Source organism: Arabidopsis lyrata, assembly GCF_000004255.2.
Source record: "Arabidopsis lyrata subsp. lyrata unplaced genomic scaffold ARALYscaffold_2, whole genome shotgun sequence".
Classification (NCBI taxonomy): Eukaryota; Viridiplantae; Streptophyta; class Magnoliopsida; order Brassicales; family Brassicaceae; genus Arabidopsis; species Arabidopsis lyrata.
The window spans coordinates 4,157,209-4,210,592 of NW_003302554.1; the positions used below are offsets into that span (position 1 = coordinate 4,157,209).

General features: G+C 36.9%; 5 protein-coding genes and 1 pseudogene across 8 annotated transcripts; 2 read left to right on the forward strand and 4 right to left on the reverse strand.

Annotated features, from left to right (window-relative positions):
• Window positions 1–3,053: 3,053 nt before the first annotated feature.
• On the forward strand, window positions 3,054–3,997 carry LOC9322759 (annotated as a pseudogene).
• A 54-nt stretch (window positions 3,998–4,051) lies between these two features.
• On the reverse strand, window positions 4,052–8,868 carry LOC110230884. Its single transcript, XM_021035096.1, has 3 exons — window positions 8,674–8,868; window positions 8,389–8,574; window positions 4,052–8,292 (listed from the first exon to the last, which is right to left on the reverse strand). The coding sequence occupies exons 1-3, from the start codon at window positions 8,866–8,868 to the stop codon at window positions 7,543–7,545; spliced, it is 1,131 nt and encodes a 376-aa protein (XP_020890755.1). The 3' UTR covers window positions 4,052–7,542.
• Window positions 8,869–12,012: 3,144 nt separating this feature from the next.
• LOC110231130 (probable disease resistance protein At1g58390) lies at window positions 12,013–16,426 on the forward strand. 4 transcript variants are annotated; one of them, XM_021036069.1, is made up of 5 exons: window positions 12,013–12,255; window positions 13,009–13,887; window positions 13,993–14,139; window positions 14,312–15,144; window positions 15,390–15,509. In XM_021036069.1, the coding sequence occupies exons 2-5, from the start codon at window positions 13,017–13,019 to the stop codon at window positions 15,420–15,422; spliced, it is 1,884 nt and encodes a 627-aa protein (XP_020891728.1). In that variant the 5' UTR covers window positions 12,013–12,255; window positions 13,009–13,016; the 3' UTR covers window positions 15,423–15,509. The 4 variants fall into 4 exon arrangements, with proteins under 4 accessions (XP_020891728.1, XP_020891729.1, XP_020891730.1 ...); XM_021036070.1 differs by lacking the exon at window positions 15,390–15,509 and adding an exon at window positions 15,203–15,288 and having other exon boundaries at window positions 12,014–12,255; XM_021036071.1 differs by lacking the exon at window positions 15,390–15,509 and having other exon boundaries at window positions 12,014–12,255; window positions 14,312–14,508; window positions 14,630–14,802.
• A 316-nt stretch (window positions 16,427–16,742) lies between these two features.
• LOC110231024 (40S ribosomal protein S2-2) lies at window positions 16,743–18,190 on the reverse strand. The gene is made up of 2 exons (XM_021035670.1): window positions 17,422–18,190; window positions 16,743–17,086 (listed from the first exon to the last, which is right to left on the reverse strand). The coding sequence occupies exons 1-2, from the start codon at window positions 18,106–18,108 to the stop codon at window positions 16,925–16,927; spliced, it is 849 nt and encodes a 282-aa protein (XP_020891329.1). The 5' UTR covers window positions 18,109–18,190; the 3' UTR covers window positions 16,743–16,924.
• Window positions 18,191–26,107: 7,917 nt separating this feature from the next.
• LOC9322760 (endo-1,4-beta-xylanase A) lies at window positions 26,108–30,233 on the reverse strand. The gene is made up of 8 exons (XM_021009926.1): window positions 29,957–30,233; window positions 29,785–29,829; window positions 29,281–29,660; window positions 29,059–29,212; window positions 28,537–28,880; window positions 28,266–28,443; window positions 27,545–28,084; window positions 26,108–27,465 (listed from the first exon to the last, which is right to left on the reverse strand). Exons 1-8 carry the CDS (start codon window positions 30,023–30,025, stop codon window positions 26,338–26,340), a joined length of 2,838 nt encoding a protein of 945 aa, XP_020865585.1. The 5' UTR covers window positions 30,026–30,233; the 3' UTR covers window positions 26,108–26,337.
• Window positions 30,234–33,912: 3,679 nt separating this feature from the next.
• LOC9324281 (amino acid permease 1) lies at window positions 33,913–38,263 on the reverse strand. Its single transcript, XM_002888172.2, has 6 exons — window positions 37,680–38,263; window positions 36,155–36,248; window positions 35,815–36,029; window positions 35,472–35,614; window positions 34,609–34,836; window positions 33,913–34,522 (listed from the first exon to the last, which is right to left on the reverse strand). The coding sequence occupies exons 1-6, from the start codon at window positions 38,026–38,028 to the stop codon at window positions 34,094–34,096; spliced, it is 1,458 nt and encodes a 485-aa protein (XP_002888218.1). The 5' UTR covers window positions 38,029–38,263; the 3' UTR covers window positions 33,913–34,093.
• Between the last annotated feature and the right edge of the window lie 15,121 nt (window positions 38,264–53,384).

Consider the following 53,384-nt stretch of genomic DNA (forward strand, 5'->3'; position numbering starts at 1 on the left):
AGGAAACGGGCAGCACACCTCATTCTGGTACGATAATTGGACTTCAATGGGAAGGCTGATAGACATTGCGGGCTCACGGGGCACCATTGATCTTGGAATCAGCAAAACAAGCTCTGTTGCGGCTGCTTGGGCGCATAGGAGACGAAGAAAGCATCGTATTGATCAGTTAAATGCAATGGAAGACGCATTATACACACAGTGGCAAAACCGAAACACCAAAGAGGACAAAGCTCTCTGGCGGGGGGAAAATGACATCTTTAAGCCGAAATTTTCGACAAAGGATACTTGGAACCATATCCGGACAACTTCTGCGACAGTCTCTTGGCACAGGGGAGTTTGGTTTGCGCATGCAACACCAAAGCATTCCTTTTATGTATGGTTGGCAGCTCACAATAGACTATATACGGGAGATCGTATGCTCAAATGGAATGGGAATGTATCGGGATCTTGTGTTCTATGCACTAACCACCAGGAGACACGAGATCACCTTTTCTTTTCTTGCGAATACAGTTCAAAAGTCTGGTCGGCTTTGGCTAAGGGCCTTTTCAAAACAAGGTACACACAAGTTTGGTCACTCATTCTTGATTACATTTCGAACACACAGCTGCAGCGGGTAGAGGGATGTCTCATCAGATCCGTGTTCCAAGTAGCTGTTTATACAATATGGAAAGAAAGAAATGGGAGGCGGCATGGCGACAAACCTCAAACAGTGGAACGTATAACGAGTTGGATTGATCAGCACGTAAGAAATCAGATCACGACGATTCGATTAATGGGAGATAGGCGATACGCAGAAGCCTATCAGCTTTGGCTCCAAGTCTATGGATGATTAGCTTGTTGTAACATTTTGTTTTTCTTTCTTCAGCTTTTCTTATCAGCAAAACGATGCACTAGTTGTACAAACGTTTTATTTTCTTTTGAATATAATTTAACATTAAATTCAAAAAAAAAAATGAAAATGAACTCCAGAAAGAACTCAATCAATTATTAAAAACATCTAAATCATTGATTGTCTTTGACGACGTATGCAAAGATGAAGACTGGGGCGAAATCAAAAAAATATTTCCGTCCAAAAAAGATGACTTCTTAATCTACTAAGTAAATAGAAAGATTAAACAAGTTATTATGCTCTTTGAGTTTGGTTATCATGAAACGAGTAAATATTTTGCAGGTTGGAAGGTGTTACTTACTTCTCGAAATGAGAGTGTCGCAATGCGTGGAGATACAACATTCATCAACTTCAAACCACAATGCCTAACTATTCAAGACAATTGGACACTTTAAGAAGGGATAGCAATGCCAAGGAAAGATGCACCCGCTAAGCATTCAAAGGAAGGGATATATTTTTCCCCCATTTTGGAACTCAATGAGATATGTTTTGGGATGATATTCTTAGCCTTGAGTAATTGATTGTAGTATACCATTATCACATCCTATTGAGTTGTGTATTAGTTTTATGATCCTAGTGAATAGGCCTGGGCAAAAAAACCGTACCCGAGTACCCGAACCGAAACCGACCCGAAAAAACCGGTTCGGGGCGGGTACGGGTATTAGCTATTTACCCTATTGGGTCTTGTATTGTCGTACCCGTGGGTATAGGGTAAAACCCGATCCGAACCCGATACCCGAATGGGTACCCGATTACCCGAAATTACTTATACTTATACATATAAAAACTTTATATATATGTAATATTTGAGCTAAATACATTTATATCCAAATATCCGAGAGTAGTTACCAAAAATTAAATGCACTTATATTTATATATTTAAGACTAAATATATTTATATGCGAGATGCTTGTAAATTTTTTAAATATTTGGACAAAATTCCGGTTATTCGGATAAATTTTTGGGTGAAACTCGGATATTTGAGTAAAATTGCGGATCAAATTCGGATATTAGAGTAAAATTTTGGGTAAAATTCGGGTATTTGGTAAAATTTTGGGTATTTGGATATAAAATACCCGAACCCGATGGGTGCCCGATTTTTCCGGGTATTTAGCGGTTCTAAAAATCTAAACCCGAACCGACCCAAACCCGATTAGACCCGAACCAAAACCGAACCGATATTTTAGATTTACCCTATTGGGTCCTAAACTCCTCTACCCGAAAAACCCGTACCCGATCGGGTTTTACCCGAACCCGACCCGCATACCCGAATGCCCACCCCTACTAGTGAAGTATCACGTACTTTTTTTCTATTACTTTGTAGAATATCCACTTTATGAGAAGTGGGGTGAGGAAATGATAGGTCCCAATCAAGATCTAAAAGACAATGATACAAACGGTTTCTGATAAATAATTCTCATAATCTTTCTTATTGAGTTCTCACAGTATTTATAAGAAAACACCACATGATTTGAGTTTATCTAGTCCAGCAAGAATAAAGAGAAGATAATCATAAAAGCAATAATATCCTAATCAAATTAAAACTATAAAACCAAAACCATAAAACCATAATTTGTATGGGCCGGTCATGTTTCATGAGCCCATCAATACCCTCCCCTCGAACAATAATCTTGTCCTCAAGGTTTGTGACAAACTCGGGAAAACTTCTGCAACATGTTCCTCTTCTTCCCATGTCCTTAGTTTTTTTTTGTTTAGATACATAAAGAAATAGAGGTTTTGATACCACAAATAATGTGATCCGGATCAAAACCAAGAGACATCATAAAAAATAGGTTTTGATACCACAAAGTGTGGTCCAGGTCAAAACTGAGATACATGGTGAATGAAGGTTGCGTTTGATACCACAAGGTGGTCCAAATCAAAAGCGAGATAAAGGCTCTGATACCAATTGATAGGTCCCAATCAAGAGCTAAAAGACAATGATACAAACGGTTTCTGATAAATAATTCTCATAATCTTTCTTATTGAGTTCTCACGGTATTTATAAGAAAACACCACATGATTTGAGTTTATCTAGTCCAACAAGAATAAAGAGAAGATAATCATAAAAGCAATAATATCCTAATCAAATTAAAACTATAAAACCAAAACCCTAAAACCATAATTTGTATGGGCCGGTCATGTTTCATGAGCCCATCAGGAAATGGTCAAACATTGTAAACGACTACCATTGGCTGCAAAGCCTTAGGAGGTTTGTTGAATACAAAATACATGGTACCTCATTGGGAGAGATTATCAACGAATATAAGATCTCATAACGTGATTAGAAGAACCAGCGCTAACAACAATTCTATTGACAATGTATTATCTTTGAGCTTCGAAGAGTTGCCTAGTTATTTGAAGCATTATTTTCTTTACCTCGCTCATTTTCCAGAAGATTATGCAATAGTTGTAGAGGATTTGGCCTATTACTGGGCTGCAGAAGGAATACCAAGGCCGAGGTATTACGATGGAGCAACCATTAGACAGGTCGCAGATGGATATATAGAAGAATTGGTGAAGAGAAACATGGTTATTTCTAAAAGAGACGCTAGAACTTCAAGATTTGAAACATGTCAGCTTCATGATGTGATGAGAGAAGTTTGTCTTCTTAAAGTTAAGGAAGGGAATTCCATACACACTGTTGAGATAAGAGCCTCAACTGCAACCTCGCAATCTCTTTGTAAATCTTGCAAAATCGCACTACACCAGCTTGATAGATCTTATGATCCAAAGTGGGAGATGCGGAATCCAAAACTTAAATCTCTCTTGCTTATCAAGAAGAAATCATGGGAGAAAAATCGGATGACATCACGATTATGCTTTACAAGGCTACAATTAATGAGGGTTTTAGATCTTTCTTATGCGGTGTTTAAAGGAGGGAAGTTACCTTCTAGCATTGCGATGCTCATCCACTTAAGATATTTGAGTTTATCTGAAGCAATAGTGACTCATCTACCTTCTTCTATGTGGAACCTGAAACAGCTGCTCGATTTAAACCTAGATGTAAAAGGGAGATTGCCAACCCACATGCCTGATTTCATGAAAGAGATGCGAGAATTGACATACCTCTGTTCCATCTGAAATGGATTATAAGGTAAAGATAGAATGATAAGAAACTGAGTACAATCAGAATCAATCGCACAACCAAGCATAACAATCAACCACACAACAATTCTGAATAATATAATTCAATAGAACGATCAGATTCAATGTTCATAAAACAGTGAATCTATGGATTCACCTTGCAAGAACCACGTTCTTCGCAGAGGATGAATCTCACAACAACCCAGGGCTCAAACGGAGAAAATAACAAACTTAACAACAATTCAATGATAATCTAAATCTCGATTCCTTTGTGCTTTATATTGCAGCTTCCACTTGCCACTTGCATCTGATCTTGACCATTGATTGGTATCTGATCTTGACCGTTGAATGCTCACCTCATCTCAACCATCCACGTGGAGCTGCTCACTATACTGAATCAAATCCTCCCTCCTTCAGCAACCATGACCTCATGGTTAGATTCAGGATACTTCTTCACCAACTCATATAAGAACTCCCAAGTCGCCTATGTTTCATCCTCATTGGACCATTTGACCAAAACCTTAGTAGCAGCACGGCCTTGGCGATTCACCAACTTGCGTTCCAGAATACTCTCTGGTACCTTCCGCAACACGTCATGCACCACAGCAGGAAGATGATTGCCAACAGAGGAAGCACCCACTCGCAACTTCAACTGAGAGACATGGAACACAGGGTGAATGCGTGAAGTCTCTGGTAAGGCCAATTTGTATGCAACTTTACCACACCTGTCCACCACTTTATAGGGTCCATAATACTTAGGAGCAAGTTTCTGGTTTCCTCGCATCACCACAGATCCCTGACGATATGGCTGAAGCTTAACAAACACAAAATCTCCCACCTTAGCAGACTGCTCCATCCTATGCTGAGCCGTCAACAAATGAAACTTCAAAATCAACAGCATATTTTCACGATCCTGCAAATTTTGAGCCACTACTGCTACCTTGGACTCCCCAGGAATGTAAGGTAAATGCTGCGGAGGCAACTGCCCATAGACTGCTTCATAAGGTGTCATATTAGCAGAAGAATGAAAATTTGTGTTGTACCAGTATTCAGCTAAAGGTAACCAACGACTCCACAACCCTGGTCTGTCACTACACATGCACCTCAAGTAAGTCTCCAAGGATCTATTCACCACTTCAGACTGCCCATCACTTTGGGGATGATAAGCACTAGAATAATTGAGAGCAACCCCCTGAAGAGTGAACAATTCGCTCCAAAATTCACTTAGAAACAGAGTCCCCGTCACTTACAATAGAGTTTGGCAATCCATGAAGCTTGAAAATGTTATCCATGAAAGCTTGAGCCACTGTTAACGCTGAATAAGGGTGACTTAAAGCCACAAAATGAGCTACTTTAGTCAACCTATCAACCACCACAAGAATAACTGATTTACCAAATGAGTCGGGTAGTCCATCTATGAAATCCATCGAGATATCTGACCAGGCTGCATTAGGAATTGGTAATGGCTGAATCAACCCCGGCGATGCTGCAGTATCATACTTGCACTGTTGACAAATCCTACAACCCCTGATGTAAGCCTGTATATCCTTTGACATACCTTTCCAATAAAAAATGCTCTTGACTCGCTGGTGTGTAGCATCACGACCAGAATGTCCTCCAACCCCTGAGCAATGTAACCAGTCTAGAATAGACTTCCGCAGAGAGACCACGTTAGGGACCACCAACTTACTCTTACGGCGCAACAACCCCTTAGACCATGTAAATTGTTTCCTAGAATCCACATTCTTCTTTAAGTCCTCAATCAGCACCTTAATTACTGCATCAGATTCATAACCTTCTCTATTGTTGCAAAAGATCACATTCTAAGACAGATAAAGCCATATGTAGAACCTCAGAACCTTCCACCCTTGATAAAGCATCTGCAACCAAGTTTTCTTTACCTTCCTTGTACTGAATATCATAGTCAAACTCCAACAACTTAGGGAGACACTGTTGTTGAATTGGTGTATTCAAGCGTTGCTCCAGTAAGTATTTCAGACTTCGTTGATCAGTTTTGATCACAAAATGAGCATGAATCAAATAATGTCGCCATTTTTGTACCGCAAATACCACTACTAAAAGTTCTTTCTCATAAATGGATAGATTGAGTTGATTGCCTTGTAAATGTCTGCTTATCTAGGCCAAAGGATGACCTTGCTGCATTAGAACTGCACCAATTCCATACCCACATGCATCTGTTTCCACCACAAATTGCTGATCAAACAAGGGAAGTGCTAAGATTGGTGCAGTACACAGCGCAATTTTGAGTGCTTCAAACGCTGCATCAGCCTCCACAGTCCAAATAAAAGCATCTTTCTTTGTCAACAAGGTCAGAGGTCTTGCGATAACTCCAAAATTCTGAACAAACCGCCTGTAATAGTTAGCCAGCCCCAAAAACCCCCGTAGCTGTTTCAAATTAGAAGGAACAGGCCATTCTTTTACAGCCTGAATCTTGGAAGGATCTGTAGAAATACCTCCCTTGTCAATAAAGTGACCCAAGTACTCCACTCTAGAAGTCACAAAAGCACACTTGCTTCGTTTGGCAAACAATTTCTGTTCTCTCATCAACTCCAGAACTAACCGCAGATGTGATAAATGATCCTCCTCTTAAGCACTGTACACCAATATATCATCAAAGAAAACTAAGACAAACTGCCGGAGAAACTGTTGAAACACCGCATTCACCAAACCTTGGAACGTTGCAGGCGCATTAGTTAAGCCAAATGGCATAACTCTCTACTCAAAATGGCCACTGTGAGTTTTAAAGGCAGTTTTATGAATGTCATCAGTCTCCATACGAACCTGATGGTATCCCGCCCTCAAATCAATCTTAGAGTATATAGTAGAGCCACCTAATTCATCCATCAAGTCCTCAGTAAGAGGAATAGGGAAACAATCCTTCACCGTAATCTTATTAACACCTTTGTAATCCACACAAAGCCTTCAAGTACCATCTTTCTTCTTCACTAAGACCACATGGGACGCAAAGGAACTTGAGCTTGGCTGAATAATACCACTTTTCAACATTTCCTGCACCATTTTTTCAATTTCACCCTTCTGATGAACATCATAACGGTAAAGACGCAAATTCACAGGATTAGAACCCTCCACCAAACGAATCTGATGATTATGATTCTTCCTAAAAGGAGGCAAAGCTATCGGCTCGACAAAAACATCATTAAACTCTTTGAGTAATTCCTCAGTTGGTGACACTACCTGTTCCTCACGGCTAGCTTCCATTGAGGACAACAAAATGGCACTTCCATCATCAGCCTCAGTCACACAAAGCATAGACAACTGTACATCTTCTTCTTTTAATTTGTTCAACTTCTCTGTTTTAATGGACCTGACAGAATCTGACTGAAGACCATGGATAGCAACCTTCTTTCCCTTCCAAATAAACTTCATCGTCAATAGTGTAAAATCAAAAGTGATAGGACCCAATGGTTGCAACCATTGCACTCCCAAGACTGCATCAATTCCCTTCAATGGAATCACCATAAAGTCAGCCACAAACTTAGTACCATGGATTTCTCACTAAAAGTTTTTAATCTTGGCCAACACCTTTAATTATACACATCAGCCACTCTAACTCTGGCATTCTCACTAGACATCAAAGAACAACCCAGTTTTGCTGCTATTTGTGGATCCATAAAGTTATGCGTCGAACCCGAGTCAACAAGCATGAATAAAGATCTCTTGTGGCCAGTGTTCTGTGTATGATGAATACCCTTCACCCGCATAGTAGAGTAGGTAGAAATTCCTTCCATAGCATGAGCAGAAATGTGAGCCACTTCTCCTTCTGGTTCACCATGTTCTTCCTCAGCATCTAGAAAAACTTCCTCCACCCCTTCTTCCATATCAAGCACAAAGAGCTGTGCCTTCCTATGCACTTTGTAATGTTCAGGTGTGTATTGTTCATCACAAAAGTAACATAAACCTTTTGCTCTCCTAGCACTCATCTCCTCATTAGATAAAAACTTTCGCGGTTGCATTTGATGATCTCTTGGTCTCTTAGGTAAGACAGCTTTTGGTATATGATTTTCAGCATCCTTCCTGAATGGCAGCTGACTCTTGTTAGATTGTTTGTTCATAGTCCAAGGACTTGCTATACTCTTTCGTGGATGAGCAGTCTCATACAAGCGCCCCAACAACAAACATTGCTGCACAGTTTTTGGTTTAAACATCCGAATATGCATATGCGTATCCAATCGCAACCTAGCCAAATAAGCACTCACCAAGTAAGGTTCAGAAAACTTAACCCGAGTTCTGATGTTCTCAAATTTAGCATAATACTCCTTGATTCCTTCTGTTTCCTGCAATCGTTTCAACTCAGAAATCAGATCCTCACCAACTTCATCAAACCTTTCCCGTACCCGCAACTTTTAAGTAGACCAATCTGCGAGATCTACCTCATCCTCAACCAAATTTTGGTGCCACGTAGCTGCAATACCATCTAAATGAATCGAAGCCACTGATACCTTCAAGTCATCTGGGGTGTGATCAACTTTAAAAAACTGATCTGCTTTGAATATCCAATCCTTCACCTGTTCACCACCAAAACGAGGAAAATCAAGCTTCCCCAACCTCGTTACGCCCTAGTAGTTGTTAAAATGCCCCGATCTTCTTCCAAACTCCAGATCTGACGAACAACCGGCGGAAAAATTTGAGTGACGAGCTGGTGTGAATGGTTCAACCGGCGGAGATTGTTTTGAAGCCGATAACATGTTGATCGCCTCAAACATCTCAGCAATATGTCCCTCGATCTTCAAATTTTGTGCATCCAACTTGTTTTCAAGCTTGTTTAGTCGCGATTCCACCGGCTCTGCGACCAACACGTCTTTCTCCTTTCTCGCTTGAGCGAGCTCTTGCGCGCGAGTCTCCACCACCATCGCCGAGAACCGTTGTGGCTCTGATACCTTTGATAAGAAACTGAGTACAATCAGAATCAATCACACAACCAAGCATAACAATCAACCACACAACAATTCTGAATAATATGATTCAATAGAACGATGAGATTCAATGTTCATAAAACAGGGAATCTCTGGATTCACCTTGCAAGAACCACGTTCTTCGCAGAGGATGAATCTCACAACAACCCAGGGCACAAACGGAGAAAATAACAAACTTAACAACAATTCAATGATAATCTAAATCTCGATTCCTTTGTGCTTTTATATTCCAGCTTCCACTTGCCACTTGCATCTGATCTTGACCATTGATTGGTATATGATCTTGACCGTTGAATGCTCACCTCATCTCAACCATCCACGTGGAGCTGCTCACTATACTGTATCATAGAATTGGGTAATCTAGTCAAGTGTAAAGGATCTTCAACGAATGAAAAAACTAAGAAATATATTTATCTATATCGAAGGCAAAGGGTGTACGAGTGAAACACTATCTTCATCTCTTAGTGAATTGAGACACTTGGAATATCTTTCTATATATGATGAAGAGGCGTATTAGAAAGAAGGTTTAGTTTAGAATATATATGCCAAAGTTACCTAATGAACAACACTTCCCTTCTCACCTTACAACCATATCTTTAGAAGGTTGAATTAGGGCATCAGTTTTTCAGTGGGAGGATAATGGTTTGCTCCAGCGGTGGGTTTCCTCAATTGCAGCAGCTTGTATTATGTGGATTAGAGGAATGGTAAGAGTGGATAGCAGAAGAAAGCTCCATGCCCCTTCTTCATGTTCTGCATATTATTCATTGTCAAAAATTAAAGGAGCTTCCTCATGGAAAACACCTCCCTTCTCACCTTACAACCATATTTCTACGAAGTTTTGGTTTGGTGGATGATCCGATGCTGATTATAGAGAAGTTACTTCAGTTGAAAGAGGTTCATTTGTACAAATATTTCAGTGGGAGGAGAATGGTTTGCTCGCCCGGTGGGTTTCCTCAATTGCAGAAGCTTTCAATAGAGAGACTAGCGGGATGGGAAGAGTGGGTAATAGAACAAGGCTCCATGCCCCTTCTTTGTTCTCTCACTATTGATGATTGTCCAAAGTTAGAGGAGCTTCATGATGGGCTACGATTACTCTATTCTTTAAAGCATCCGATAATGTACGGGGAATGGATGGATAGATTCTCACTAGGAGGAAAAGACTATAGCCTAGTTCAACACATCCCTGTTATTAAATTCCGATGAATAGTACGGGGAATGGAACTATGGAAGGATAGGCTATCAAGTCAGAGAAATGAATTCTTCTTTAGTCAAAATGCTGGGCAATAATAACCACAATAGAATATGAGACAAGCAATAATAACCACAATAGAATATTATGCAATATTTTGGAGATATGTTATAATAAAAGTTTGAGATACTATCAAAGTTTATAATCATATTTAGGGAGACTTTACAAGATTATAAAAAAGTTAATCAAAGAGATTATACAAAACTCTCTAGTAATCATTTAAAAATAAAATCTTTAATTTCATCTACTTTCTATATTTTTTTAAAGTCATTAAAACTTTTTCAAAGTTGGAAACCAATAACACCACCCCTTTAGTTAAAATAAGATATGTTTGTTTTCAATTTTGGGCAAGTGAAATATACTTGTATTTCGAATATAATATTGAATGATTACATGAAGAGATGTTGTGATGGTGTTTCGGCGTATTGTCTAACAGAGACTTGATCTCTTGCATTGTTTTGGTTAGTGAGTTTGTGAAGAGAATAAGAGATATGGTTTTCACGAACTGTCTGGTATATGACAAACTCATATCTATCTAATTCTTTGCTGATTCAGAGAAAGCTGAGACATGTCATTTTGGAATTAGTATATAATTCTATTTTTGTTGTCTTTTATTGTATGTTACCAAGCGACTCGGCTGCTACAATCTTTATCTTTGTACGTACAGTACTTTGTAAGTTTGTAACTTTGGTAGCTGCTTTGAACTTTCAATATAATCTACTATTTCTTGCAATGGCCCCTCATAAATAAATATGCACTCCACTATTCATGGTTAAAGATGGAGACTTCTGGCTGAGAGTATTGTTTCATTTGGAGCTCAGAAGCTTTGGAGCTCTTGAATCAAGGGTCTGAAACTCTGAATAATTACATAAGTTTTTTTCTTTCTAATATATGATTTGTCATTTTGGCTTTTTAGATTATCAAAGTAGATATAAAACAACATTATTGTGTGACTGAAATTTGAAAGATTAAGATAACGCAATAAACATTAAAATTTTAAATTTAGTTTTCCGAAACTTTCACAGATCAAGATAAAGCAATAAACATTATAAATACTTAAAATAAATCAATAGAGATTCAATAATACTCCCTCCGTTTCGTTTTACTTGTCGTTTTAGAGTTAAAATTTTGTTTCATAATAGTTGTCGTTTTAGGTTTTCGATGCAAATGTTTTGTGAAAATTCCAGTTTTATCCCTACTGTTTTAATATTTCGGCTAATGAATTTTTTATAAAATATATTAATAAAGGGTAAAACAGAAAATTTAATGTTTTTCTTAATTTGTGTGAGAAAACCTTAAACGACAACTAAAACGAAACAGAGAGAGTAATATGTTAAGCATCTAATTATATAGATTACAAAATTGTATTTTCGTATTGATTTCATCAACCGAATTTGACTTTGTATGACGGCCTTGAAGTGCTAATCATATTTATGAGCTCAGAATTAAGTAAAAACTACTGTGTGGTTTTGTATCAACATTCATAGATGTTTTTTTTTTTTTGATAACCGAGTGTCCTAGCCCCACCGAGGTGGTCCAGACTAGAGACCGAACCCTTACGGCACGGACGCACACCCGAGGGTGGGTCATGGCCAGGTAACGGTCTTCGGTCTTGGGCGCCAGAGCAAGTCCGCATGTAAATTCCCTGGTGACCACTAGTATGTAGCAAGGGGGAATCGAACCCGGGCGTATTGGGATTACCCCCTCAACCACGAAATCCGTCCTACCACTAGCCCACCTTGTAGTGGTTCATTCATAGATGTTTATACTCTGGTTTCAGATTTTATTAGTTCAAAAATTATGTAAACAATAATTTGTTTTTCCTTCTAGCTAAATACATTCTTTTTACTGTTTGTATACTTTGGTGACCACAGAAACTCGAACAGTACTCAAAGGCTGCAATAAAGATAGAAAAATGGGTGGGTGACAAACAGTTGTCGTTTTAAGCACAATCAGAGACTTTTTTTTTGTTTTGGTATCATTCTTCCCCGAGAAGAGTCAACGTCAAGCTGAATTAAGCATCTCTCTTTTTCATAAAGAGCAACAACAGGAGAGTTCCTTGACGCCATCAAGAGGTTAGTAAAATTTTCTTGTAATGTTATTTTCTCTTTTATTCTTAGAAAACTTTCTTTGCCCATGGTCTTGGTCTGGATTGCAACTACTATTTAATTTGTCTCTGTAATTGCATCTGGGTGACGAGACACAGAAAGCTTGAATATAGTTAAAGATAGTTATATCTATATTTTGTTGACTTCTGTAAGTTGAATAACAAGCCTTATGCCAAGAATTCATTATATTTGAAAAGATTTATAGCAGTTTGATTAGATCTCACTAAAAATGTTAAATCTTAACTACAGTTTATTAAGTTTTTGGTTTGTCAAGAAACCTTAGGATGTATAAAAGGTTTTACAGATTGTATTGCTCACGGCCGTGAAAACATTCTTGATTTAATATATTTTTGTTGTTAACTATATAAATGTCTTCTCTAAATCTATAATAATAATACTGTTAATACGAACTGTTCGTATCCAGCCGCATTTTATCACTTATGTAAACAACTTTCCCCAACATTGGCTTATTTGAGTCAATCTAATATAGCTGTTGACAAAAAAAAAATGTGTATACCTTCATTTAAAACTTTTTTTTTTTTTTTTTTTCATCATTTAAAACTTATTTACATTGCAAATATTGTATGAGTGTGTCTATAAGATGCCCAAGATCGATGTATGGAATATAAAATTCCGATATTGCTTTGTTTTACTCTTGGCGATAATGCATGTTCATCAATAGTACGTAACTTGATTCTTATTTTCATATTGCTTAAACAGGAGGAATTATGGCTGGAGAACTTGTGTCGTTTGGAATAAAAAAGCTTTGGGACCTACTAAGTCAAGAATCCGAGAGATTTCAGGGAGTTGAAGATCAAGTTACTGGACTAAAACGTGACTTGTTAGGCTCTTTTCTTAAAGATGCGGATGCAAAGAAACACACAACTGCGGTGGTGAGAAATTGTGTTGAAGAAATACAGGAAATTGTTTTTGACGCGGAAGATATAATTGAAACATATCTTCTCAAGGAAAGTCTTAGAAAAACAAGTGGAATCAAGAAGAGTATCAGAAGGCTTGCTTTCATTATTCCAGATAGGAGGAGATATGCATTAGATATTGGAGGCATACGTATGAGGATCTCTGATGTTATCCGAGATATGCAGAGTTTTGGAGTACAACAGGCTATTGCCGATGGTGGGTATATGCAACCTCATGGTGATAGACAAAGGGAGATGCGACAAACGTTTTCTAAGGACTACAAAAGCGATTTTGTGGGGTTGGACGCAAATGTTAAGAAACTGGTTGGATATTTGGTGGAAGAAGAAAACGTTCAAGTGGTCTCCATAACCGGGATGGGTGGTCTTGGTAAAACCACACTTGCTAGACAGGTTTTTAACCATGAAGATGTAAAACATCAGTTTGAAAGACGCGCATGGGTGTGTGTCTCACAGGAATTTACCCAGAGATCTGTGTGGCAAACAATCTTGCAGAATCTCACATCTAAAGAAAATAAAGATGAAATCTTAAAGATGAAAGAAGCTGAACTCCAGGATGAACTCTTTCGGCTGTTGGAAACAACTAAATCATTAATTGTCTTTGATGACATATGGAAAGAGGAAGACTGGGACCTAATTAAGCCAATATTTCCACCCAAAAAAGGTGCACTTTTATTTGTTACTTAGTAGAAAAGAAAGATGAAAACAACCCATTATGATTACGTTGTTTGTGTTTAGTTATTATGAAACAAGTAATCTTTTGCTACAGGTTGGAAGGTGCTTCTTACTTCTCGAAATGAGAGTGTCGCAGTACGTGGTGATACAACATATCTCAGCTTTAAACCAGAATGCCTAGCCATTGAGGATAGTTGGACACTTTTCCAAAGAATAGCATTTCCAAAAAATGATGCATCTGGTAAGCATTCCATGACACAATTAAAATACGTACCTCTATTTTTTTTAGTTTGATCACGATACAATTGTTTTAACCCTAAATACCTCATTTTGATATCTCTTTATCGCATGAAATTGACATGTAACTTTTTTTAATGTCCTGATTTTAATAATCTAGTGTTAATGTTATGCAGAATTTGAGGTTGACAAGGAAATGGGAGATATGGGTAAGCAAATGATCAAACATTGTGGAGGGCTACCATTGGCCATCAAAGTGTTAGGAGGTTTGCTAGCTGCAAAGTACACAATGCGTGATTGGAAAAGACTATCCATAAATATTGGATCTCATATCGTGGGAAGAAACAGCAGTAACAACAGTTCGATATACCATGTATTGTCTATGAGCTTTGAAGAGTTGCCTAGTTATTTGAAACATTGTTTCCTTTACCTGGCCCATTTTCCAGAAGATCATAAGATAAACGTGGAGAAATTGTCTTATTATTGGGCTGCAGAAGGAATATCCACCGCCGAAGATTATCACGATGGAGAGACCATTCAAGATGTTGGAGAAAGCTACATAGAGGAGTTGGTTAGGAGAAATATGATCATTTGGGAAAGAGAAGCTACGGCTTTGAGATTTGGAACTTGTCATTTGCATGACATGATGAGAGAAGTTTGTTTGTTTAAAGCCAAAGAAGAAAACTTCCTACAAATTGCAGTAAAAAGTGTAGGTACCTGCTCCTCGACCGCAAACTCGCAAACTCCTTGTAGATCTCGCAGGCTTGTCTGCCAATTTCCTACTACATTACATGTTGAGAGAGATATAAACAATCCAAAACTTCGATCTCTTGTGGTTGTCTGGCATCATTTATGGGGAGAAAGTTGGAAGCTATTAGGTACAAGCTTTACAAGGTTAAAACTTCTAAGAGTGTTAGATCTCTTTTATGTAGATTTTGAAGGAATGAAGTTACCTTCTGGTATTGGAAATCTCATCCACTTAAGATACTTGAGCTTACAAGATGCTAAGGTATCTCATCTACCTTCTTCTCTAGGTAACCTAATGTTACTGATCTATCTAAATTTAGATGTAGATACAGAATATATATTCGTGCCCGATGTCTTCAAGAGGATGCAAGAATTGAGATATCTTAAATTACCCTTCTATATGCATAAGAAGACGAAGTTGAATTTGAGAAATCTAGTAAAGTTGGAGACCTTGATTTATTTCTCAACATGGCATAGCAGCTCAAAGGATCTATGTGGTATGGCCAGGTTGATGACTCTTGCGATCAGTTTAACCCGTGAGACGAGTACAGAAACTCTATCTGCATCAATACGTGGACTGAGACAACTTGAATATCTTTATATTGTGGGTACTCACTCTGAAAAAATGAGAGAAGAGGGAATTGTATTGGATTTCATTCATCTCAAACATCTAACGTTGGATTTATATATGCCAAGGCAACAACACTTCCCTTCTCGACTTACATTCGTAAAGCTAAGTGAGTGTTGTTTGGAGGAGGATCCAATGCCGATTCTAGAGAAGCTGCTTCACTTGAAAGAAGTTAAGTTATTGAAAAGCTCTTTCTGCGGGAGGAGGATGGTTTGCTCGGGCGGTGGGTTTCCTCAGTTGAAGAAGCTTGAAATAGAAGGACTAAATAAGTGTGAAGAGTGGATAGTAGAAGAAGGCTCCATGCCCTTTCTTCATACTGTAAGTATTTTGGATTGTGAAGAGTTAAAGGAGCTTCCTGATGGGTTGAGATTCATCTATTCTTTAAAGCTTGTGAAATTGGGCACCGAATGGAAGAAGAAATTTTCGGTAGGAGGAGAAGATTATTACAAAGTACAACACATTCCTTCTGTTGAATTCATAGGAGGCTACTTCAAATGAGGCTCTCAGCTACAGGTAAAATATGTTTTATGTTTGTTTTCAAAATGGATTCAAAAATGAAGTTTATTATACTACTTTTTTTTTTAGAGGGAAGTATTATTCTGCCTTTTTCTTTCTTACTTCTTTCTTTTTTTTTTTTTTTGCAGACGAATCTTTTCCCAATCAAATTGGTCCTATGCCTATCTAATCCATAATAACTCTTTGCATTGTTTTCTTGATGTCTTTTGTTGTATAATCAGACTATCCTGACTGAAGAGCGAAACTACTTTGCGCTTCATATTAACATTTGCTTTTTTTATGTTTGCTGGTTTGACTACTGATGATCAGTCAATCTCAACACTCATTGTATCATAAGACCTCTAGATAGCTCATTGGATTTCTCTTATTTGAGCATATGCTTGTTTGTTTCTCTTTCTGATAACTGTTTGTTTGTTGCCTATATTATTTTGGTAATAAGGTCCAGCTGCATTTCAATTAAGTTCCGAATAACAGCGGTTTTTCCATTTCACTTTTCACTTCAGCTTGATTTCATCATCCACGACCATGCAGAAGAGCAAAAGTGCATATAGCATCGTAATGAAATATTCATAATTTTGTACCATAGTGCACAGTATTCTTGTTACTTGCACAATCATACGAGACGAGCTTTATTTATTGGTCTATAAATAAGTTGGCTATATGAATGAATACGTCTCTGATATCAGAGAACAACTCAGGTCAGGTGTACTAGGATCTATTGCAAAAGCTATTTCATTAAAATTTGCATTACCGCAAACATCTAACAATCCAAACAGTAACGAAACCGCCAATATCGAAATATGATAGATAACCAAGAAACAAACGACTCTTTTTCAAACAAGGAATTAGTATTTAGGACAACCAAACCCTATAAAACCAAACTCATCTCATGAAGGTTTTACGCTTGGTCTTCACCCTCAGTGATAACTTTGGCGGCTGGAACAGCCTTAGTCGCCAGGAAATCAGTGTACTCTTGGTATGGCGATTTGGAGAATCTCGTCTCTTTCCAGAACTCTGGTGTAAGGAACCCATATGTCTTCTGTAGGCAATCAAATGTAGCCTGCATCATAACACCAACAACATCAACCCAAGAGTTAAAAACATCATCAAGAATATCAATCAATAATGAAGCAATTATATCCATCAAATTAAGTAATTGAGCTAAATATCAATCAATCTATACTCATCAACAAATTTTAATCAGCTACACTTGCACACTTCCTTTAACTATCGAAAATTAGTGCTTATCACATAATCTTCACAGGTAACAACTAAGCAATTGTGACTAAATCCCTACAAAGCTATAATCAAATCATCAAACGCAGAGCTAAATCACATAATCCATCAGCTAAAACATAAACAAAAGCTTCAAAAAAGAAGGATGCAAAATCAAACCTTGACGAAGTTTCCAAGTGTTTTAGTAGATCCTCTGGAAGAAGTAAAGACATCATCAATACCAGCAAACTGAAGAACCTTCTTAGGAACCCTAGCAGCAACAATACCAGCACCTCTGGGAGCAGGAACCATTCTCACAGTAACAGAACCACACTTCCCAGTAACCTTACAAGGCACAGTATGTGGCTTCCCAATCTTATTCCCCCAGTAGCCTCTCCTAACCGGAACAACAGAAAGCTTAGCAAGAATAATAGCTCCTCTAATGGCAGTAGCAACTTCCTTAGAACACTTGACACCCAAACCAACATGACCATTACCATCACCAACAACAACAAAGGCCTTGAATCTAGTCCTTTGACCAGCTCTGGTTTGTTTCTGAACAGGCATGATCTTCATAACCTCATCTTTCAACGAAGGTCCAACAAGAAGATCTATGATTTGGTACTCCTTCACTGGCAGAGAATGGAGGTAGATCTCCTCTAGCTTCGTTATTTTATTGTCTAGCACTAGACGACCTAGTTTCGTCACTGGAACCCATTTCGTTTCTTCCGAGGCACGGCCTCCACGTCGTCCACGACCTCTTGGACCACGATCACGGCCACCGCCACGACCACCGCCGAATCCACGTCCGAAGTTACCACGGTCACCGCCACGCTCTGCGCCGCGTTCTCCTCCTGATTCCGCCATTGTTGATGAAATTCAGGGAAATGAAATTGCTTCGTCTTCAGAACAAAAACCCTAGAAACGGCGCTTGAGCAACAAAATGGTCATTAGGGTTCTTTGACATGGAAAACAAATATCTCTGTGGGCTTTTTTTTAAGGCTTAAATTTCTGTAAACCAAACATTGGGCCTGTTAGCTTTTTTTTTTTTTTTTTTTCATCAAAAACATGATTATATTAAATTTAAAGAGTCAATACAAAGTTGGTTTTGGAGCCAAGATGGCTGAAGTACAGAATTTGAATAAAAAACAGAGGATACAGATCCAAACTTTGCTAGAAAATGCGCTGACATGTTTCCATCCCTTTTGACAAATGCAAACCGAATAGTGTGAAATTTCTTTTCCCAAAATTTGATGTCCTTAAGAAGATTTGTCAATGAACCGATCTTCTTTGAATCGTTGACTGTTTGGATAAGAGTTTCACAATCTCCTTCAAAGATAATGGACTTATGTCCACGAATTCAGGATTGGTGCATTGCTACTAATAAGGCTTTCGTTTCGGCTTCTAGTGGAGTAGTTGAATAAAGTTAATGACATCTCGTAATTATGTAAATAGCTTGGCTATATTAAATTTGAAGATCCTAAATTTTTCTTTAATCAACTAATGGACCAAAGAGGCTTCCACAATCATGATTTTTGTTTACAAAGATCATATATATAATAATTTTTATTGATTATAATAATATTAATTAATATATTTAACCTATAAATTGTTGTTTAAATAGATGTTACAAAAAAATAAAAAAAAATTGTTGTTTAAATGGTCTAGAAAACATTTTTTCTCACTTAAGTAAATCTAAATCTAGTTTTCATAATAGAAATTTCTATGTAGTATTTAAAATGCTTCACTTTTCAAAAAAGATAGATGTCGTTCAACTTTTTAATATATTTTCAGTTGTGTTTAATTTTTATTTTCAAAATATAAGTTTATCAAAATCTATAGCTATATTGTGGAAATTGAATAGTTGTTGTATTTATTTTTTTTGTGGTCTTTACAAACATAAATGTAAAAACAACTAGATTTTACCCCGCGGTACACCGCGGATCGATTTTTTTATAACTAAAAAATTATTTAGCAAAATTTTAAGTTGTATTTGTTTTGTTAATATTGTTTATTTTGTTTAGTATTTCTGATTTTATAATTAAATTTTGATTTTTAATTCTAAGATTTCATCCATAGTATATTGTTTGATATTAATATCGATCTAAACCCGTTGCACCATATAACCCCGTCCCGTAAAATTAAACATCATTTGTTATTTTTTTTAAATAATATTTTTATCCACTACGGATTGCAGGTTCATGCGGATAAGCCCGTAGAGAGTTGCGGGTTTGCGTGTCGACCCGCCAAAAGAGAAGCTATCTTTTGAAACCTTTTGTTTTATTTAGAGGTTCTGAGAGAGTATCCCTAAAAAATAATTTTCATTATATGAAAAAAAAAGTAGAAGAAATTGTAATATCAACATTCCCGATTTTTACATCACTCGTTACTATTAATTTTTTTCTTTTTTGCAGATAAAAATCAGAAGTTAACTAAGTCGAGATTTTTAAAAAGATTGTGTAGAGATTTTTGGTAAATTGTTGAGAACATATTTGATTTCAAAATCTTTACTTAAATAAATAAGGAAAGATTTTGTAGAGACTTTTGCTAAATACTAGATTTGAACCCGCGGTACACCGCGGGGCTATAATTTTTTTTTAAAAAAAATCTAAATATAATTAGTTTTGTTTATTAATAGAGAGTATAATATAATATTTCAACTATTTTATAAATGTACCATTCATATATCTATATTAATAGTTTTGAGTATATTAATTGTGTTTTAGGTTTAAATGGTATATCTATATATATACACTAAAACGACATTTGGCTTTCTTTTTCTTCTTGCCTCAGTTTAGGAGGAAGATTTTTCTTGCGGTATACCGCGGAGCTATTATTTTTAAAAAAATATTTTTCTTTAAACTTCTAAATTTAGATTTTACCCCGCGGTACACCGCTGGTCGATTTTTTTATAACTAAAAAATTATTTTGCAAAATTTTAAGTTGTATTTGTTTTGTTAATATTGTTTATTTTCTTTAGTGTTTCTGATTTTATAATTAAATTTTGATTTTTAATTCTAGGATTTCATCTATAGTATATTGTTTAATATTAATATTGATCTAAACCCGTTGCACCATATAACCCCGTCCCGTAAAATTAAACATCATTTGTTATTTTTTTTTGAATAATATTTTTATCCACTACGGGTCGCAAGTTCATGGGATAAGCCCGTAGAGAGTTGCGGGTTTGCGGGTCGACCCGCCAAAAGAGAAGCTATCTTTTGAAGCCCTTTGTTTTGTTTAGAGGTTTTAAGAAAATATCTCTAAAAAATAATTTTCATTATATGAAAAAAAAAAGTAGAAGAAATTGTAGTATCAACATTCCCGATTTTTACATCACTCGTTACAACTAATTTTTTTTTTTGCAGATAAAAATCAGAAGTTAACTAAGTCGAGATTTTTAAAAAGATTGTGTAAAGATTTTTGGTAAATTGTTGAAAACATATTTGATTTCAAAATCTTTACTTAAATAGATAAGGAAAGATTTTGTAGAGACTTTTGCTAAATATATGAGAAATGAATTTCAATTAAAAATCTTTACTTAAATAAAATAAATCTAAAGAATTAATGCTAATGGCATGTCATTGTAAATACTTCTCAACTTCATGATTTATTTGCTAATTGTGATTCAAAAATGTATATATAGATATGAGAAATGAATTTCATTTAAAAATCTTTCCTTAAATAAAACAAATCTAAATAATTAATGCTAATGACATGCCATTGTAAATACTTCTCAACTTCAGGATTTATTTGCTAATTGTGATCCAAAAATGTATATATAGATTTTGAGAATAAGGTAAGACAAAAAAAATTGATGAGAAGAAATCAAAATCAATATGTAAGAAGATATTCAAGATTTGTAGTTTTGAAAACACAAAACACAAAACAAACATGGAAAAAAAAGTTAATGTTGAATAAAATTAAATATGAACGGGTTCAAAGAAAATAAATTATGGCATGATATGGGGGTCAACTTGAAAATTTTGTACCAAACATCTCATAATCATTAGGTAAATAATCTTATAATTTAAAAAACTATAACTGTTATGATGGTCAATTAACCCCTCCTTCTTAATTACCACTTCTGGATACATTGAGACCTTGGTTGCTGACATGCAAAAGCTTCAGCATGAGAAACATGGTAACTTGCATTCAAATGCTCGTAATGCCAAGTTACAAATGCTTTTTTTCAATGCCATTTTTCAAAAATATTCTTTCGTTTGTCTATTTTCAAAAATACTCTTTCGTTTGTCTATTTTCAAAAATACTCTTTTTAACTACGAAAATACTCAATTATTTTTCATTTAACTACGAAAAGTCTATTTTCAGAAAAATTTCCCGCAAAGAAGCTAAAAGTTATTTTCTTGCCAAAATATTTCAGCAACGTGCAAAATTTTTCCACCAAAATATGTCGGCAATTACTTAAAAAACTCTTTTAAATCTCTTAGAAAACTTTTGTAAATTTTTTAAAACTTTGATAAACCATACATACACGTGGATTCCATGTTTTGTGTTTGAACTCCAAACAAAGTTTTCTTTGCACAATTCATCAATGGTATTGATTGAGGTATGAGGAAATGAGGATTGGTCTTGAACAACATAGTAGAAAAGTTAGGGTCTCAATGGATACATGGTACAAGACGGTCAAGACGCAAAATGGAGGAACCACAAATATTATGACATTCAACAAATATTATGACATTCTTAAAATATATATTAAAATATTGATTTAAACTGCATGTGTTCCAAAATCATGAACAAAATTTGTGTTTTGTTTGACATAGTAAGAACGCATTATATTTGATGAGTTTAACGTGTGAACCACGTTGTTTTATAATAAAATAATAATATGAATGGTAATGCAATATTTTTGGTCATAAGATAACAAAACGACACATCATTTTTAGAAATAAGTCTTATGAATTAATTGATATACAAAGATGAAGAAAATAATATGAATAAACTATATAAATTATGTTAATATTTTAGGTATCATAATCATTCGAACATGATCAATTATGTGAAGTACCTATATTATCTATCTCTCGGTATATTTTGGTAGTATTTTTAAAGATATTACGCTCTATATTACTAGTTGATTGTGTTGCATGGTACTTGCAAACAATTTAAACAATGTCTTTTTATTTTTAGTGTTAAGTATAGCATTTTTTGTATAGTAAATTTAAATTATTTTTAGTAAATTATGATTTGTTATACTTATTAACGGTCTATACTATTATTTGCTATATCTTTACAATTTTGAATATTAAGATCTTCGAGATGTTTCTTAAGATTTTTAAGGTCGTTTTCCTCCTCCGCTTCTTCAGACGTAAATTGTTTTTGAGGAATTCTGTTTAGTGGATCCTTATCGCATATACTGAAAGACCAAAGACTGGATGTTTCTCGTCAGCTTTCAATCTGTTACCATTAACGACGTTGTTCTAGCCACGATTTAAGCGTAGTAACTTAGACCTTCGTTTGGATAATCCTTCTTCTTCATCACCCATCTGTTGGAAGAAGTTGTAAGTAAAGTAAAAAGCAGAGCACAGTGAATCTCTTTTTTTTTTGTCAACAGCTTTATTGGATTGGCTCAAATTAGCCAATGTGTAGGAATATTGTTTACATAAGTAGAAAGATGCGGTAATGTACGAACATTTCGTGTCAGTTTATCGTGCACAGTGAATCTCTCTCGGCTATAAAACAAAGAAATGAATGTTCAAAGAAATGGAAAAATTCAAAAAAAATTCATCTCTATATATATTTACAGAGACCCTTTGTGTTGTTGCTAAAAAAAAAGTTAAATCTTAAGTTATGGGCATCAAGGGTTTGTACTCTCTCTGTCAAGATTCCAAGGTTATGAAACAATCCGGTTTTCTGAACTGTCGCCATTGACACTTCAGTGTGGTTGTATAGAGGTGCTCATTCGGACAAAAATAATTTCAAGAATGAACCTCACACACCCGACTCTAAATATATCGATTTTGTCATCTGTAAAATCGACCAACTCCTCAAACAGAATGTGAAGCTTATCCTTGTCTTCGATGGACAACGTGTACCGATTTTAAAAAAGGGAATGAGAAGGATAGTGGTGATAATATACATATTACGCCTTATGCGACATATGTTTTCATAACATTTATTGTAAATAATTATCTTAAAAAATTTCAGTTCTTTTTAATTGCTTTTTTATTTTATTTTATTAACCTCTTTTTTTCTTTTTTTTCTTTTTTTTTCTCTCCTTAAAGGTTCTTAAAAAGAAGAAATATGAGAATGTCGAGTTTATCGTTGCTCGGCCGATGCACAGCTTGCATATTTGGCTATTAATAAAGATAAAGACATTTATGCGGTTCTCACTACTGATTCTGACCTCATACCATTTAGATGTCCAATAGTACGTTCTCAAATACACTTATCAATTATTTTTTTATAGTTTTTTAAGTATTATTATTTTTTACCACTTTAAACTTTTGTGTTCAAAGATTATTTTTGTCAACGATAAAGACCCTCAATTGTTCGAACTCGAAATGAGACACCTATTGAAGAAATTTCCCAAAAGCAAAAATAATGAGGACAAAAAAATATTATACGATTTTTCAGAATTCACAAACGATATGTTTCTGGAGATGTGCATTCTTTGTGGTTGCGATTATTTTGAATTATCATCTACGGGGGACTCGGAAGAGCATATAAACTAATTGAGGAACATAAATGTGGTAGACAGATATTTTTACTTGATTTAGTTCAAACTAGTATACCATACGTTAGATTTTTATTTGCATGTCTGATGTGTGTTATTAATTTTCTTTCAGGTTTTAGAGCAATTATTAAAAGATCCGACTCCACTTAATGTGAATTTGAAGAGATTATTTAAAAATGCTTTTGTGGCTTTCAAATTTCAATATGTCTATAATCAAGAAAGTAGCGAGCTTCAACACTTGAGTAAGCCTGAGGAGTCTGACGATGAATTTGACATTGAAAAGTATACAGATGCTACGGGCAAACCTTTGCCAGCAAATATTGCTAAGGACATAGCCGAAGGAAGAGTTGATCCTGTTAACTACGACAATTTTCGACATGTGGAAGTGTAAGAGAGTTGACGAAGAAACCACTTAGACAAAAGTTTATGATAACTTGAATTTCTAAGTTCTAGTTTAGATTATTATCTCTTTGTCTGAGTTTTGAACTAGCAAAAGCTAACATGGTCACATTCCCATCTTGCTGCAAGCGGAAGAGAGACAAGAATGCTCTCTATTCGTGTTCCTGTCTTCAGACCAAATGTCGTTGACTATTATTTGCTATATAAAATGTTAAACAGTGTTAATAAAATTATATAAGTATTTATCACTGAGTTATAAGATTACATGTTAAATATACAAAAATAATACAATAATTTTGAATTTAATAAATGTTTTATAATATATATATATATATATATATATATCACTTTATTATCTTAATTTTGTTTTAGCATATTTTGACATTTTTTATTATATAAATATTTGATCCGCACCATTTAATACGGTTTCACCATTCAAACATATTTTTTGAACTGTCATAGGAAAGCTTGATCCGTACTTGTTCCGCCAAATCCTCTTGATCCGTACTAGTTCCGCTTGATCCACATGATCCGCCTGATCCGCTCCGCTTGATCTCCATTTAAATAAAATTCGTTTTATTAAATTTTTTGAATTTGTCATAGGAAATAACTGAGGAATGTCAAAATTAAGAAATTTAGAGTGTGTTTGGTCATTAAAACATTGTATGGTTTTTGGCTCAGAAGAAAAAACAAAACCCAACCCGATTGCTTGCCTCTCCACAATTAACCCTCGTCTGGTAACTTGTAGGACTGATGCGGCTTGGAAACCAAATCAACTTGCAGGTTTTGGCTGGATCTTCTTGGACCATACCAAATTGATAATCTCCCAAGGATCTGGATCTTCCAAGAATGTTAATTCGCCACTTCAGGCAGAAGCTATGGCTGTCCTCTCTACGATCCAGCATGCAAAAACTCTGGGTTTCTCACATCTCTCTCTCGCTTCCGACTCAGCACAGCTAGTCAAAGTTTTAAAATCGGAGCTACAGCACAAGGAGCTTCATGGGATTCTCTTCGATATCCTGAATTTATCCTCTATCTTTGATGTAATTTCGTTTATGTTCATCCCTCGATTGCAGAACACTGAAGCCGATTCTTTGGCTAAGCAGTCTCTGTCTCTGCTTTCTCTTGTAATGGACCTTGCCCAACTCTAAGTTTAATTTGATATAGCTTTTGCACAAAAAAAAAGAGTGTTTGGTTAGTATTTTAAAGGGAATATGGATAAGGATAATAGTGTTTGACAAATGGGATAAATAAATTACAAAAAAATGTTGAGAAAAATTGTGGGCTTGCCTAACTAAAACCTTCTTTTAATATATAGAAGACGATAAGTTGATATGACAATGAGCTCTTATGAAAGGAGAACAAAATAATTTTATTTGGGTGACCTTTACGAGAAATGAGAAATTTTATTTTCATATTAAAACGAATCAAATATTGTAAAAATTTTAAAAACTGCTTTTTTAAAACAACAAATGGGATTAAATTTTGTTTTGTTTAAATGTTATAATTAGTATAAGAAAATAATAGATCATGAAAAAAATGTAAAAACTAATGATAGGTCATGAAACACATTATATACATATGAAGGACAAGATTGTGTGGAATGCAAGTGTAACAAAAAGGTCCTGTCAAGGTACGTCTTGTGGCCAAGTTCAGGCATATTGCATCAATGGAAACTGGTGTCCTCCTTCTAGCTTAAGAACGATATGGATACAAATAAAGTCGATGTGAATGAAGCGTACAAATATGTGTGTCATAGACCTTGAGTGCCGGACACATGTCTTGTTTTTATTATTGAGAAGCGAAATGCATACACAAAAAATGTGTCCTAAGCAATGAATTTCTTAAGAAATGTAATCATGCGATTATGAGATTAGACAAGCCACCATACTATAACAACCAAAGTATAATATTCACAATAAACAAACACCACAGTTTCAGCAAATTCTAAATCTAGACATACATACATACATGAACACATGTACAACACAAAAGCATCACAACCCTTGAAGATCAACAGTAATAACCTGAGACGAATCTTCCTTTTCAACAACAAACGTTTTTAGAACCTTAGTAGATGAAGTAGTAATCACTTCAACGGCATAATTTCCATTGTACCCTCTAAACGGAAACGCACCGTTTTGGTCAACATGTCCATTAGCATGAGAAAGCCAATCTTTTTTCACAGCCAAAAACCTTTTGCCAGCTTCATTAACATCTCCTTCTGCATTCACCAAATGAGAGTTGTCTCTGCTCATGAACAATTCCCAAAATCCCCATAACATTATACCTTCGACCGCGGGATGTCCGAAAGCTTCCCACATCATTACTTCTAAATCATCTGCCCTTATGTGCTCATTGACCGAGGATACATCCGTTTCCGTGAACCATATCGGTAAACCGAGGATTCCTAGTTTGTCTAGAGCTGAACATACGATTGGACCTACTGGACTATCAATATGGCCCTGAATCCCGATTCCGCCTACTGGCGCACCCTTTTCTTGCAGGTCAAGAATGAGTTCCGTGTACTTTTCAGGGCAGGATTTTGGGTCACACCCGTCTTCTACATGGTAGTCGTTCACGAACAATGTCGCAGAAGGGTCTAGTTGGTGCGCGGTCTTGAACATGTTGACCCTTATGTCTTTTCCTAGCTTGTCTTGATAGAATGATCCGTGTAACATCTCATTGTTCACGTCGTAATGTTTGAATTTCCCCTTGTACCGATTTAGAAGATCGGTTAGGCGGTTTTGGACCGCGTTATTTAAGTCGGTTTGGTTCATGTTTTGGATCCATTGCTGAACAGTTGCTTGAACTTCCCAAAAGATACAATGTCCTCTTGTTTCTATGTTGTTGCTACTGCACAAGTTTAGCATATCATCTGCGTCTTGGTAATTAAGCTTCCCTTGTTCTGGTTCCGTCCAGTACCATTTCAATTCGTTAGCGAAAACCGCCCAATTAAAGTTCTTCAAGAAGAAATCGACGAAATCTTCGTTATCTATATTTGATCTGCTTATGCAAGTCCCCACCGGGAAGCTGTTTCTTATTTGTCGAACTATAACCGTAGCTCCAGATAATTTGCTAGAATCAACACCAGAAAATTTGAGGATAACATCGCGCTTACGGATCTGCATTTCAAGAAAGTTACTATAAAGTCTCATTACTTTTAACACAAGATATTGAAAGCAGAGTCTTTGTGTAATATACCTTGTCACATTGTCTTTTCAAATGTTTGATTCTCGCAAGTCGATCGACCGGGAAAATCTGCAATCCAGCAACCATTAGATCAATGCCGGAAGAAGGGCCTTGAACATAAACCAAAGCCTTAGATGGCTGCTTCTCGATTCGGAAAGAACCGCCAACTTCATGCCATCTATCATTGTTGATCTCGACTTGTCCTCCGTTTACCCATTGGCCATCGATACCAAGTGCGACATTAACATTTTGTGGACTATTAATGCCATAACCGACTTTGACCCAAACTGATATTTGGTATGTCAAGAAAAGCTTAAGTTTATCAGTGATCATTTGTGCTGGACCCATCCATGTCTGTGTTCGGTTAGTCGCGAGTATATAGCGGCCACTTAGAGGCTCGCGTGGGCCAAGCGAGTCTCTTGCCATCGGAGGAAGGATTCGAGGTGAGCCTTCCGCGACACTTAGCGTGCAGTTCCCTAATGGAAACCAGCCGTTGGTCGTATCATCACTTAAGTGGCTATTTGTGAGTATGTTTACCCCAAATGCAGGATTCTATGAGAAAAAACAACAACGCGGATTCAGACTTCGATTATTTGTTTGCGTTTACAATCTTCAGCAAAAAGATTATTTATGCTAAATTGTGTATTCTTTAGAAATGTTAAATTTGTTTAGAATATTTTGTTCACCTTTAGTTTTACTGCGGTGAAAATGTGATATGGATCTCTGGACTAACCTCAATAGACGGGGGTGGTGAAGGAGGAATTTTCTCGGCGTGTTTCACAGTGAAGCTATTGAGGAGAATATCCGTTCCTGGTGGCGGACCTTCAACGTAAATGACTACCCGCGACGCAGAACCGTTGAGGAGGAACTTCCCTTTTAAATGTACCCACTCTTTGTCTGTTGCCTGCACACTTTTAAGGAACAAAAAGAGAACTACTTCAGCATTTTACCATGATTCATGACTAGGAGATCAAATGTGATACAAAAAATAGTAAAATACTAACGTGGAAATGCCAATGTATTGATCACGTTGATTTGGATTCTGGACCCATAAAGTAGCTTGTACTGTAGCAGTAGTCACATTGTTTCCATAAATACGAACAACCGCGGTTGCCTCATAGGCGCGTTTTCTCTGAACTTTCCCGGTGATCTCTTGTTGAATACCGTTCCAGTTCTGCGTGCGTTCTGTAGCCGAAGCAAAAACTTTCCCGGATTCTGGTACTATCTTTCCATCAGCCATTGAGTCATGCAACACAATCTTGCAGCTTCTCCCAGACCAGTTAGTTAGTCCATCTTCAAAGTTTGGGTTCACTACAATAGTCTCATCTTCAGCAGTAACACGGTCCAGCTTTAAAGCGTAAACATAATTCCAAAAAGGAAAACAAAATGAAAATTTTTTAAACTACTAATACCAGTGTAATCATTTGGAATAGTTAACCTATTGTAACATGTAAAACTCAAAGATAAATGTAACCGCAAAATGCAAACAAACAATCGAGGTCATTTGATTTGATTAATATACATACCTCAAGTTCGCTTTCGCTATGAATGGTAACTGACTGTATGAGGAGATCGATCCCCGGTGACGGGCCTTCCAAATAGAAAACAACTTTTTCTGTTATGCTCGGTAACGAAAACATGCCTTCTAGTGTCACCCACTTCTCCTTGAAGACACAAGCTCTGCAAATTCAAAATCAAATGTTGTTCTATATCTCAACATTACAAAAAAATCATAGAGAAGGCCTTACTTTGCGATAAACTGATAGTTTGTTTGCGATTGTCGGTCTTCGAGCTTCAAGGTGGCCATAACCTCTACCAATCCTTGAACAGGTCCAGACACAGCAACAGTTGCAGAAACTTTATAAGGACAACAAGGTTTCACTCTGCTTGTGATGTCTTGCTCCAAGCCTTGCCAAGTTTCTTTCCGGTTTGTGACAGCTACGTAGGTACCGCACTTTGACGGGTCTAAAACACCGTGAGAGACATTAGACTCAGCGGTGACAACAAAGGCCTCGCAGCAATTCGGATGCCACGAATGCATCCCGGAAGAGAAGTCATGATTCACAATTACATTGGTGCGATCCGAACCAATAATAGATGCTACATTGTTGTTGTTCTGTTTTTCAGGCTGGTCAAGAAATAATTAAACAGAGAAAGGTAAGACTAATGATTCAAAACTTAGAAATGAAGAAAGTGTATGAAAAGATAGACAAAACTTGGCTATGAAGAAAGGAACATATCGAAACCCTAACCTCTTCATTGTCTTTTCTTGAAATCTCCATGCTTTCTCTTAATTTCTTATAGAACAAAACCCAAAAAAGAATCAAACCCAGATCAAATCAAGAGAAATTGGCTAATGGGTAACAGAGAAATTCGAAAAAAACACACAAAGATTCAATCTTTTTAAAAAGGGAAAAGACTAACCTTGTCTGGATTTTGATTTCTGTTCTTATGGATTTTGTTTAAGAAGCAGCAAACTGTGAATCTCTTCATTATATATAGGAGAGACAGAGATCAATTTGTTCTGTGATTCTTGGTGGATTTTTCAAATAGATCGCAAGGATTTAAGTGAACTCCAAGAAAAAACAGCGGGACCAGCTAACCAACCAAACTCTGTTTGAAATTTTAATTCTTTTTTTTTTCTAAACCTCTTAAACCTGAAGAACAGATAAAAAGCGTTTAGTTTTCTGGGTTTTTATGTTGTCTCTTGGAGGTTGTGCTCTGAAAAAAAGACAATAAAAAATATTTAAACACGGCAGACATTATTTAATCTAATTTAATTTAAGGGCTTAATTTTTTTTTTCTTACATTTTTTATTATTTCAATAATTTACTTATATTTCTTATTTTCCTGCAACACAATAGATTATTACATTTTTCTATTTAATTTCCTTCATACCAATATTAGATTATGGGTATTTTCGAAATTTTGGGGTAATCTAAAAAACCAAACATCAACTGAATCAAGAAAAAGAAAAAGTCTAAGCGGACTTATAGTATAATGGACTTATATTTTTCATTTTTTGAATAAAACCCCTAAAACATTAGGACCGGCCAAGTTGTTAGTTTTGTTGATGACTTAAAAGTAAAATCTGGTAACAATTTGCGAGAAAAGAAAGGGTAAAAAGAAGGTAAGAGGTTATCATAAGAACAAAACTTTAAAGATTGGTTTGAGCTCCCAACTTGCTAATTTCTTCTAATTGATTATACTTGGATAGCTTGGATTATAAGCAAACGATTGCTTTGTACTCTAATCATACGAGGAAAGTTAGTTTCAAATTATCTTAATTCAAATGGCTTATATATTAGTACATTGACTCAACCTTTGAAGCTTTATCTCCAAAATGAGTTTTTTTTTGGGTTTAGGTTAACTTTCAAGGAATTATGAGCCGCGGACCCAAGTTTTGCTTAACTCTCATTGATAAATTGATGAGAGTAAAGAACACAAAAGTGTGTTTAGGAAGAATTATAATAGACTCTCATAAAAATATTTATACAAAATACAATCTCTTATATAGAGATGAGATTTCCTAATTTACGATAAATATAAATGTAAATAATATATTTAGAAATAATGGTAAATATCCTAAACTAAGATATTAACAAATATCATGATCTTCTGGTTCCTTCTCGATCTTCATGATTTCCTTATTCTTGTGCTTTTCATCTCGACCGTCGATCTCGGTCGATCTCCGGTTCCTCCAATACCCCCCGGCAAGCTCCTACGTGGTAACACGTGTGAGATTGGACAAATCTTCAGAATAACGGCTTTATACCCGGCCGTCGGGTCATCATCGACGTTTATACCCGATCGTAGGGTTCAAAGCGGCTACAATGCCCAGCCGTTGGGTCATCCACGTTTATACCCGATCGTAGGGTTCAAAGCGGCTACAAAACCCAGCCGTTAGGTCATCAACATTTATACCCGATCGTAGAAATCAAATAATAGAAATAACACCCAAGATTGCGAAGTTCGGATGTAGCTCGCGATGGCGAGACTAAAAGAAACAACTCACAAGGGCGAGTAGTTTAATCATAAAGAGAAGTTAAACTCGCGAGGGCGAGAAAACATCATTGTTCCCGAAACTGATTTTTTTTTTCTTTGCGGAAGCTAACGTAACGGATCCAAAATCCACAGAAAAGATCTTGGCTCTGAGACCATGATAAATTGATGAGAGTAAAGAACACAAAAGTGTTTAGGAAGAATTATAATAGACTCTCATAAACTTAAAGATATAAATTACATTCTCTTATGTAGAGATGAGATTTTCTAATCTAAGATAAATATAAATGTAAATAATATATTTAGAAATAATGGTAAATATCCTAAACTAAGATATTAACAAATATCATGATCTTCTGGATCCTTCTCGATCTTCATGATTTCTTTATTCTTGTGCTTTTCATCTCGACCGTCGATCTCGGTCGATCTCCGGTTCTCCCAATACTCTTCCTCGAAATCCAAGTTTTTCTTGATTCCCTCCCAGTTGAAACTTGAACTAAGGGTACTATAAAGGTCCTAGGAAGCGCCACTAGATTTTACAAAATGAGTTATTTTTCAAGAAAAATAAAATATAAGTAATAAACATCATACAAATAGTCTATCATAGTTGTGTCCATCTTTTACAGATATGTAGGAGTAACAATGCTTTCCTCGACGTGCTAATTTATTTTGGTACTGTTCTTTTAGACGTTTAGATGCTACAACTAGATGCAAAGAAGTCATTTCGATAGACTAGTTGCCTTGTGATGGTGGTAGGTTGTTGTCTAATGGCGCGGCATGCAATGCATGCATCATGTATGATGGCTGTTGTTTTAAGTACGTAATATATCTAGATTCTCTTCTAAGGGCGTAATCCGTGAGTGGTTTCTTATACTTAAGTCTCCTTTCATATCGCGTGATCTGGTGTTTTGCTCTCTTTCTCTAGTACGCCACAAAAAAAAAAAACTTGATGAAGCTAGAGTTAGTTTTGTAAGGTAATAAAATTTAGTTGTTCTCAACTCTTATTATATTATAAGTGAAAATCGGCTTGCTTTGTTTATTTTTGGTTAAACAGTATTCAAGTATGATCAGACGAAGGATAACGTGGTAATTAATCACTAATAAAAGCGGATTTAATTGGTGCACGGTTTTAGATATTTCACCAATATATACCGGATGAGACAGTAGAATCGCGCTCCCAGAGGGCACAACGTATTTCATCTCTGGTATTCTTGGACATGCAATGTGCTCGTGGAGTGAAGCTAGCCATCACGGCTAATTAATCAAAACCATATTAATATTTTGCCCTTACGAAAAAACGATTGTGTCTATTTCGTATGCTTTGAAACAAACATCAAGCATTCTCAAAATAAGATTTACTTGGCCACCGGAGTTTCAATTTTAACATAGTTTTCCCGGGTCCATGAACCATGATTAAGTTTTTTGGCTTAAAAAGTTTTTAAGATCACCTGAGTTAAAAAAAGAAAAGATTTACTTCAGAGAAAGAAAAAAAAAAGTTGATTTGATCAAGATATATGGATTATATATTCTTTTTTAAGTCCGGAAATAAGGTTTAATTAAGAGAAACTACGTCTAATGACCAAAAAAAAAAAGAACAATTATAACTCACCAACTAACAATATATATAATCTTGTGGCTATAATAATCTATGTATTAAGTGTAAAACCGACCAAACTCCCATCATTCACACGACATCTTCTACTCTATTTTCCTTAAAATATCTACCAACACATGGAGTCCTAATGAAGATAGAAAAACTCACTTTAAGAGATTTGATATTTAAAAAACAATTTTTTAAGTCTCTTTGCAAATGTTTATGGTTCCATCTTGTCTAAAGACTAAGCTAAGGTCATTATGACTTTAGAAGTTCAAGTTAATTATTGAAAAGAAAAAAAAAACTAACGGTGATACGTTACAATATGATGGTATCTATTAAGAGTCAGCAAAAAAAAAAAAAAAATTGTCCTTTTGCCTTCTAGTATTAATACTGTATTATGGTGGTTACAACGCTGCATTCAACACCCATCAACTGTCAAGCAGGGAATGACATTTAGAGGAAGCCACTAGGTTATCAACTCTTGTCAAATGTCAACAAAATGTTAAAAACTTTTAAGGAACTGTCAGAAAAATGTAAGGCCCTATGGCCAAAATGTAGTCTAGTAACGAAGTCCACTAATGCATTAGTAACTGTTTAGGGCCTACCAAAATTATTCACTTTTACTCGAATTTGATCTCAACCATACGATTACTAAGATATAGATGTGTATATTACTAAGTCCACTAATGCATTAGTAACTGTTTACTGTCCACTAATGCATTAGTAACTGTTTACTGTCCACTAATGCATTATGCTCTACTGGTTTATATGATCAAATTATATTTGGAAGAGCTGTGACAGGCTCATATGTATTAGATTGAAAGATGTAGATACAGAGAGATTCATGTAGTTTTAGCAATAAAGTATTCTCATTGGATTTAGACACCAGAGAGTTTAAAAGAAAGACCAAACTACTACATATATTTTTGACTCTCTTGAGGACTCTCTCATGGCTCTCAAACTCACTCATGGCTAGTCCGGAAGGGCTTGTATGTCTTGACACTACTTATCAGTCCCGCGATGGATCCAGCCGCAGCTAAGAGCGAGACGATCAAGCAAACATAGCACATCATTTTCAGCGCAATCCATCTAGCAGAGTACTTCTTAATCTTGGTTTGTGCAATGTGCATCTCCACAGGGAAATAAACCGTTAAAGGCCAGAAGGAAGCTGCTCCGATAAGACCCAAGATCGCGTTGAAGAAAGGGAATATCATAGCTACAACAGTGGTTATAACCACATAAGCTGACCTCCACACCAATCTGAAGAGGCTAATGTTGAATTTTCCAAGGAAAGGTACGTTTACTGGATATTCGGAAGTGATGAACTTGTTGTCTGGATAGTTTCTATTGCATTTTTTCTCAACAAACTGGAAAATCGGCTGCGCGAACACCTGAAAATGTTATGGTTTGTTTTCATTAGCTAACTGAGAAAAAGTGTGAAAAAACTGACTTTTCTCTTTTTGGTTTCTGGTTTTACCTGATAGGCACCAATAAGGTGGACAGCAATGCAAGCATTTGCAAAGTCAATGAGCCAAAAGGGCTCGAAAAACCCGAAATCCGTGAGGAAGTCTCCAGGGGCTTTGTTTCCAAATGCAGCATAGCCGATGCATCCACATAAGATGTAGAAAAATGTGGTGGTTGATACTCCAACAAGACTTGCTCTTTTCATGGCTTTGTTCTCAGCTGGGCTAGATCTCAGTGTATCCTGCAAAAATCATAAAACTTTCACCGGTTAGTGATACAAAAATCCAATTCTATTTTTCGTTAACCAATAAGTTTTGGGCCTAGGTCCATAAATTTCCTCGGGTTAGAGACCAGAACTAAGTCAGTCCCCTTCCCATCGGCCATCGGTGACCTTCCCGGCTGATCCACATTTCTTACACTTAGATTCAAAAAAATTTATTGGTTAATTTGCAAGACTATTCTTATCAAACTGTCGCTACCTAGTCGACATATACACTATGGCACCAAATACCGTACACTACAAGTCATTAAATGGTGAAAGCTACGATCATTTAGAGACAAAAATTATGAGTTGTTGTGTCAACTCAATAAGCTAACTCTGTTGATAAGAATATCATATCATTGTTTGTTGTGGAGAAGAGATTGACAATATCTTTGAATGTGACTCTTTGTCCTTAATAAGCACATGTTTTACCTTTAAGCTAAAAGACAGATTCTTTACTTTTTGACTCTTTTGGGTAAAACAAAAAAAATAAAATAAAAAGTGGTCCATAGGGAATCGATTGTCGCTGTCAATAATCTCTAACCACAATTCTATTAAGAGGTTCATATTCAAAGCTAATAAGACTCGAAAGGAAATTGATTGAGATAACTTGCCTGAATCTCGATGAGAACCGTGGCGTAAGCATAGGCGAACGCTATGTCCCCAACCGCTTGAAACGATCTCCATATCTTCTGAGTTGCGGTTACATCAACTCCAACCGCAGTCCCCGTCATACTCGTCTTACCCACTTTCCCACCTTTTTCATATTGTAACATATCAACCGTTAGTTATGTAATTGTTCTTATGACTCTTAACAGTAGATAAATTGGTGTGTAACTAAATCATGTCAAGATTGTTACAACTTTTGATATATGTACTTTAAAAATACAAATGAATAGCCATTTGTTAAAAATGGTGATTATGCAACGAATCAAAACTTTTAGGAATTGTATGTACCTGCGACGGTCGCGATGGCTAGACCAATTCCAATAGTTGCATAAGTGAAGGACATGACCGCGGCCATAATGGAAAGAAAAGAGAGCTTGTGAAAATTCGGGATCTGGCTAAGAATAACCTGAATGATCCCAAAAACCGCCATATACGGATAATTCGATATAGTACAATCCGCTTTGTGCCCTTTATCGTGGAAACAATTCGATTTCCCAACCGCTCTGTCCAAACACCATATCAAACCAGATCAATATTTTTTCACTAGCACATATGGCAAGAAAAATTTTAACTGTAAATTTTGTAACGGTTATAAAGTAATAACATATACACATTGTAGTTGACTTACACCAAACTAATAGAAGCAGTGATGGTGTAACCAACAGTGACCCCAATCAGATTCCCATATTGTGCCACTCCACAGAGCTGCACTTTCCTACCACCTGTCATATGTACAATAATTGCAAAAGTATTCTTTATTTATTAATTTCTTCTGTTTTTAAGTTATTAATTAATTTTCCGTTTCATAAAGAAAACACAAAACACTCCACGGAACTATGTATAATATATCTATTTGTTTTCTCCATCAACATCCAACACCAACAATAATGCTAATACTACAAAAATCGTTGCCTCATATGTCAAAATATTCTTCAATTTCTGATTTCCTTGGTTTTTACAATTTTGGATCATTATAAACAGTCCAAACTTAAATTAGTAAATTTAGTTTGACAACCAGCTAAAGAAATTATTGATTGATTAAGCTAAAGTTTCAGCCTAATTAATTATTTCAGCCAAAAAAAAATATTTTAGTATAATTATGTTCGTACCCAACCGCATCTAATTACCTATGTAAACAATATTCCCCAAAATTGGCTTGTATAAGCTAATCTAATAAAGTTGTTGACAAAAAAAAAAAAACAATTATTTCGAATTATTGGAAATAATTGCCTATATCCTTTTGAAAAGTTTTAATTATTTCAGCAACCATAGACCATAGTGTATCCGACAAAAAAATGACCAAAGTGTATTATTGGGAATTAAATGGACGGTTACCAAAGTTTTATATTTAGTCAAAATATTTAAAACTTTTCAAAAGGATATAGGCAATTTGTGGAAATAAGAATCCACAGTTTTTCTTATGAAACCAAAATTGCAGGGATTTAAAGGAAACACAGAAAATAAGAAAAATTCGTTTATTACATCTACAATCCTATCCACAAACAATCGGTTGCACAAATCTCGAATTTCTAATGTTACCAAACATAACATATGGTGTAGTATTTTTTTTTTTAATAATAATAGAGGCCACAAAAACAAACAATTTTTTTAAGCAAAAGATAACCAAGCATCATAAATTTCATAAATCATCTCAATTTTTTAAATATCAATGAGTATCTCATAAACACCAAATTTGTTGTATAATTGATGCAAAACAGTACTGTTGCTTTTGATCGACATCAATCTTTAATAATTATTTAATTTTGCTTTTCTAACCTCAATAATACTTCCGACAAACGTCATCCTAAACTAAATACTACCCCAAGTGCAGTATCTAATAAAACACAACCATACCTTAAACCAAAAAAAAAAACTTTTTCACAAAAATGAAAATTTCGTAAAGAACCCTTTTTGACAAAAAAAAAATGGTTTACAAAGTGTTGGTTTTTTTCTAATTCTACTTCACAAGAAAACAAAAGATAGAGAATCTTTTGAAGTCATGGTAATAAATTGGTGTAAACAAAGTCAAGTGTTTTGTTTCTGCTTTATGACATATGAAAATTTTCATATTTTGATATTAATAAAAATATTAAAGTTGGTGTAAAAAGTGACGATTTTATTTTACTTTACAAGAAAAAAAAAGAAAAACATACCGAGGTAAGATCGAACAACGTCCATGTAAGTGTAGTTCCGTTTTCCGGTGACGGGATCCGGCGCACGGTAGCAATCGGCGAGCATGGTGGAGGTGAAGTAAGTAATGAACGAGAAAATGAGCAAAATCGCAGTCCCTGCGATCCAACCAAGCTGAGCTATAGCCCATGCTAAAGACAACACTCCGGAGCCTATCACCGCCGTGATAATATGCGCACTCGCCGTAAGCCACGTCCCTGTACGCTTCTCTCGACCGTCTTCATCGACGTTCTTTGTCGGGTCAGACACCGTGTAGGCGTCGCCGGATTCCGCCGTGGAGTGGTTGTGTTCTTCTGTGTTGAAACTCTTCATGGTGATGAGAGAAAGAGAGCCAAAGAACAAGAAAGAGAAAGATGAGAAGAAGATAAAATAAATGTTTTAAGTCAGAGAGAGAGTAAATGAAGAAGTCTAATTATAGTCAACAGATTTTGTGTTTACATAATATCATATATATAGACATACTTGTATATGTATATAATGAAGTTTTTAGCATATATGCCAACAAGACGTATACGTAAGATACGTGTTCGATTTTTAACTTTTATTGTTGAATGTTTTATTTAATAGTATAGTTTCGGCTTGGGATAATGGGATGTGTATATTTGCTTTTGGAGTAGACTTAGAGACCACCTATGGGGGGACGATTTTAATGTTCAGATTCTGTAATAATTATTCTTTTTTTTTTTTATTATTCTGAATGTTAATTTTGAGTGAATTATAGAAAGATATTTCATATTTGGATGTATTAATAATGATGAATCTTTTTTGTAACTATAAACTATAATATTTTTATCATATAATGTAGAAAGAATCTTCAAATATTATAATTTCCTATTGAAAAAAAATTCAAAGATACACTTCTAAGAACTTGTAAAACTAATTTATAGTGTTCTAAATAAAAGTTATTTACTCCCTAAATTCATAAAACACATTATAATTTTCTTAAATTGTTAAAATGTAAAATATATCTTGATAAACAAGTTATACTAAAAATGTTTTAATAAAATTCATAGTATTTTTTGTTAAAGTATAAAATTCATAGTTCTGTATTTGATATATGGGTTAAATATTAATCTATATACCCAGAAGATCTAAAAATTAAGAATATACCTATAGTTTTTATATTATTAGTTATATCTCCTCAACTTTTGTAAGTTAGACAAAAATACTTCTCCACATATAAAAAATTAGTTAAAAATATAATAAAATAGTTATCGACGTTTGTTATCTGATTTTGAATAGATTGTCCATCAAATATCTGAGTAAGAATATATGATGAGTTAGATGGTTATCTATTAGTTTAAAAATATATATATATATATATCAATAAATTTATAAATATATCATGTTAAATCATATTGTATCGCGATAAGTTTATAATTTATGTGAAAAATTTATATTATCATAGATAATATTTATGTAAGATAGTTGATATATAGATAATATTTATATTAACGTGTAATTTATATAAAATATTCACCGATAATAATGAATAACAATGTTAATTAACATGATAACAATAAAAATAACAGGTTTTTTATTCTAGTTTTGCTCATCGACAAGGCAAACGGAGAAAACACTAACGCTTATAACATCATAACATAATTAGGTTTTTTGGCCGCCGCGGTCAAATCTACAATTATCGCAGCTCCTCCATCTCCATCTTCGTGTCAACTCACCACTCCATTTGATCTAACTTCACGAAATTGTCTCTTTCTCTGACTTATTTACCGTAATCATCATCACCACCAATATAATCATTACCACATCTTCACAAACATTAACACTTACAATCATTTTTGCCACTTAACCATCGCTCTTGCCAGAAAACTTAGCCACATACAATCATCTTCATCGTCATCGCCTCAGAGCCCTTCTCGACCACCGTCAACTTCTCTGGAGATGTGTTATGGAAAGAGAGAAAAGAAAAGATGAGAGATTATAATTAAAAAAAAAAAAGATACAGAGATAATAAAGTAACTTCATCAGCTCTATTACTATAGAAACAGTGATCAATTCGTCCACCTAATTTTTCAGTCTTCAGTGGTAAGATATTGCTATTATCCTTTGATATATTGATAAAAGCGGATTTGAACATTTTAACCATTGTTCTTCTATGTTTTTATTTAGAGCAAAATGATAGTTTGTTGGCATTAGATGATACTTACTTTTGAGTTTACATATTTCTAATGGGTGAAGCCAAAACAGAATGACAATATTCTTGAACTCTAATGAATTCCAAATTTGGATACACAAAATCTCTATGGTTTGGTTATCCAACAAGTTGAAGATCATCAAAATTGGCATTACGGATTAAAATTTATGGACAATGGAAGACGGCAAATAAAAATGAACAAAGGTAAAAAATTTAGATGTATTAAACCATTTAACAATTTAATTTGATGTAATATAATTTCTTAATGAGGTAACATCGGTATGATATTTGATACTACAATCGGGCCAAGAGAGTCTAATAACCCCGATAGAAATCGGGTCTACAAGAAGCCATCTTACTGAATGGTCTCCATATATATATTTCATTTTTTTGGAGAGAATAAGTAAAAAAATTGAAATACAGTACATCTTATGTAATAGAAATATTGAATGTTAATATATCAAGAATAAGATAACCAAATACTTTCGCATCGATTATCAATTTTCATAAATCTTAAAATCATGAATTATTCTGAATTCTCATAAACTCATTCTTAAAAGAATAATAGAAATCATGCTGGAACTCTCTTTCTCTTTCTGTTTTCTCATAGTAGTTAGGATTTAGTTTTTTGTATTTCTACTTGGTCAAACATAATTACATAACTAATTTTTTCAAACGGCTTATGTTGTATTCTTACAGCTAACAAATCCTTGAGTCTTTCAGCTATTCGAGAGAATCACTTAAGAGTAATGTATTAAACACACGATTCAGTAGATACTTATTTACGCATCTTGGAAGGACGAGAGTAGCTACTTATTTACCATAAATAATTTTGATTTATTTGACCTTCAAATTTTGGTTTCAATGTTCTAACAAAATAAAATTAAGAAAATACTAAAACAAAAAGTTTGAGTTTGATGAAGAGTAAACGTGTGTTGACTGAAACAAAAAGTAAAAAGGTGAAAAACGGATGAAGGGTAAAAGCGTAAACTTATGTTTTGGCTATTTCCTACAAGAGATTACTTTATCTTATAAAGGTTTATCATGCTCAATCAGGTCAAATAATGTAAATGCACTTTGCTAGTAAAAATGTTAGACCGTTACATAGATCCCATCGTCCCTTAATTTATTTATATTCATGTTGCTTCTTTGGAAACAAATGGTGAATTATTACTTGTTAAATATCACTAGAAGATACTATAAATAGAAAGAACAAGCGAGTTGAAATATCATCTTTATTCTTTATTAACAATCAATAGTAGTTCGGTTTAACTAGTTGTTTCAATTACGAAAAAAACATTATAAAACAAATAATTTATCCAGATACGAAAAAACTTATTTTTTTTCTCATAAATGTTACCATATTATACGAACTAAAAATTACAAGGTTCACTGTTACAAAAGTGGAAGCTTCCACAAGCACACAACATACACCATCAGATTATCTAATGGTTACGATAATCATACTACACAAGTGTACAAAAACATCTAAAGATTTCACCTCTCCGTGAAATTCTGGAAATGATCTGCCAAAAAAAATTCCAAAGATCACTTCCCATTATTCAACGTCGTTTTTGTTGTTTGCATCAAAACAGAGTACCTAAACATCATCTTCAAAAAACCAATTTTGAAGTTGGTGAATCTTCCAAGAAATAGACGTTGGGGAATCTTCTATGAGAATAGAAATGAATGAATCTCCCAAGCATAAGTATTATGGAGATATTAAAAAGGAAATTGTTAGCAGTAATCACAAGAAGTTTTACGAGCCTAATACCGAGGGATTCTGAAACCTCTAAAGAAAAGATAAGTCTGAACACTCTGCGAAAAAACTTATTTATAGAAAAACATTGAACTAAAAGCATAATAAAGAATCAAATTGTGAGTAAGCGAATTGGGAAACCAATAATTAAAACCATTTATAGTTTTCTCTAGAGACTTCTCATTTTTCACCTAGAACACGTTTGAAAAGACAAGTTGTCTCTAGTTTTTAATTAAACACTTTCAACGAATGAGCAATAAATCATTGAAATTGTATAAGAAAGAGACCCATCGTCTTATTGCTGTGATTTATATTCATGATGCTGTTTAGAAAACAAATGGTGATTAATTACTTGTCAAATGAGAAGAAGAAGAAGAAGAAAATTTGATTTGAAATTTCATCTCTATTAACAAATTACAATCAATAGTAGTTCGGCTTAACTAGTTTCAATAACTTTTTTAAACAATAATTATCAAAATATATGCCGAACGAAAAACAACTTACTTTTAGAGAAACATTGTACTAAAATTCTAATAAAAAAGCGAATTGGGAAACCAATAATTAGCATCATTTATAGTTTTCTCAAGAGATTTCTCCTTTTTTCACATAGCTCTAATACGTTTGAAGAGACAAGTTGTTTCAATTGTTCAGTGAAACTCTTTTCAACAAATGAACAAAAAATCATTGAAATCGTATAGAAAATGGCTGAAATATTTTTGATTGGTCAAAGGCTGATTTATTTTTATAATGATTCGTATGCGAAAGTTTGACTTCTTTGTCTACATTTACGTATTAGGTATACTCACATATTCATATGGTTTTCATTTATTTATAATCGATACTTTCTAGAAAGATTCGAAACCTAATTAAGAAAAAAAAAGCTTTAATAAGCAATAATGGCACTTAATGAATCTTTCAACAAATGGCATATGAAGACAGGTGCCTTATGTAACGTCTCAGTATCTGAGGTTCTTTGCCTAAAAAATCAAAACTTGTGGTGGTGAATCTTCACTTAACGCATAATTGTACACCAAAAGCTATTAGGTACATGCAAGATAATTAAGCCTAATTAATTAAAATATTTAGGCTTGATAACATGATTTATTTTATACTCCCTCCGTTTCGTTTTAGTTGTCGTTTAAGGTTTTCTCACACAAATTAAAAAAAAACATTAAATTTTCTGTTTTACCCTTTATTAATATATTTTATAAAAAAATTCATTAGCCGAAACATTAAAACAGTAAGGATAAAACTGGAATTTTCACCAAACATTTGCATCGAAAACTTAAAACGACAACTATAATGAAACAAATTTTTAATTCTAAAACGACAACTAAAACGAAACGGAAAGAGTATTATTTGAAAAAAAGTAATGGTCGAGAAGAATGTTTTACTTGATCTCACGAGTTGCCTCGTATTTGAAAATTCTTCGTATTTGAAAATGGTTCTGAAAGAAACATTAATATTAATATGTGTATGTTGACTATGTACACGGATGGATGTGGATGTCGGATTCACACACTCAAGTATTTTTGTTAAGTGGGAAAGATTATTCTTGAGGGACAAAATGAATATATAAAAAACTTGTAAATTGATACGAAAATTGCTATATTATTTCTCTCTCGAGAGGAAGATCCCCTTTACATGGCCATCGGCCTTTATATTTATACACCGATAAACGACATTAAAATGAGTAATTAAGCACAATTATTTCTTCTTAAATGTGTCCGTTTTGATTCTCCGGCTTTAATGCTCAACGTTTGAATTTGAGTTGACTCTGATCTTCATGGGCCTCGCCTCTTTCGGCCCAAGTGTCCGTAAACCGACTTTCCCGTGTCTTCTTACACCGAACTTGTGTCACAGTGTAATCACTTCGGATTCTCGAAATGGTGACAACCACTTCGACCGTCCCTTCGGCTCACGGGCCCAATGGGCTTCATCCTTTATGGGCCATTATCTTGATCACGTGGCAATCTTTGGTTGGTCTCGTACTTCTGGTGCGGGATCCGACACCAACAATTAGCCCCCCAAGTTCTTCGAAGTGCTATTCCAGTTCGGAGGACTTTAAATGCTCAAGTGGCCAAAGATTGCGCTCGAGAATCTTTCTGATTTCCCGCCGAAAATCCCATCACTCCTTTAATTTTGGCACTATCCATTTTTAACCGAGTGACATCTGTCATCATTATGACCGTATATTGATTAATTACTATTAAAACGGGAAAAACCTTCCCACTTCCCACACGACTTCCGAGGCGGTTTCATCATTAGCTTGAGGTAACTTCTTTTCACCATTACTCTCTTCTTTTACTTTTGTACTTTAATCAAAACCTCTCTCTTCGTTCCTTCACAAAAACCCTTCTTCGCCGGATCTTGAATTTTTCTTTCTTCCCAATGACTTCTGATTCCGATAGACCCGAGTCTCCGTCTTTTGACGAGAGGCGTTCTAGTAACGACGAGTGCACCCGCCCTGGTGACATTGCCGGTCCGCACTATAGGTCCACTTGTACTCTTCAATCCCTCGAGCGATTGAGAGAGCTTTGCCGGATTCCGCCGGAAATTATGGCGGAAGCACAAATAGCTTCCCCCACAGAATCCCCAGAGAACCATCGCGATGGTTACTTCTGTGTGTATGAGATTTATTTCAAGGGTTGCGGGCTTACCTTTCCTCTTCCCGAAGCCCTAATTTTATACCTTGCGGCTCTTGAAATCGCTCTTCCTCAATTAACCCCCAATCTTCTCCGTACAATTCTTGGAATTATAACAATCGCGGCGGAGGCCGGTTATGTTATCGGAGTTGCTGAACTGAATGAGCTTCTGAGTGTGAGAAGTTCATCGAAGAAAACGGGATATTTCTCAGCATATCCTAATGCCAACAGGAACATCATTTCACATCTTCCGAACAAGGATGAAAATTGGCATCATCCTTGGTTTCTAATTAAGAAAACCCCCGCTTCGATTGGAAATCTCGCTGATTTTCTCCCTTCGAAGTGGTCTGCGAAACCCGGTAGTGATTAGGTTGCCCGTATCTTTCCCGGTTGTTTCTTTATCTTTATTGACTAACACCGTTGTTTCATTTCGCAGCTTTCATTGCTTCCAACCTCCCATCTGAAGAGTTCATCGAATTCTTCAAAATAATTCTTGAAGGGGAAACCCTTTGGAATTCCTTCACTCTTGAACGATTCCTGGAAGCTAACCACAGACTCAGGATGAGTCCGCCTGGTCATCTTCACCAAATTCCTCCCCCTCCCTCAACTCAAGGAATGTCATCTCGGGCCCTTGCGGCCAAGCGTAAGTTGCTTTCCAAGCCGATGGCTGAGGCTTGCGAGGAGAAGAAGAAGTTCCTCGCGACTTCCATAGACAAGAAGGACTACAGTAGAACCTTGCTGGTTGATGATGGCAGCACCGAGGGAGCTCGATCTGTCGCTTCCTTCAGATTAACTCCTCGTCGCGATCGTCGCGACTCGCGTTCTCCTCGGAGGGTTCAATCTCCTCGCCGCGATTCACCTCGTCCTTCCCGAGATGATTTTAGTAACGAGCCGATTAAGAACTTGGTTCGCCGGAAGAGAGACAAGTCTTCTCGCAGCGATTCTTCTCCGCAGAGGGAAAAGTCGAGGGCCCGGACTGACCGCTCACCTCGATCATCCCCTCCTCCTGAACCAATGGGTCCTCCACGCCCGGTTGATATGTCTTCCTCCTCCCAGCCTGATAGTGGAAAGACTGCTCGGAGTGCGTCTCCGAAAAAGGGAGATTCTGAATCTCGAGATGCTCCTTCGAGGCTGAAGCCTGCTCTTGTACCTCAAGTCAAATCGCTTTCAGGTTCGGTGACTTACACACACTTAAACTTTTTGTCTTTATTAAGATTTTTACAACCCTTCCTTCTTCGCAGCTATGGAGAAAGAGGGCAGCGTCTTCCGATGCTTCAAGACCCGATCGGGTTCGATCTTGCCAGACTTTGACAAATGGCGCCCTGCGATTCGTGAACGTTATTTGCTTCACGCGCATCACTCTTCTCGGGTCTGTTCCGCTTTCTTTTGTGTATATTTTTTATTGTATTGCCATTCTGCGAACTGACTCGTCATCCCGGGTTCATGTATAACGCCAGGCTCAAAGCGAATTTAACGACATGATCGAACATTACGAAGGGTTGGTCATTGGACGGGAGAAGGAGATCGACATGTGGAAGAAGAAATTCTCAGCGCTTGAGGCTGACCTCAACTCTTCTGCTGGCTCTAAGCACGATTTGGAGGATAAGGTCGATAGGTTAACGTCGGAGTTGGCGCAGGTAAAGGGGGAACTGCAAGACTACTATGACCGGAATTACAAACTCCAGGACGAACTGTCTGGTGTTCAGGGTAGACTTCACGAATCCGAATCAGCCGCCGACACCCTGAACAACCAACTTATCGAGCTCGACGCGAAGTACAAGGCGCTAGCCAAGTTGCGTGATTCTGAGTTGGCAAGGTCGGCATCGAAGGCCAGAAAGGAGGTTAAGGGACGCGGGATGGAATTGATCCAAGGGGCCATTCACTTCATGCAAACCGAGAAAGCTAGGTCGGACTTAGAGTCAGACATCAAGGAGCACGAAAGCAACTTGATTCTGCTGGACCAAATCCACGAAGCAGATTTCTCCGAGGAGCAAGAAAGGACCGAGCTGTCGACTAACCTTTCTAAGAAACGGAGTCGCTTAGCAGCTCTTCCCACTTCGACCTTTAACCCGCTTGACTTCGAGGCTTTCTTTACTGAATCACCTCCTATCAGTGAATCGGGTTTAGACTGGGCAGGTAACGCTTGGTTCCTGTGGCTTACCTTTTTCTTACCTTGTACCTTTGATTGACTGGAATCATTATTTCTAGGTTCAAGTGAGACGGAAAACGTTGTCCCGCCCGCAGCTCCAATGGTACCAAAGGTCACTCCGGAGGTTGGTTGTACCGCGGAGGGTGGTCAAGGAGCTTCATCTGATCAAGCAGCTGCCAAGGACGCGAATGAAGCTTCGACTGTTGAGCCGGATTCCGAGGTGGCTGCTGCTCCGTAGTGGCTGTGTCCACTTTAAATTGGGAACTGTCCCTTTATTTTTAAGACTTAATTTCAAACTTGTCTTTGCCTAAGGAGGCTTTATTATTTTCTTTTGAACAAAATATTTGCCTGAGGAGGCTTTTAAACCTTTCTTAGGTTGTGGCCCAAGGGGGTCTGGTTAAAATTATATGCGGGTTTGCAAAGTCCGCTTTTAACCTTTTGTGGCCTTGTGGCAATGCTTTCGAGATTTTTAGGCTGATCAGACCTTTCTCTTTAGAATGCGAGAGCTGAGCTCGGCTTAAAGCGAGTTCCCCACTTCGGGTTTAGTCAACTCGGTAAATTTGTCAGGCTTGGGCCCTAGAAACTTTTGCAATCAATGCGACGGTTGCTCTTTCCCTTCTTAAAGAGAACGGCTCGTCTTTTAATGTAATAATTGCCTTTTTCTCGATTTTCCAAAAGTGGCTTAACCCACTCGAAAACGCTACCATTAATGGATTTATGGTTCCAAGACAATCCCTAAATCATTATAAATAAAGGCTTACCTACCTCTAGGCTTTATTAAACATGACTATAGAATCTCACTTGAAAAATATTTTAAGGATGGAAAACGAAGAAGTAGCCCCCATCGCTCCCGGCAGCCCACTTTTCTTGTCCGGCGACGGATTTGAACCGGCTGGCGTTCTCTTTCCTCACGCCGTCTTTCACTTCCCTTCAAAGGAGAAGAAAGAGGCTTGCGACTTCATCGACAAGGTAAATATTTAAAGCTTTTTGACTTAAAAACTTTTTGTTTTGCCTTATTCACCCATTTTCATGCTAGGTCGCCGACAAGCACCGTCGCTTGTGTGAAGAGAGGCAGCGGCTGGGACTCAAAAGGCAGACGCTCGAGGCTCGCATCGCCCGGGTGGAAAGGAAGATACGGGCCCTGGAGAGCGATCCCTTTCAATGGGAGTGGCGGAACTTTGACTCCGTTGCTGAGATCCCGAAGATGCTTCGGATGTATCTCCGCGCTAGAGGAGTCCCGGGTCCTGTGAACGCCCCTGTCTGCGCCGTTTCGTCCGACAGTGAAGAGGAAGAGGACTTGGAGGAGGAGGCCAACGACTGCCGGAAACGCGTTCGGGATCGTTCCGAAGTGGATGTCACGAACAAGGCGTCCACTTCGGGAACTAAATCGGCGATGAAGGAGCCTGTTCCTGAGCCTCTCCCATAAATGTTCTTTAATTTCTTCACTTTCTTCTTTCTTTTTTTTTTTAAAAAACTCGTGATGGGCTTCGGCCCTTTTTATTTATGGAAATATTTGCAACTTTCCTCTCTTTTAAAACATTCTCGGAGATGCACCTTTTAATGCAGGATCTGTTTGAGGGCATGAATCTCTCCGCGAATCACTCCATCCCTTGGATAGAATCCGCAGCTTGCTAAGGATATGGGGTTCCTATAAATTACAGGTTCAATTTCCCTTTACTTCTCACCCTTCTTTTCATTTTAGCAAGTATGGAGTTCAATCTTCGCTGTTCGGAGTCTATGCCCGACTTCTCCAGAATCGGAATGATGAATGAAGATGTTCCAAATGAGCCAAACAGGCATCTTCCTCCACTTCGCGGCTTCTTGAGATCTCAGATCCGAGCCCCCTGTGAATTGATCAGGGATCTCCCAACCAGAGATCAAGGAACGGCGATGGCGTTCATAGAGGCGCTCGAGCTTCAACACCGGAAGCTTACGTCGGAAAAGAGGAGACTTCGGAAGAGGATTAACCGGATGCAACGCAGGCTTACTACAGTGTCAAGAAGTCTTCACATCCTTGAATCTCACCCCGGAGAGTGGATTGAGCTTGGGATTTCTGACTTTGCTCGAATTCCGGCCTGCATGATGCCGATCCTCGATCTTGCTGGTCAAGGAGTTGAAGTGTTCTGCTCGTCAACGAGGATTTCGTAGTTCAAAGTGTACGATGAGGGACACTTCGCCTTTTTTTTTTTTTTTTTTGAATAAACGCTTTATTTCTAATCTCCTGTATGTTCGCATAGCCGAACCTTCTTCCTTCAATAAAGAAATAAAACAAAAATTTTATTAATAGCTGAACTCGTTTTCGAGCTGCCTACGTACCCATTTCGGGATCAAGCCAAATCGTAGTTCATGTATATAAACAATGCATGTAGCCTTTAAACATAAAACTTCTTTAAGTTGATCACATTCCAAGGTCGCTTGACTGGATTGTCTTCTAGGTCTTTTAACCTATAAACGCCATTTCGAACCACTTCGGTAATAATGTAAGGTCCTTCCCAATTAATGCCGAGTTTACCGGCACCTTCTTCTTTTTTGTTGTCAAAGACGCGCCTTAATACGTAATCTCCCACGAAGAACGGCCTACTTTTAACTTTAGAATTGTAATATCGGGCTGCTGCTTGTTGGTAATTCTGGATCCGAATTAGAGCTTGATCACGCCTTTCATTTATGGTATCTAGTGAATCTTTAAGCATTGCTGAATTTCCTTCCTCATTTAACGGTGATCTGTTCGGCGAAGTCCGGGCACATTGAGTTCGGCTGGTACTACCGCTTCCATGCCATAAACCAAAGAGAATGGAGTTTCTCCTGTAGGTCGCCTAGGGGTTGTACGATAGGCCCACAGGACGGGCTGGAGTTCTTCATACCATCCCCCCTTTAGATGACTTAAGCGTTTCTTGAGATTGCTTAATATTGTCTTGTTCGCGGCTTCAGCTTGTCCGTTTCCTTGCGGATATCGTGGAGTAGAATAACTAACTTTGATTCCCCAGTCCGCACAAAAGGCATCAAACTCGTGTGAAATGAATTGCGGTCCATTATCAGTAACTATTTCGTATGGAACTCCATGCCGACATATAATGTTTTTCCAAATAAAGGTCTTCACGGCCGAATCCTTGATACCAACATACGCCTCAGCTTCAATCCATTTTGAAAAGTAGTCCGTAAGGACTAGAAGGTACTGTACACCTCGAGTTGATTTGTGCAATGGTCCAATGATGTCCATTGACCACCTCATAAACGGGTATGGGGCGGAAATGGAGGAAAATAATTCCGACGGTTGGTGGATCAATGGTGCATGGAGTTGACAGCGCTTGCATCTTTGGGCGAACTTAACACAATCTGTGATCATAGTGGGCCAAAAATAACCCATTCTTTTAACTTTAAAAGCCATAGCTCTTCCTGATGAATGACTTCCACATAATCCTTCATGCACTTCGCTCATGACGATCTCGACTTCGGGCCCAAAAATGCACAATAGGTAAGGGTCACTGACACCTCGTCTATATAACGCATCCCTTGACAGACAAAATTTCGCGCTAACGACTTTCATTTTCCTGGCCTGCCATTTATTCTTTGGGAGCTCGCCTGTCGTGATGTAGTGCTTTATTGGCTCCCTCCAGTCAGCCCCCCAGTCTTTAGCCGAAATTTGGTCAACTTTGTGAAATATTCGTGGTTCTGGTTCGGGATGTTCATTTGGTTCAAGAATATCCTCCTCGATTAATGGTTCAGTTTCCAATATTGTTTCTGGAATCACATCCTCAGCTAAGACAACGGGTTCCTTGTTAGATATGTTTGATCCCTTTGACTTTCTTCGTTTGTTGGGTGGCGGTTCGATCTCTGGTTCGCCGCGGTCGCGCGCCGCTGCTCGAGACCTTGTAACGACGAGGATTTCTTTGCTGTCTTGGATGCTTCGCCCCGAGATGCATTCTACTGGAATAATTCTCTTTAACTCAGGATCTGATGTTGACGCCAATGCGGCAAGTGCATCTGCAGTTGTATTCTCTCCCCGAGGTATACGGATTAATTCAAATTTCGAGAAATTTTTAGATAGATCCTTCACCACTTCGAGTATGCTTCCATTCTTGAATCTTTGGCTTCATAGTCTCCATTAAATTGGTTAACTACCAATTGCGAATCGCAATAAGCCAATATTTCCTTAGCTCCAACTCCTTGTGCTAGTCGAAGTCCAGCAATAAGGGCATTGAATGTTGGAGGCATTGAATAACAATCGGAATGATTGTTCTAGAATTTCTGATGTCGGAGATTCCAACCTAATTCCCACTCCGGATCCTTGCTTTGTTGAAGACCCATCTACGTGTAACTTCCAAGTTTGGTTCTCCGGTTGATCCATCGTTCCAGGTATTGGTAGCTCGGTCAGGAAATCTGCTAAGACCTGAGCCTTCATACTGCTCCGGCTTTTGAACTCTATGTCGTACTCGCTTAATTCCACCGCCCATTTCGCCAAACGTCCGGATTGACTTGGACTATGAAGTATTGTTCTGAGTGGTTGGTTAGTTAATACTTCAACCGGATGGGATTGAAAATATGGACGCAGCTTCCGGGCCGAAGTTACCACTGCGAGTGCAAGTTTTTCCATCATTGTGTATCTGGTTTCCGGATCCGTCATTGACTTGCTCACGTAGTAAATTGGTTTCTGCTCCCCACGGTCTTCCCGAACCAAGACTCCACTAACCGCGTGGTTTGAAACTGAAACGTACAAGTAGAGTTTTTCATCCACTTCCGGTTTGGACAGTATAGGTGGAGTGGTTAAATATGCTTTCAGCTGCCCAAAAGCTTCTTCACACTTCTCATCCCAAAGAAATCCTTTATTCCCTTTTAGAATTTGGTAGAAAGGCAACGACTTATCTGTTGATCTCGAGATAAAACGATTCAAGGCCGCAATCCGCCCAGTCAACCGTTGTACTTCTTTGAAGTTTCTCGGAGATGGCATGTTTAGAAAGGCATTAATTTGATTTGGATTGGCTTCAATCCCTCTTTCTGTCACGATATAGCCAAGGAATTCTCCGGATGGGACTCCAAATGTGCATTTCGCCGGGTTCAGCTTCATTTGATATTTATTGAGAATATCAAAACATTCTTCCAAATGTTTAACATGATCTTCTTTCTTCAACGATTTAACCAACATATCATCTATGTAGACTTCCATAGTCTTCCCGAGGTGATTGTGAAACATTTTGTTCACCAACCGTTGGTAAGTCGCTCCTGCATTTTTCAAACCAAAAGGCATTACCTTGTAACAGTAGATACCTCTATCTGTGATAAATGACGTTTTTTCTTGATCGTCGGGGTCCATCATTATCTGATTATAACCCGAGAAGGCGTCCATGAATGTTAACAGCTCATTTCCAGCGGTGGACTCTACAAGTCGATCTATATGCGGGAGCGGGAAACTATCTTTGGGACATGCTTTATTTAGGTCCGTAAAGTCGATGCAAACCCTATCTTTCCCATTCTTTTTCTTGACAACGACAATGTTTGCTACCCACTCCGGATATTGCACTTCTCTTATGGACCCTATCTCCAAAAGTTTATCCACTTCGTCGTTTACTATTTTTGCCCGCTCTACTCCAAGTTTTCTTCTTTTTTGTTTCACCGGTTTGGAGCTTGGATCTACGTTCAGTTTATGGCAGATTATACTCGGATTTATGCCCGGCATGTCCGCTGCTGACCATGCAAACGATGCTTTGTTTTTCCTTAAGAGTTCGATCAAAGCTTCTTTTATTTGGCCAGTCAAAGTTGCTCCAATTCTAATTTTCCGGTCCGGCTTGTCTTCTTCCAGTTCCACTTCGACTACTACATCCTCTTTCTTCTGCCCACTAGGAAACTTTGTTTTTTGGCCTTCTTTCGCGGGCTTCGTTAATTGCTATTGAATCTTCATACGGTGGCTGGCTAAGTAGCATGTTCGCGAAGCTTCTTGGTCTCCCCGAATTGTTTCCACCCCACTTGATGTTGGAAATTTGATACATTGATGGTATGTAGAGGGAACTGCTTTCATTCGATAAATCCAAGGAGTCCCAAGGATGATGTTGTAAGCTGCGGGCTTATCGAAGACGACGAAGTCCACAATTTTCGATACTTTTTTGGCAAGGACCGGTAGCTTGATTGTCCCGAGAGACATGGCTGATTCACTAGTGAATGCAACTAATGGAGTCGGAGGTCCTACTATGTCTCCTCGGCTGATTCCCATTTTTTCTAGAGTACTTAAAAAGATCAAGTCGACCGAACTGCCTGTATCTATAAGGATCCTTGATACTTCGAAGTTTGCGACGTCAAGAGTAATGACTAGAGCATCGTCATGCGGTCTTTCGAGATGCCGCGTTTCTTCTTCGTTAAATGATATTGAAGCACCTTGAAAATCAACTTCTTCGCTCAAGCTTGCTTTGAGTAAGACATTTCGTCTATGTTTTTTGATGGAACTTATTGAATCTCCGCAAAATCTGGAACCTCCTAGAATCACATTGATCTTCCCCTTCGAACTCCTTGGTTCTTCCTCGTTGGATAACCTTGGTCTTTTGGAATCTTGATCTTTGGAGTTTTCCTTTGCTTCGTGGTATTCCTTCACAAAATCTGTTATATCGAATTTAGAAAGATTGCCACTAGCCCAAAGCTCCGCGAGGTGCTTTTTAAGAACGCTGCAATCCTTGGTTAAATGTCCGGTTACTTTATGAATGTCGCAATATAGACTTTCATCACGGACCCAAGTGTTTGATCTTCCTTTCCCTTGGAATTGCTTCCCGACGGAATTGTTGAAGGGTTGCGACCCAAACTTCCTTGGTCCTTTGCTTTCTCTAGGCTCGAACTTCTTGGTAGGGACGGTGATTGCCGGCTTTTCTTGTTTATTCCGTTTGGCAAAACTTTCTTTTTCGTCTTCTACCTCCATCCAATTGTTTGCGCGGAAGAGTGCATCCTGAATTGTGTCTAGTTTATGAAGTATTAAGTCTTCTT

Bases quoted from the DNA above. Each gene is read 5' to 3' on its own strand.
- LOC110230884 (XM_021035096.1), bottom strand. From the start codon at position 8,868: ATGGTGGTGGAGACTCGCGCGCAAGAGCTCGCTCAAGCGAGAAAGGAG. The intron at 8,575-8,673 runs GTTGAACCATTC...AACAACTACTAG, and splicing joins CTTCAAAACAATCTCCGCCG to GGCGTAACGAGGTTGGGGAA. The intron at 8,293-8,388 runs GTAGATCTCGCA...AAACGATTGCAG, and splicing joins AAAATTTGGTTGAGGATGAG to GAAACAGAAGGAATCAAGGA.
- LOC110231130 (XM_021036068.1), top strand. From the start codon at position 13,017: ATGGCTGGAGAACTTGTGTCGTTTGGAATAAAAAAGCTTTGGGACCTA. The intron at 13,888-13,992 runs GTGCACTTTTAT...CTTTTGCTACAG, and splicing joins AATATTTCCACCCAAAAAAG to GTTGGAAGGTGCTTCTTACT. The intron at 14,140-14,311 runs GTAAGCATTCCA...AATGTTATGCAG, and splicing joins TCCAAAAAATGATGCATCTG to AATTTGAGGTTGACAAGGAA.
- LOC110231024 (XM_021035670.1), bottom strand. From the start codon at position 18,108: ATGGCGGAATCAGGAGGAGAACGCGGCGCAGAGCGTGGCGGTGACCGT. The intron at 17,087-17,421 runs GTTTGATTTTGC...GTTATGATGCAG, and splicing joins CACTTGGAAACTTCGTCAAG to GCTACATTTGATTGCCTACA.
- LOC9322760 (XM_021009926.1), bottom strand. From the start codon at position 30,025: ATGAAGAGATTCACAGTTTGCTGCTTCTTAAACAAAATCCATAAGAAC. The intron at 29,213-29,280 runs GTAAGGCCTTCT...TTGAATTTGCAG, and splicing joins AACTATCAGTTTATCGCAAA to AGCTTGTGTCTTCAAGGAGA. The intron at 28,085-28,265 runs GTTAGTCCAGAG...TTTTTCTCATAG, and splicing joins CACCACCCCCGTCTATTGAG to AATCCTGCATTTGGGGTAAA.
- LOC9324281 (XM_002888172.2), bottom strand. From the start codon at position 38,028: ATGAAGAGTTTCAACACAGAAGAACACAACCACTCCACGGCGGAATCC. The intron at 36,030-36,154 runs GTAAGTCAACTA...GTGTTTGGACAG, and splicing joins ACTGCTTCTATTAGTTTGGT to AGCGGTTGGGAAATCGAATT. The intron at 35,615-35,814 runs GTACATACAATT...AATATGAAAAAG, and splicing joins AGCCATCGCGACCGTCGCAG to GTGGGAAAGTGGGTAAGACG.